Raw genomic sequence first — 68,794 nt, 5'->3', positions numbered from 1 at the left:
TAAGGTCCAATTTTTCTGCATCATTGTCAGCACTTGTTATTTGATGTTTTAAAAAATATAAGAGCCATTTTATGGCTAATTGATTTTGTGTGTATGTGTGTGTTAACTTGTATGCAACCTAAATTTTCCTTTTTTTCCAACTGACCTTTTTTAAACTTTTCCTTTTGAAATAATTTCAAGCTGATAGGACAGTTGCAAAAATAATACAACCTCCTTCTAGAGAACTCTAACATACCCCACACCCCACTCCCCAGATACCCAGATCCACCAATTTTAACATTTTGCCACCTCTGCCCTTCCTTCCCTCCCCCCACATCTATCTAATGAACATTTCAGAGACAGTTGCACACATCATATTCCTTGAACACCTAATACTTTCATGTACATTTCCTACGAACATGGATGTTCACTTACATAATTACCCTAAGTGCAGTTACCAAGTTCAAGAAATTTAAGGTTTTATAAAGCTTATATTCTACATCCCAATTTTTTCTTATGTCCCAATAATGCTCTTTGAGCCTTTTCTCCTCCATTCTCATATCCCATCCAGAATCATGTATTGCATTACACTGTCATTCTCTCTTTAGTATACCTTTCTTTTGTGTGTGTGTGTGTGTGGAAACGTATATATATGGCATAAACCTTCCCATCCCAACCCCTCTCAAGCACTCCATTCAACATGATTAATCACATTTGCAATGCTGCAGTTCCCTCATCACCATCTATTACTGAAATCCTGCCCACCATAGCCTCTGGTTCTGAAACCAAAGGAACCCAACCATAGTCAGACACAGGACAAAGACCTGGGACTGATGGCTTGCTGAGGTCCCAGTCACTGTCAGAGCGTAAAGCCAGGAAGAGGCCTCCTGGTCTCCAATACCTGGATGTTGAGAGGGATGAAGGAGACCAGGCTGTAGTCTTCAATGAGCTGCACCAGTTTCTCATTGAGCTGGCGGAAGTGGCAGAAGAAAGGGTCGGAAGCTAGGTGGTCCAGAAGGTAGGAGAGGTCCAGGACTTCTGTGTAGTAGTCCAGGTTGAAGGCTAAGGAGAAAGATCGGTGTTCAGGAGCAGTTAGCCTCAGGCCAAAGACCTGAGGACAGGGACCTACTTTCTTTCTTTGCCTTCATTCACTCACTCATTCAACAAATATTTGTTGAGGTAGTGAAAAGAGGTGAATAAGAAGAGAATACTTGTTTCTACCGACTGGCTCTGCTCTTTACTAGCTATATGGGCAGGTATCCATCTCAGTGGTGGTACAGCACCTGGTACAGAGAAGTACTTATCAATGGCAGTAAAGGGTGATAACAAACATGCCATGCTTGGTGCTGGAACTAAAGTGGTGAACACGGTCCCCTCCTCAAGGAGCTCACAGCCAAACAGTACCCCCAGGCCTGGCACATATATTGTAAGAACTTCATACATCCTGGTCAAATAGAATGAATGCTAAATTTAGCATCCAGGATGGTCTCTTGGGTAAATTACTTCCTTTTTTGGACTCGTTCCTTCCTAATATAAAATGAGGAAAAAAAGAAATATATATATATATAAAAAGAAGAGACCAGATTAAAAGATTCTGAGGTCTTAGATACAGTTCGATGAATATAAACTTCCCACCAGAAGAAAGAAAGTGGGCTCCCTCCCCTGGCACTGTCCATTTCTGCTCAGAACACACAAGCATTTAGGCTGTTTGGTAGATCTGTCCCAAAGTGAGGTGGGGGAATAAGGCTGTTAGAGGTCACTCAACTCATTCCTTGTGCTCTACCTCCAAGCTCAGCAAGCAACTGGCTGATTAGAAATTGAGAAAGGTTTGAGAATGACGGATGTCCTGGGCATCCCAACAAAAATTTCCTAGATTTCCTGAAAGGTACATTTTTTACTAAGAAATAACAAAACAGAGCCAGATACACTTGGATTTGGATTGCATCTCAGCTAACTTACTAGTTATGTGGATGACTTTGGGCAGTTCATGTAATCTCTCTGGGCCTCAGTTTCTTTATCTGGTTAGCAAGTCAGTCTTTTGTGAAGGTGACTAGCAAGAGTCAGAGCTTCGATCACCATATAGCCATCTGGGTTAGAGGCTGTGAGGCGGGGAGGGACTTGGGAGGACTGCAAATTTGGGAACAGATAAAATGGGGTTTCTGGGCTTGCCAAGAGATGGACTAAGATGCTCCGCTACAGTGGTCCTTCCACAGCATGACATGCCTCCATGTCCTGTCAGCCAGCTGGCCTCCTTGGACAAGGACCCTGACTTGTTATTTTCCCAACAACCTCCCTCCCTGCTCATGCTTGGCCATTTTAGTTGCTCTTCGCTAGGTTCCCTTGTGGCTGGAGATACTAGCTAGGGTACTAATGCCCCCAGCTCAGGAGACCACTAATTTAGCAGGAAAAATATATACCATCTGTTGGGCCCCTAGGCAACTGCCCTGCCTTGTAACAGCCAGCATTTCCCTTAGTCATCCCTTCTTTGACAAATGGCAGCCACATCTGTCCAATGATTTGGTCAGAAACCTAAGAGTCATCCTTAATTCCTCTGTCTCCTTTACCCATCATATCCAATGCCCAGGAAATCTTGTCAGTCCTACTTCTTGTGTAAGTTTTGAATCCATCCACTTCTCTCCCTGCCCACTGCCAATGCCTGAGCTGTTGCAAAAACCTCCTAACTGATCTCTGCTTTCACTATTGCCCCTTTTAATCCATTCTTCACAAAGCAGCCAAAATGATCTTATCAGATCATGCCACTCCCTTGCTTAATACTCATCAGTGGCTTTCCTCTGCGCTTAAACAATACAGGGTCTGGCCTCTACCTCTCTGACCCTCATTTCCTACCATTTCTTGACCACTATCTCAGCTAATCTGGACTCTTCCCACTCCCCCTTTTCCTTGAACACAAAAAGCTCTTTTCTGCCTAAGTGCCTTTACCCCTACTAGTCCTTGGCTGGCTCCTTCCTATCATTCAGGTCTCACCTCAGATGTCACTGCCTTAAAGAGGAGTCCCCTCACACCCAGCCACTCACTGTCACATCACCTTGTTTTAATTCTGTCATAATATCACCACCTCTAGCACAAAATAAATGGGTAAGAGTCAGGACCTGCCTGTGGACACTATCATCAAGCTTCCTGGAGGCAGCTGCCTTTGGCCAAAATCTCTGCTTTACTCCTAGCCAGCTGCTGCTCTGCTCCTTGCCTGACAGGCTTAGGAGCCCTTACCCAGCTTCCCATAGTGCTCGATGAGGTCCATCTTGGAAAGGAGGTTGACGTGGGGCAGCTCCACATGCAGCATGGTAGCCAGGGAGGTACACAGTACTGAAATGAACTTGGCTGGGTCTGTACAGTAGTGAGAATCCACCAAGTGGACAGCAGTCAGCTGGGAGAGAAACAAACAAAATGAGGGTGGCCGGGGGAGGTCAGGAATATCAGGAACTATGTTGTCCCATCAGATACAGGGTTCATGAGGACAGGGGGCAAATCTTCCCCATTAGTCTCCTCCGGCATCTGTTTCATGCTAATACCCACCCTAGCCTTCCCAGGGGATAGAGGACATTTTTTCCTTACAAGATGTCTACCACTGAGCCTCCCAGGGGGCCACTGGTTCACTTCCCACTGCATCTGACTCCATTCTTTGCACTTATTTGCCCACCAACTCACAACGACAATCACCATGCCACTTTCCACATAACCCCCTTCCATACTTTTAATAATTCCGGGTTGGGTGCTAACACACTCATTTTACAAATGAGAAAACTGAGCCTCAGAGAGATGAACTGACTTACCCAGGACTACATAGCCAGTCACTGACAGAGCCAGAATACTAACTTACACACGTTTTACTCCAAAGTGACTCGGCCCCTACCTCACTGTGTGACATGGGGACGTGACACCTGCTCTCCTCCCTAAACCTGAGTTCCTCCATCTGCACAATGGGTCTGCCGGAAACAAGACGCACCCTGAGGTCCCACTGCGCCATCTGGGAGAAGATGCTGCGCAGGGCGCCGTGGTGCGTGCAGAGTTCCACCTGGCCAGGGCAATCGAAGAGGAAGTAGTGGCCACGGAGGGGATCGAGCTTGGCACGCAGCCAGTCCAGGTTGGCCTCTAGGTATTCCATGCAGTAGAGCAAGCCGCCGTTGGGCCCCAGCCGCAGCGCGTCCATCACGTCTGCCAGCCCCACCAGCTCGCCCACATCCACCGCGCACTCGTACGGCAGCCCCTCATTGGCCGGGTCCAGGTTCACCACGGCCACGCGCCGGCCCAGCGCGCGCAGGAACTCACTCATGCCCAGACAGTACGTGGTCTTCCCAGATCCCGGCGGACCGATCACCGCCTGCCCGAAGGCCGTGGTCTGGGCGGCCCCCGCCATGGATGGAACGCAACCCCGCGAAGAGCCGAGAAACTCAGCGGGAAAACCCGACCGAAAACAGACCGAGGGCGAGGGGATACACAACGTGCCCTTCACTGAGGGCAGGCGGGGAGGCCAAGGAATGGCCTAAAGCAGAGCGGCAAGTGCAATGGGAGCAAACCGCCCCTCACTGACCCAGGCAAGCGCTCGACTTCCGGACGACGTCGGAAACGGCGAGGACGAAAGAGGAAGTCCCGCCCTCACGGTGGCGACACAGCCGCATTCCTGCCCCCACCAGGTGTGGGGGACCTAGAGCGATTCTTAGTAGTTCCCCGACCTTCTTCCAGGGACGAAGTGAAACCGAAACAGACAACTCCAGTCGTAAAAGTGTTTATTCTCCAGTAACGCCGCAGGCCCGGGCCTTCTCTCGCGGAGGCTCCGCTGACAGATCCCAGCCAAGGAGGGACAGAGGGGCAGACGGCAGTGAAGGGCCCGCCCCAAGGCCATTTCTCCCGAACCCCACAAATCCGCTCCTCTTTCAGGTCCTTTTCCTTCTCTTTCTGACCTTCATGGTGAATTCTCTCAGAGTCCCCAAGGAATTGTGTGCTGATAACCTTGCTCAATACTGTTTTTCAAAAGTACTTAAGGAGGCAAGAGCAAACCTAGAGACTTGGGGTTAGGAGACCAACGAGGAGAGTTCAGTAAGCCCTACTATCAAAGGGGTAGGCAGCGAGCTTTTTGTAAAAATGACCTCGAGGTAGAAAAGCGGAAGGCAGGTTCAGAACAAAGCACCCTGAGCAGATTCCATCTACTGCTCCCAGACTCCTGCTTCTGTGGTATGTAAGGCTGGGGCAGAGAGCTGCATCCTGCAGTTTATAAGTGATCTTAATCAAGGAAGCCTCTGACCCTGTCACTCAGGCTCTGAAGGGCTGTCCAAGGCACAGTTGGAGCCCCTCACAAAGGCCATATTTGTCCGAAACTTCATGCTGGTGGGTGGCTGACGGCGGAGCAGTGACTCTCCCTGGTCCTGGGGAAGGGGTTCATCATAGATGGTGGAAATGAGCCCCAAGCCAGTTCCACGGGGCTTCTTCATTTGACCAAATGGCTGTAGTTTCTCTCCATGGTACCTGGATAAAGAAAAGCTCTCACTGAAGGTTGCTCTCCCTCAAATCCCCCCAAAAAGGGGTTAGGAAGGGACAGGGATACAGCTATTACATATCTGGTTTCTCCCAAATTTCTATCTTTGCTCTTCAGCCCCCTCATCTGTCCATTGACAGTCAGTGCTGGCAACCAGGTCTCATTCACCAATTTCATTCTGTCACCGCCTCTGCTCAGGGAGTGACTCCCTAATGGCAATCACATGAAATCAACTCCAAACTCCTCAGACTAGGGAGAATCACTCCACAAGGGATCAATAACCTGTCAAGCCTTGAGGATTTGTCTTAAAAAAAAAAGTGCCAGACCTACTTTTTCCTTCTAACTCTGCTTTGAAGTTCATCCCCTAGAAATCTCCAGTACCCATCCCCAAATCCCAAAACCACTGGGAAGGGGAAACCAGGGAACAGCTGACAGGTTAGCTTGGGCCCCCAGGGAAGCCCCTTAGCAACACTTTACCCCAATCCACGCTTGCACCTAGGGTGCTGGCCATCACTATCCAGGGCCTCGGGCACCCCGGAGCACCTGCTTCCCAGGCCCCGGCCTTCGGCCCAGCCCTGCCGTTTCATCACCTTCCGCCCAATTCCCTGCAGAGAGAAGGAACAAGATTCAGAGATGGGCCTCCTGGGGGGGTAGGGGTGGTAGAGAAGGGGAAAAGAGGGGTTGATGGTCTGGACACAGTGCTCACCTTGGTGTGGCGTTCAAAGGTGCCCACCTGGCCTTCGATCACAGAGCCATCCTCCTGGCCATCACGGAGTCTCTGTTCCAGACGCATTTGGATAGAGTCTCGGGCATCCTTGTCTCCACCATCTGAGAAACCAGAGCCCATTGGGGGAGGGTCCCTCTCACAGAATGGGAGAGGAGGGAATCAGATTTCTAGGACCTCCTCACATGATTTACTTATTCATTTTTATAGAGATCTGTTATATTAACTTCTCCCTCTTTAGACTGGGAGTTTACCAAGAGTAGGAACCCTGTCTACCATTTTACAGATGAGGTAATTGTGGAGCAGAGAAGTTAGAGGGCCAACAAATGACAGAGCTGGTCGGACAGCTGATCAGTTTTGGCTCCAGAATCTAAACTCTTAACCAGAGCCAGAGCTCTTGACCATCTCACTCTATCAGGACCTGCCCGTTAGATCTAGAGCTACCTGAGGGCTATCCCACATGTCCTTCCTCCTCCACAAAGAGAAAAGGTTCTGCCCACACAAACACTTAATGCACTCAACTTGAGATGTCTTAAGAGGGGAATGCTCTCCATGGGTTACCACAAGGGAGCTGGTCCTTTTCCCACCCCCTATCTCAGCCTCTGCTAAGCAGGTCTGGCAAAATATCCCTGCAAGGCCAGGTCACCAGTTCCACCTCCCAGTACTGCAACATCTGGCCCAGTACCTCTGTCGTAGTACACACTCATGTCTATGTCCCAGTCATCAGCTGTCTGTTCATCAAAGTCTGCAGAGACAAAAAAGCATCCAACAGAGGGGGCTCAGGACATTCAGTTCTGTTGAGAGTGAAATCCAGAGTTAGACACATGTTCCTGAGTTTGGAACTTTTGTTTGTATTTTCAAACTTCTCCTTTGACATGGTCAGTCAGAATTTGGCATGGAACAGAGAACCCTGGAATAATGCAACCGGGATCACCCCTGCCCTTGCCTGGGTGCTAGCATTACCTCCTTCTTCCTCCTGCCAGAACTGGGCATCAGTGTAGAACACCAGGCCAGAGCCACCCTTCTCCCACTTGAGCTCAATCTCTTCCTCGAAGAGCCGTTCAGTTGTTCGCTCCTGCCTGGTCACATCCTCATGCAGAGCTTCATGCCGCTCCCACTCCTCACACTGGTCTTCATCCTGGGAGAAGGTGGCAAGAGGTGACCTGCCTGTCTCACTTCCTGACCTCATGCCCAGAAGGAGGGCAGCTCAGGGCATAGGAGGCACATGAGATTAGGCCCTTGACACCATCCCTTCCAGTTTCTCTGAGGAGTGGCACATATCTGGCACTTGAGGCTTTGCTCTACATATCTCTCCATCTCCTACTTCTCAACATACTCTGCCTACCCCACCTCACCCCCAAGCCTAACTTATTCTCATCTCTGTGCTTTTGGCCATGTTGTTCCCTCTGCTTGAAATATCTGCCCTCCTCTTCTACAATGTCTCTTCTCCACTAGTTAAATCCTTCTCATCTTCATCCCTCAAGTCCTGCAGCCTACATGAAGCCCCCCCTACACTCGGGCCCACAGTGCTTTGCTTGCACGAGTCTCTGAACTTCTCAGAGCTAATCAGTGCACACTGTTTAGCCCTTTACACACTATTTCACAAGGACAGAGGGACAAGAACTAACACCTCTTGTCTACTGTTGTCAGGCCTTCACATTACTTAGCTCCTTTAATCATCCCAACAACCCTGTGAAAAAAGTACATTTACTGCTGTTCTATAGCTAAAAAAAACTTGGGTTCAGAGGAATAAAGTGATTTGCCCAAGAAAGTACCCCAAGAGAGTGGCAGAGGCAATGTTCAAACCCAGTCGCCACACCATGCAGCCTCTCCAGATGCAGGTTCTCTCTCTTTAGGGAGATTTTAGGCTCTTTGAGGGCAGGAAATAGGTCGTAGAATGTCTTTGGAACCCTGGAAAAGCCTCTGCTTTACATATGCCTGATTGGATTTGTAGAATGATGGAATGACTCCTGGCTAGAAACCCTGGGACCCATGTCCCAGTTAAACTCCCAAGAGGCCTCAGGAATCACTGCTGCATACCAGGTACTGGAGAAAGGACAGGATCACACTAAGGATGTGGTCCTTGTGTGTTGGCAACTCTGGGTTGAGAACTTTGAAGACATAAGTGAATAGGTTTTTTTTTCAGAGTATGCATAAAAAAAGTTTCCCCAACAAATTGCACCTTACTTAAGTTAATGGATGGACAATGAAGTTTGGAGCAAGGGATAGAAGAAATGTCTATTTCATTGATATCAAGATCAGAGGCTAGCGTTCAATCCACAGGATCATGGTCAGGAAAAAAAAAAGTGACTTCTCAGCCACATGATGAAAACACATAGAAGTTAGAGAAGCAGCAAGGTTACATTCCAGCTCTACTTCATCTTCCTTAGATGACCTCAGACAAGTCATTGCACATCTCCTGGTAGGCAGGTTTCATCTAAGAAAAGGGACCTCTTTACATGCCATCAGAGAGAATAAAAAGAGGATCCTTTTGAGAATCTGATAAAAGCTGTGGCTCTCTCTACCTAAAAAAATGCATATATGCCCCTGAAAATGCAGTTTTACATTCAATGTCATGGAATTCTCATGTTCCTTGGAACTCTCCTGAAGACCCCAAGTTAAGAATGCTTGTAATATACAATTAAAGGGAGGTATTATTCATGCCTTGGCCTCCCCTGGACAGAGGAGCCTCACTGTACTTACATCATCTGACTGAGACTCTTCTTCCTCCTTTTCCCCTTCCTCCTCCGGCTCTCCACAGGGACTGGCTGGTGTATTGGCCAGGCAGGCTCCCTGGGGTATTTCCTCGCCCTCAGCCGTGTACACAAGGTCGTCCTGCTCCACAGTCTCTGAGTCCTCATATTCAAAAGGCACGTTGCCATAGCGCCGGGAGGAACCAGTCTTGGGGAACTGGAGCTGCAGCTGAGTAATGATCCGGGGGGGTAGGCGGCAGGCCTGGATCAACTCCAAAAATGTGCGTAGGGGAGTCCCCACATTTCCACTGGGCATCAGCACTGGTGGGTTCAGCTCTGGCAGTTGTCTCAGGTCAGCTAGGGTGAAGGTTTCACCCTTGGCCTTCTGACTCTGTAGCTCCTTTCGGGTCTTGAAGGGAAAGGAGCCCAAGCCTTGGGAAGGAGGGAGAAGAATGGCTCTTGAAACCCAGAAGCCTCCAGCAACACATCAGCCAGTAAGCAGTTAAGCTTTAAATCCTTTAACCTAATGTTATTTCTCTCTTTCCAAGTTCTCTTCCCTTCCCTGACCAGACCCACCTAGCAATTTCATGACATTCCTTAACACCTCAGGCAAGTGCACACATTTCTTCCAGAGCTGGTTCCTGCCAACCTTTCCAGCCTCAATTGCCACCAACCACCCCCCCACACACACCCTCATACCAAGTACTCCAGCCACACTGAACGATTTATCATGCCCTGAAAGTTTCGGGGGCTTTCACATCTTAATGTCTTTCTGCAAATATCATTTACCTTGAACACCATTCTTTCTTACAGACTTCTATTTATCTTTTCAGACCCAAAAGAAAAGCCACATTTGCTGATCCTTCTAGAAAATTGGTTTTTCCCTCCTTTGCTATATCACAGCACTTGGTGATAAAGAGCATAGGCTCTGGAGCAGACTTTCTGGGTTTGTATTGTGGCTCTGCCACTTACTGGCTCTGTAACCTTGGGCAAGTAACATAACTTCTACATCCTTCAGTTTCCTCATCTATAAAAGGAGAATAACAATAGTTCCTACTTCATAGATTTGTCATGAGAAGTCAATAAGGAAATGAAAGGCTTACAAAAATGCCTAGTACATAGGGAAAGCTCAATAAATACTAACAACTAGAACGATGTCTGACAATTACCTTTATACAAGTCTGTCTTCCTCTGTGGATTCTGAGCATAGACTGTGTGAAACTGTTCTCTCTATACCAAGCTAGAGACACATTAGATCTAGCAGTGTAAGCATTTGTTAGAATGAACTGGAGGGCTCCGTGTTTTCTCTTTCCCCATCATAGTCATTCTCGTTAATAAACGAGCTGTCCAGAGGAAATAAATTGTCTCTTCATTTGCCTCTTGACAACACTGAGGACAGGTTGGGGAACAGGAAGAAGGTGCAAGAGAAAAAAAACAATTAGATTAGAAATCCGATTTCCTTTTTTCTTTCTGGGTCCGTGCAAACACAGCTTCTCAGGTAGAGAAAAGGGTGTCAGATTGGACCCAATAAATTGGAAAACGGAAGATCATCTGAATAGCCCTCTCTCCGGTGCTTTTTTTCCCTTGCGTTAAACAAACGTGCAAGTTGAGCCTGAAACTCTAATCAGAAATGACCTAAACTCCTAATGCGTCGGAGCAAGAGGCCTGACTTACCCTCACCACTCCCCAGGAAAGGTGCTCTGTTCCAGGGACCGTCGGCCCAGTCTATTATCTTTCTCACTCTTACCTGATGTCTCAGTAGGTAGCCGAAGTCTGCGGATGAGACAGCGACCCGGCAGCCAAGTCCCCTGAGAATCCAGCCACTGTCGGCCAGAGTACATACGAAGAAATTTCTGGGCCTGAGCCGCCCCCCGTACCGAGATAACGCAGCAGCAGGTGCGAGTCTGGACCGGAGCAGAATCCCGGGCGGAGAGAGCACGGGCGTCGGCGGCCGAAGTCTGGGCGAGAACCTGGCCCTCAGCGGCAGGCTCGATAGGAGCCAGGGCAGAGTCGGAAGCAGCCTGGGGAGGGGCCCGCTCAGGCCGATGCCGGTAGTGGAAACAGAGAAACCCACCACCGCGTTGCTCCCGGAACTGGCTAAAGTAGCTCCGTAGCTGGGCCGAGCGCAACACCGAAGGGATACCGCTCACTACCAGGTAAACGGCCACCTCCTCCTCCATCTCACTGGGCACCGCCATCTTGGGTTGTCACATGATTGACTTGACTAAGTCTCGCGATAACATGACTATCCGCGGTGAGGCGCCTACAAACTGTGAGAGACCAGTGATTGGTTCACCCGGTTTGTTTGGATTTGGAACCTGGAGCTGGAGGAAAGCTATCGACGACGGGAAAACTTATCCTAGAAATGGTGTTATAAAACTCTTTCATAAGAAGCCTGTGGGAGGAGCCCTTTTAAAAATTATTGGCTGTTAGAGATTTGAATACCGAGTCCTTTCAGTCGTTTGACCATTTATTGTTCCAAAACATTGATGAATTCCCACAAATTGGTTGGAAAAAGACAAAAACCCAATGGAAAAATGAGCTGAAGATACTTCACAGAAGAGGAAACTCTTAGTCCAATTACCTCGAAAATTAATAACTTCATTAATTGATAACCTCATTAATAATTAAGGGAACGCAGTGAGACGCTTTACAGACACCAGTGATGACGATGTGGAGCAACTGGAGCTCTCATACACTGTTCGAGGAAGCATAAACTGGTACAACTACTTTGGAAAACAATTTAGCATAAACGAGTAAAAGTGAAGGTATACATACTTCTTTTGACTCAGCAATTCTATTTCTAGATATATACCTTGCAGATTGTCTTTATGAATGTTCATAGCTGCAGAGTTTGTAAGGACAAAAACTTGGAATTTAGGTATATGAGGTTGAATGAAAAAAGCAAGTTGCAAAACACAATCATTCCATTTATATAAAGTTCAAAAAAGCAAACTAAAAAAAATATTTTTGGAGGAATACATAAATGAACATGCTGTAAAACCACAACAAAGGAATGATTAACCCAAAAGTAGGATAGTGATTACCTCTGCTGGGAGGTGATGGGTTTAGAGAAGGGACTTCAAAGTTAATGGCAATAAAATTCTATGAAACAACAATGAGGGTTCGTTGTACTGTTATTCTTTATCCTTTACATACTTTATATTGTAATTTTTTTACTCAGTTAATAAAAATCTTAAAAGGGAAAAACAATTCATATTTCAAAAAGCAATAAAGCAAGTGGTTACTTTGTGGGGATAACAAATATACACCTATGCAATGAATAAAAAAATAAAAAACAGTTCTAATGAGTGGTTGGATAGTTGTGATAGGGACAACATCATAGCTGCATTTTTAAAGTGTTGTGTAGATCTGCGGTGGGAGATTGGTACAACTGTGGTAAAATGGCAAGATCTACTGAAGTTGAACACACATTCTGTGACTCAGCATATAGCAAAAAACCTGTATCAATCTGTGCACCAAAAGTCATGTGCAAGAACGATGCTAGCAGTATTCTTTATAATGACCAAAATGGGAAACAATCCAAATGTTGATCATTATCTGTAGTATAATGGATAAATAAATTGTGGTATAATGGAATACCTTATAGCAATGAAAGTGAATAGGCTCCTGCTACATTCAACAACAAGATGAATCTCACAGACATGTAGAGTGTAAGAAGTCAAACATAAAAGAGTACATGCTGCATGTTTCCATTTATATAAAGTTAAAAACATAATTTCATTTGTGGTGTTAGAAGCCAGAGATTAGTGGCAACATTTGAGGAAGAGGGAGAGGGTACACTGGGAGGAAAGGCTTCTGGGGTGTCGCTATGCTCCATTACGCTGATGGTGGTTAGAGGGATATGTTCATTTTGTGATGATTCATCAAGCTATACACTCAGTATTTGGATACTCTTTTGTATCTTATACAGAAAATATTTAGTTTAAACTAAACTAAAAATTTTAATACCTGGGCATTGAAAAATAAATACTTTAGAGAAAACAATGCAGAACAAAATAAAGATGGCTTGTTCTAGAAAAGATGTTAGATGACACAAGAAGTTATTCACTTATGAATATATGCAATCGCCATTTGTGGGACTAAATTTCCAGGTCCCAGCAAGACACCCGGTACAAAGTAGACTCTCAGTAAATCCTCACTGACAGAATGAACATGTGCTAACATGTGCTGTTGGTCATGACCAGGGACTGTAGAGGGAAAGGGGAACCACTTCCCTTGGGGAATGCATGGGCCAGATTTCTCACCAATAACCTGAACCCAGGTTGCCTAAGTAGCCAAGACTTGATTTTCACTCTCATTCCCTTTGTAGTGCAGTGGGGAGGAGAAGGAATCTAGGTTCTGTTATTTATTCTCCAGTTGTCCAAACTGTTTTTTTTTTTTTGGTGTGTGTTTATGCTGGTATCTTAAAATTTTTTTTTTATTTTATTGCAATAAAATATAACATAAAATTTGCTGTTTTAACCATTTTAAGTGTACAATTCAGTGGCGTTAATTACATTCACAATGTTGTGTAACCATTACTTCTGTCTAGTTCCAAAACTTTTTCATCACCCCAAACAGAAACTCTGTACCCATTAAGCAATAACTCCCCACCTGGCCCCTCCCCTGGCCCCTGGTAACCTCTAATCTACTTTCTGTCTTTGAATTTGCCTATTAAAGATATTCCATGTAAGTGGAACCATAAAATATTTCCCCTTTTGTGTTTGGCTTATTTCATTCAACCCGATGTCTTCAAGATTCATCCGTGTTGTTGCGTGTTCTGGTTTACTAATGCAGCAGGAATGCAAAACACCAGAAATGGATTGGCTTTTATAAAAGGGGGCTTATTTGGTTACACAGTTACAGTCTTAAGGCCATAAAGTGGTACCTTCACTGGAGGATGGCCAATGGTATCCGGAAAACCTCTGTTAGCTGGGAAGGCACATGGCTGGCGTCTGCTCTGAAGTTCTGGTTTCAAAATGGCTTTCTCCCAGGACGTTCCTCCCTAGGCTTCAGCTCTTCAAAAATGTCACTCTTAGTTGCTCTTGGGATGTTTGTCCTCTCTTAGCTTCTCTGGAACAAAAATCTGCTTTCAAAGTCTGTCTCAAATTGTCTCTCTAATCTGAAGCTCCTCTCTCAGCTCCTGTGCATTCTTCAAGGAGTCCCTCTTGGCTATAGCAAGCTAGCTCCTTCTGTCTGAGCTTATATAGGGCTCTAGTAAACTAATCAAGGCCATGCTGAATGGGCGAAGCCACGCCTCCATGGAAATTATCCAATCAGGGTTATCACCCACAGTTAGGTGGGTCACATCTCCACGGAAACACTCAATCAAAGAATTACAATCTGATCAACACTAATATGTCCACCCACAAAAGATTACATCAAAGATAATAGCGTTTTGGGGGACATAATACGTTCAAACTGGCACATTGCGTGTATCAGAACTTCATTCTTTTTATGGCTAAATAATATTCCATTGCATGAATATACCACATTTGTTAATTCATTCATCTGTTGGTGGACATTTGGGTCTGTTCCCCACTTTGGCTATTATGAATAATGTTCCTAGGAATATTGGTGTACAAGTATCTGAGTCCCTGCTTTCAGTTCTTTTGGGTATATATCCAGGAGGGGCATTATTTGGTCATATGGAAATTGTAGGTTTAATTTTTTTGAGGAACCACCAAACTGTTTTCCACAGTGCCTGCACCATTTTGCAATCCCACTACCAATTCATGAGGGTTCCAATTTCTCCACATCTTTGCCAACACTTTTATTTTTTAAAATAATAGCCATCCTAGTGGGTATGAAGTGGTATTTCCTTTTGGTCTCGATTTGCATTTCCCTAATGGCTAATGATGTTAGTGTCTTTCCATGTGCTTACTGGTTATTTGTGTATCTTCTTTGGAGAAATGTCTATTCAAGCCCATTTGCTCATTTTTTCCCCAGCCAGTTTGTGTTTTTATTGACATTGTGATGCTCAGGCCTCAATCGCATGCTGCTGGAGTGGTTACAGTAGTTCCTTCCACTGCTGTTTCTTGGTCTTCAGATATGTCTCATGCTTGTTGAACCTGCAGCACATGGCACAAGTTTTCTTGGGCCACAGATTTAGGGACTTGTTGCCTTTTTTGAACTTCCTCAGGTTCTCTTTCCGAGTCTTTCTAATGATGGTAAGAACATGGCAATGGATTTGTGTACTAGTCAGATCTTATAAGCTCTGCTGCCATGCCGCCTGTCACTTTGGTGACACGCAGTTGGAACAGCTCCACCTTCAAATCATCCAGCTGTTTCAGCAGCTCCTTCTTGCAGAGAAGGTCCTGAGCCTTGATCTTGGTCATTGCTACACAAGCCACTGCCAACACTGCCTACTCAGAGGGAAAGAGTGCTCATTTTTAAATTGGGTTATGTTTTTGACCCTAGCATCTAGCACAGAGTCTGGTGCAAGTGGACGTTAAGGGATGTTGAATGATGGAAAAAACAGATGGATGTTGACTTGTAGGTGTTCTTTATATATTCTGAATATTAAACCCTTATTAGAGATGATTTGCAAATATTTTATCTCATTCTGTAGATTGTCTCTTCACTTTCTTGATAAAGTACTTTGATACCCTGAAGTTTTAAATTTTGAAGTCCAATTTATCTATTTTTCTTTTGTTGTTTGTGCTTTTGGTGTTATATCTAGAATCCATTGCCAAATCCACACTCATGAAGATTTACCTCTATGTTTTCTGCTAAGAGTTTTATGATTTTTAGCTTTTATATTTAGGTTATTGATTCATTTTTAAAGTAATTTTATTGAGATATATTCATATACCATCTAGTCCATCCCAATTGTACAATCAGTGGTATTTAGTATAATCACTGAGTTGTGAGTTCACCATCACAATCAACTGCCCTCCTGCATAGAGCAGGAGGCCCCAGGAAGGCTTGAATATATGTTGATTCATTTCTGCGTTAATTTTTGGGTAGGGTGCCCAACTTCATTCTTTTACATGTGGAAATCCAGTTGTCACAGCCAAGATCCATAATGTTTAAGAGCACTGGCCTTGAGGCCAGACCACCCGAGGTCAAATCCTGGCTCTGTTATTTATTAGCTGTATAATCTTGAGCAAGTTACTTAACCTCTCTGTGCCTCAGTTTCTTCTGTAAAATGGAGATGATGCAAAGAGTTGTGAGAATTAAGTAACGTAATTCATATAACTGCTTACAACACAGCTCTCAGTAAATGTTAGATAGTTATTGTTTACCAGCTACTCAGAATGAGCAGTCTGGGGTTTCCTCTGACTATCCCTTGCCAGGAATAAAAGACCCTGTCCTTGTCACCTCCACTATTTTCATTGGGATTTCCTTTCTCTGCTGCCTTGTTTTGTGACATGGTCCCTGTTCTCCTCTCCAGGTTCGTCTCTTGCTGCCCTGGGCCCCGGGTGCCCAGGAGGACTTATAGTTGGCTGAGCCCCCTTTGCTCTCTGATACCTCTGTGCCTTTGCACGTGACATTCTCTCTCTCTGCCCATCCCTTGATTTGCCTGGCAAACACCTATTCATTCTCTTTAGTTCAAAACAGTCACCACTTGGGTGAAGCATTTTTCCCACCTCCAGGCAAATTTAATCACCTCCTCTTCCGAGCTCCTGCTGCCTGTTGTACATCCCTCTATCACAGTCTGGATCACTCTGTGTTACAATTACTTACATGTCTTCCTCTGCCATAGACAGGGAGTTCCATGGGGGCAATGGCCATGGATTATTTATTCTGTGCCCCCAGCATCTAGCACAGGGTCTGGTGCAAGTGGACATCGAGGGATGTTGAATGATGGAAAAAACAGATGGCTGGACAGTGTGCTGGCTCTTTGGTTCTAGGATATGTGAGTGCCCAAAGGGCAGGGTGTGTCGGTGTAGGATGTAGCATTTATCAGCCTCATGACCTCCTGCTTAATAAGCAGTCAATGATTTGACTAATGAAGGTAAGAGGTAATGATGGCAATAAAATGGTACCCTAGGGTGACATGGAGCCACAGCCAATCTCCTGCTTTCCTATGAGTCATCCCTGCCTGGGCCTGAGGACTGGGATCCTGCCTGAGAGGTAGACGGTCAGTAAACAGTGACTGAGCTGGCTCCGGACAGCCGGGCCTCTGCCGTGACTCACTGCAGCGTGGGTGGGTGGTGGGAACCCGGCCTTCAGAGCCGTCTAGACTTGAGTTTGAATTTCAAAGCAGACAGTGATCAGCCCAGAACCTGTCTGAGCCTTTTTCCTTCTCTTCCCTCCCTGGGAGATGAGACACAATTTCTACACCCAGACTGCTGATAATTGAGACACAATCTCATGGAGAAAGCATTATTGCCCTATTACATTGTATCACAATTATCTCTTTAGTCTGGCTATATTTATCTTTATGTTCTAGCAAGGCCTGGGGATAGGGCATACTGAGTGGCACAAGAGAGACAGACAAGAAACACACAGCAGGGTAGCTCCCCAACCATGTGGGAGGGTAGTGAAGAAATTTGAAAAGGAGCAGGATGGAGTTCACAGAGAAGCTATCTGGATGATGGAAATACTAAACACTCTGAGGGAAGCAGGCAGGGTGAGGGGCGGGGAGGAATGTTTCCCAGAGGTTGTTCAGGGTTGAAGGAGGGACAGGGTGGGTGAGGAAGACTGAGTGTGAGGGTTCAAGAGGCACAACAGTTAACTAATGGGGGCACTTAGTGAAGGGGCACAAAAAATGGAGAGTGACCCGAAGTCCCTGAATCTGCTGGATTAGGCTTCATGAACTTTACAATTCTCTTTAAGAAACGTGGACCAAGTGCCTTCTTTGTGTCCAACCTGAATAAGACATTAGAAGAAAAGGAAACAGTCAGACCTCAGCCCTTACTGCTGACTGGGGTCAGGGTTTATGCTCTCTAAGAAGGATGAGTCTGCAGAGTTAGATGGGGTGGTGTGTATCAGAGGGCTGGGGAGGGCAGGGCAGGGACAGGGGCCTGGGGGCCTGAGGTCTGGATCTAGAGTGTCTGCCAGGGACTGGGAGGAGATGCCTTGTTCTGGGGTCTAAAGGAGGCTTCAATTTGGGGATTTTATTTGTTCCTGGCTGAGGACTGGGTGCTTTTCCAGTGGATTTGTAAGTAGGGCCTGTCCTGGCTGAGAGGAGGGTGAATGTTGGGGTCACCATGGAGAAAGGGACTGATTGGTTAGGTGAGGCCCCGAATGCCAGGCCTAGTAATTTTGGCCTGGATTTGCAGGTTTGAGAGAGAGATGTAAGGATGCGGGTCTTCCTCCCAGGGGGCCCCTTGCTTCCCTTTACTGTAACATAAAGAAAATGAAGAACATGACCTGTGTGAAAGTGTCTCCATGTTATGTGCCCCATGCTTGGGTGCAAGGACGATTGTGTGACTCTCTGGCTCGGGTGTGCATCTCTGTTGTGTGAATGTGTTTGGGTCCTCTGTATGTTGCTGAACTGGGCTATGTGTCTCCATGCTGTGCATGGGTGGTGGCTCTGTTTCAAGGGGTCATGTAGATCTTAGCGTCTGTGTACTAGAGTTGAAAGTCTGAGTTGTGGGTCTTTGCTGTGGGGTCTTAATTGCATGTTTGTGTCTCCTCCAGGGTGTAGGAGTTGTGAGTGGGTGGTTGAGTAAGGGACAGTGGTGCCCTTGCTGCTGACATCAGGTGCCATGATGGGTCTGTGGCCAGCTTAGCTGTGGTCCCCATCCTGGGGAACATAGGGAGAGGCCTGAAGGACGACTCCTAGACTGTGGTCCCCGAGAGAATGACCTCTGGTTGAGCAATAATTAACTTGACGCCTATAAGAAGAATCTAAACTGTGGTGGTGAAGGGGGTGGGGCCTGGTCTGGGGGGGCCTCATTGCTGGAGAACGGAAGAACTCCAAAAGGAGGGCCTGCAAGCAGGAGTGTTCTCATTCCTTCTTGTTCACCCAGCAGGTCAGTCACCCTAACCCAGGGATGATATTAAAACGATTTAGCAATGAGCCACAGGCATCACCCTAGCCGGGGCACTGAATGGAGAGGCCATGGCTATGTCAAGTTTTGTATCCCTAGTCACTGGATGATGGGAATGTCTGGGAGGAGGGTCCCACCCAGGACAGGAGGCTGGGGCAGAAGGGCAGTGGAAGGGGACTCAAGGGGCTCAGGGAGGTGGCTGTCAACCACCTATCATGGAGGCATCTCAGATTCTTAACCACTGGCACAGCTGCAACACTGGGGGCCAGCTAAACCTCCGTCTGCCTTGGCCTCTGAGCAGCTTCCAGGCAGCCCTGGAGGAACTTTACCTCTCCTGTTGGGAAAATAATGGCGCACCCTCTTCTGCAGGAATGGGGATGGGGTGGGGAATGAACTATCCCAAACTGCAAAAATTCCAGTGAGCTTGTCTGTTTTGGTTTCGGAATGGGCTGCTTCATTTTCTCAACTGACCATGATCAGACTCACTGAGGTGAGTGGGAGCCTGTAGGAGCTGGGGGAGGGGTCAGTGGGGGGTTGGGGATAAGAGGAGAACCCCCTCACTACATCGGGTGCCGTGATGGGTCCGTGGCCAGCTTAGCTGTGGTCCCCATCCTGGGGAACACAGGGAGAAGATAAGGGCAAGGAGGTGAGGTGTATGGGAACTGATTCTAACCCCTGGGTTCAGACCCATATGCAAAATGCATCTCATCCTCAGAAATGAAATCATCATCCCAATTAATCCCCCAAATTAATACCCCAATTCTCTGAGGCCTGGATCCTACACCCTTTATGGGTCCTTCCCCTTGGGTTCCCTCTGACAGTGGCAGGGAGGGTCCTGGAGGCAGGATGGTCCCTTCCATATGCACAAAGCACAGTATCAGGCTCCAAAAGTGTCACACCTTTTATTACAAAAACCAATAACTTAAAGTCAGTTCTGTCCAAAGTCAGTAGGACTTCTGGCCCATGAGCAGCCCAAACCTCCTTCACTGTCCCAGGAAGTGACAGAAGTCTTGGTTCAGAGGCTCTGGGGATCACCAAGAGCCGACCAGTCGGCTGAAGCACTGCATCCAAACCACGGAAGTCCATGATGGGGCCCGGCTGAGTGAGGGACTCCACAGCCTGTCTGGCTGAGCCAGGCCCAGCTTGGTCTCAGAGAGCCGAGTGCCGGCTGTACAGGCTTAGCCCTTCTAGGAGCTTCAGGTCACCCCTGGGGACAGGCAGGCTAAGCCGGGCCGAGCCAGCATTGCCAGCCTCTGCCCACCCAACACTGGATCTTTGCCAGTGCTGGAGCAGTTCACCTCAGCAAAAGCATGTCCTCTAGGAGGCTGGTGATGTCAGCGTCTCCAATCACAGGGCGAAAGAAGAGGTCCCCGAGCAGGCTGGGTGGAATGGACTTGAGGATAGAGGCCATGAGAAGGACCCGGGCCAAGCGGACCTGGCCTGCCGGGCACTGGGGCTCCAGGACCTCACACAGCGCCTGATGAGCCTCCTGCTGCAGGTACCTGATATGGGACGAGGCATGGAGGCCGGGCATGTCTGTGGGCAGAGGGCAAGAGGGCTGGTGAGTACCCCACTCCCAGCCACCCAGGAGCAAAGCCCGAGGCCACCGGCAGACACTGCTCTGCCTCTTTGCTCAGCCTTCAAGGCTCCACTCCTACCTCTTGCATTTATTCATTTATCGTTCTATTCTTCCATTCATTTATGAAGAGGCAGCATAGGGTGATAGTTAAGAGCCAGGCTACCTGGGTTTCAATCCCAGTGCCATCACTTATTAAGTGCATGACCATGGGCCAGTTACTTAATCTCTGTGCTTCAATTTCCTCATCTGTAACATGGGGCTAATAATAGTACGTACTCATAAGCTTGTTATGAGGTTTAAATGAGCTAGTGTATGTAAAACCCTTAGAATAGGGCCTAATATTCAGTAAGTATAATATGAGTATTCACTCTTATTATAATTAATTTGCTAGGTTATAATCATAACTATTATTATAATCAATTACTGTAATTTAAGCATTCCGTGGAGGCCTTTTGGTGAAGAAGTCTCATCTCAGATGCCCTCTGGATTACAAAGAACATGATCCCCATCTGCTGCTCTCCTGGGTGAATTTCCCAGACTCCCTCACTCTCCTTCACACCCCCTTCATTGTTCCCTTTTGTGTGGTCTTTCCAAACCCGCGGAGTTCTACCTTCAGAACCTCACCACGCAGTCTGCCCTCGTGTTTGCTCATCCTCCCTCTCCCACTTCTCTCGGAGCCTCTTCTGTAAGATGAGTATTTAACGATAATAAAGACCCGAAGAGATGCTGGATGTCAGGCGCTTCAAAGGGACCCTCCCTGGATGAAGCCTGTCCCCCCTCCAGCCTTGGCCCCCATCCAGGAATGTCTGGGAGCTCACCGGGGTTGAAGAGGACAGTCCCTTTCAGGTAGGCATACTCCTTGGGGCCCAGCTCCAGGCTCCAGAAGGACTCCAAGCAGTACTGGAGCCACTGCACTGCAGCCAGCGAGGGCTGGGGCCTGTCCGGCAGCTGAGCACTGCCGCTACGGCTGCCAGGCTCCTCCAGCAGGATCTTCTTGAGTATGCTGGGCACTGGGGCCTCAGCCACCTGGAAGGTCACAGCGTCTTGGGCCAACCCAAGCAGGAAGAGGGGGCCCCAGGAGCCCCGCAGCAGCCGCTGCTGATCCTGGAGGGGCAGCTGGTAGAAGGATGGCAGGTTCCTGAGGAAGGCCACGGTCTTGGCCAGAACATCCAAGGCCTCCCGGCAGGTGCGATGTGGTGCACACAGGCGGACGGGCCGGTGCTGCCTGCACAGGCAGCGGCTACGGGCTGCGGGGACGGAAGGCCTGGCCCCGAGGCTGGGGCTCAGAAGTGCATACAGGATCGCTGGGCGGCCTGCAGCACCCTGGCATGGGCAAGCCCCTGGCTGGCTGGAACTCATGGTTGGGAATCTGCTCTTCCTTCCTCCTGGCTCCTTTGCCCTCTGCTCTGCGCTGTGGGTGTTATTTATATCCCTCAGGGGGGTGGGAGGGAACGGCCCCAACAACCTTGACTCCAGAAGTCATGTTCATTGAGAAAAAAAAACACAACACACTGACCCTGGCAGGACTGGCGGGGACTTTGGGGGGGGCCGGAGGGGGAGGGCAGTGGAAGCTCCACGTGGCGCTGATATGGCTTCAGTCAATGAAGGGGCCAGTGCAGGGCACAGGCCGCCTGTCCGCTGGCCCACTGCCCCTTATCGAATGACTCAAGAGGATAAAAAGGGTCATTAACCCAGGCTGTACCAGGGCACCAAGGCCTCAGGTGCACAATCAGCAGGTGGCCGTGGCAGGTATCCATACTGGTGCTTGCTCTTTTTTGCACACAAAACTAGGGTTTTTGCTAAGCTGGGAAGCCAGCTCCAGAAGTGGAGAAGCCTGTTGCAGGCTAGCAAATCCAGGGCTCTTGCTGAGCCAGGAAGCCAGCCCCAGAGCTGGACAAGCCTTGAATGCAAGACCCAACCAGGAAGTGCCTTATCGCTGGTTTGTTTGCATAACCTTGGGGACCTGTGCTTGTTGTCAGTAAGGAACAGCTACCAGGAAGGGAGCCAGGACCCTAGGGGGCTGGGGAGACTGTGAGCACTATGCAATCTAGGGGGCCCCATCCTCTGACTCTAGGGGGCCCCATCCTCTGACTCTAGGGGGCCCCATCCTCTGACTCCAATTCTGGGGGCCCTGAAGAAATGAGGTCCTTCGGAACCCCCTCTCTGCAGCCTAGACTCCTAGAGCTCCTGAAAGGCCACGTCTGCTGAGAAATCCTTATGGATTGATAATAAAATATGGCTGCTCTTTATCGAGCACCTACTATGTGCCAGGCACTTTCCACTTTAAAGTCACAGCTTCCCTATGAGGCAAGAGTCTTTGTAGACTCTTTGAGACTCAAATTGATGGAGCGACTTGCCCAAGGTCATGCAGCTAGGAGGGGACAGAGCCCAGATCTGGCTGACTCTGAAGTCCTTGCAGATCCCCTGTATCCACTGACCCAGTTGTGCAGCCAGAGCTGTGCTGCCTGAGTTTCTCAGAGCTGGTGGCTTCTTGGGTCTCTCCCTGGCTGCCACCTGGTCTGTAGGTGATGCCACTTGTGATCTGGGCAGAAACGTTACTCTGCCCACCACCAGCTCCTCTGTCCCGGGCGTCTATCTCAGATGGTGGGACGTAAGGTGTGAGATGGGGTAGGAGGTCCTCGACTGTGTCATGTCCCTGGACTTTGGCTGGTCCAGGCTGGCAAAACTTCTGCTACCACAGTGCCAGGCAGTGCAGTGCCCTGGAAAGGGAGTGATAGGCTGTGGTGTCAAATCTGGGCATCTGCTCCTGGCTCTATCGCATTCTAGCTGTGTGACCTTGGGCTGATCCTCAGGATCCCCTTTGGGGACAATAATATCTGCTGGAAGAGCTGTTGTGTGGACAAAGTGAGAGTCTGGATGTCAAGTTCCAAGCAGTTTTGGGATACATGCAGGGGACTCTGCTCCCCCTTTCCCTCTGCCTGGGAATGAAGCACCAGCAGACAAACAGGCACACGTCTTTCATTTGATTGTGAATAATCTTAATTCCTCACATTTGTGAAGTTCCTTTCATATCCTCTTACCTCACGGGATCCTCACATCATCTCACTGAAGGAGATTCTAGAGTCAGACTGCCTGGGTTCAAATCCTGGCTTCATCACTTCCTAAATGAGTGGCCTTGAGGAAGTCATTTCATCTCTCTCTGTTTCTCTTCAGTTTCTTCATCTTTAAAGCGGTGGCAAGAATGTTCAGGAGAGAATATTGGTTCTTGGGGGCTAGAAGTTTGGAAGCCCTTCTTTAAGAAAATAATGGAAAATCAGGTATGAAAGTGAATGTTAAGAATGAGAACACAAATCACTAAGAATTAAAATTAAAATAAGCTGACTGAAAGCACACACATCAAAAATCCAGGAGAATAATAAAATATTTTATTTCATCAGTTGCCTGACAACATTTGCCTACTATTTTTAGCTGTGTTCTCTTTGCTTACTTCTTCATATGTCAATGATTTTTTTAAAAATTTTTACTTTGAAACAATCACAAGCTTTCAGGAAAGTTACAAGGATGGTACAGGGAAGCTTTTTTTTTTTCCCTTTCACCATTTGAAAATACCTTGCCAACCTTTTGCCCCCTACCCCCAAATACTTTAGTGTGTAATTCCTACAAACAAGAACATCCTCCTACATAACCCCACATAACCGTGAAATTGGAAAATTAACATTGAGCATTTATCATCTAATCTCAGACCCCATTTAAGTTTCTCCAAATGCTCCACTGAAACTTGTGGTAGTGTAAAGACTGAGTCTAAAATCTCCCCTCACGTTTACTTGTCATGTTTCTTTTGTCTCTGTCAATCTGGAACAGACCCTTGGTCTTTCCTTGCCTTTCTCGACCTTGATCCTTGCAAAGGGTTGTAGTTATTTTGTAGCCCAATTTGGGTTTGGCTGAAGCTTCCTCCTGATAAGACTCAGGCCATGTAACTTTAGCAGGAATATCACAGAAGTGATGCTGTGTTCTTGATACATCCTATCAGGTAGTGCACAATTTCCATTTGTCCCATGGTTTATTTTGGCCACATGATCAAGATGGTGTCTGCCATGTTATTCTTCCCCCTTTGTGATGAATGAGTATTTTAAAATTATGCAGATATTCCTCCTCATACTTTCCATGTATTTCTTTATTTTGGTGTGTACCCATGATCTCCTATTTTACTCAATGGGTTGTAATCTGTTACTCTCATTACTTATTTTAATGCTCAAATTGTCTCAGATTAGGCCAATGGAAATCTCTCCCAGCTGGATTCTATGTCCTTTTGACATGTCCCCATCACTCTTTGAACACTTCTTTGCTTTCTGTTATAACAAGACATTACTTCTCCAGCCCCAGCCCTGGAATCAACCAGTACTCCAAGGAGCTCTGGTTCAATCTTTTGATGGAGAATAGTATTTAGAAATCACAATCTGGGCACTAAAATTACATTTGGAACCAAAATCTAATCATTGCTATTAGGATGGCACGGCTCTCAGGCTTTGTTAGAGCCAAGGAATGTAGACACACACATACACACACACAATGTTTACATTTATATTTATTTTTATATCTATTTGTATATACTGAAAAACACAAGTTCAGGCAAATATCTCCAACTGCAATCCAATACAATAGGGTTCATTCTAGTTTTTTGCCATTTCAACACCTATATCTCCTTTCTCCCACTCTGAAATTAATTTATTGACTTATTTGGTCAAGCCTCTGTTTGTAACTCATCTCCCATCTCTGCCACCACTCCCCTCCCTTGGAGATGTCTTCCTCACCCGACTTGGGCTCTGACACCTTGAGCCAGGCTGCCACCTCCCCTTCAGGAATGCCTTCTACACTGTGTTGAGGATTTGTCACCCCATTCCAGTGCAGACCTCTATTCCCTGCAGACCCCTCCTCACCCTGTTGGGTCTCTACCCTCCATCCTGGCTTATCAGGCCCTCCCCACCTGCTGGCACAAACTTCTACCTAATTCTGCTCTAGTTGACTTTTTAGAACTGAATTTTTTGGGAAGGGAAGGGAAGAGGAAGAGACATCAATGATTTTTTTTAAAGTAAGTTTCTATAGCAAGAATAGGGAGATGCTTCCATCTTTCCTCTAGCAGGTCAATCAAAAATATTTCATTTTTCATCCTTCATAGGATACATAAATGTGCCATTTCATGCATACATGTTTCACATACAGGTTTGTACTAAATCTTTAATAAATTCAATCACATAATTCCCATCAGAAAAGCAAAATATGCATGGAGCATTTATAATTGTGTATGCTGCATATTCTTTACGGGAGCTAAATTTCATTATGGCTAGATGTCAATAATGAGAATTTATACATGTGATTATTGAAAGATTTTGCACAGATTTGCTTCTTGCTCTGCACATATCCTTGTTTCTCCTCTACCACCCACATACTTGCAGGTATCACAGGAATCATTCCTATTGAGATAAGACCTCTGGCCCTGCAAGTGAGGCTCATGATGAGCAGTGAGTGATATGAGTATTCCCAGAAGCCCTTCCTACACCAGGACAGCTTGCAATCACTTAACTATTCACAGAAGTGACTACAAACCCTCTAACTATATTTCATCAGTCTAAATTAAATGTATCCCTAACTCAACTTCCCCTTAGTAAGATCCCAAAATTCCTGTGGCTCTCCAACATCCCCTGACAAGAGGGGAAGTGGGATAGAAGGGCAGTTAAAGTGGAAAGAAACAGTGGTCTTGACCAGTTTCAGTTTAAAAAATCTTACTTTTGTTATTTAAAAAAAAACTGAAAATAAGGGTTGGTGAGGATGCAGAGAAATAAAAAGCCTCGTGCATTTTTGGTGGGAATGTAAAATGGTACACCTGCTGTAGAAAACAGTTTGGCAATTGTTCAGAAGGATAAACATGGAACTACCATGTGACCTGGCAATTCAGGTCGATATTTGTACATGAATGTCCATTGCAGCTTTATTCTCAATAGCTAGAAAGTGGAAGCAACCCACGTGTGTAGCGACAGATGAATGGACTGAACAAAATGTGGTATATCCACACAATGGAATATTATTTAGCCATAAAAAAGAAGTAAAGTGCTGGCACATGTTACAACATGGATGAACCTAGAAGACATCACGATGAGTGAAATAAGCCAGACACAAAAGGACAAATTTTGAATGATTTTTTTTCATATGAAATACTTAGAAAAAGCAAATTCAAAGAGACAGAAAGCAGAATAGTGGTTACCAGGGTGGTGGGGGCAGAGGGGAAAGGAAGTTATTGCTAAATGAGTATGAGTTTTGATTTAGGATGATGAAAATTCTCTGGAAATAGATAGTGGTGAAAGTTATGCAGTATTGTCAATGTACTTAATGTCAAAGAACTTGCCACTTAAAATGGTTAAAACGACTTTTTTATGTTGTGCATATTTTACCACAATTAAAAAATAAATATTTTTAAATCTTAATTTTGCAAATTAAAAAAATATATATATATTTGCAATAACTTCTGACATCTGTCATACAATTCTGGCTATAACTACCCGGAGTTGGGTCACACTCCACAGGTTAAGGGCACAATCGTCTATGAGACTATCCTGACACCAGCCACAGGTTTGGGGTTCCCGAGTCACCTGTACTTCTAACCAATTGGCTACAAATTTGGGGGTTCCCACCACCTCCTCAGGTTCAATAATTTGCTAGTATGTATCCCAGAACTCAGGAAAGCTCTGTAGGCGAGGTTTGGGAAGGTCTCAGATGCAAAGCTCCAGGTCCTCTCCATGTGGAGACAGAACTCATCACCCTCCCAGCACATCCTGCTGAATTGCCAATTAGGACGCTCACTCCAGCTTCAGTGTGCAGGGTATTTTATTGGGATCTTAGGATGTATTCATGATGATTGAGTCATGGCCCACCTGGTTGAACTCAATCTCCAGCCCTCCTCACCTCCCCAGGAACTGGGCTGATATGGGACAGTACAAAGGCCCTCCCACCCCCAATACCAGGGTTGTTCTTTCTTGCATGGCCAGTTCTCACCCTTAGACTACCCAGCTCCACCTGAGTCATCTCATTATCATAAAGTATCAGAATAACAAAAGACACTCCTATCAGATGAAATTCTAAAGATTTAGAGGTTACTCCAGGAGAGGGGACAAAGGCCAGATCTCCTTCTGGAGGCCAAATTCCTTACCATATAATATTTGACCCTGGGAAGAATTGCTGGGGCCTTTCCCAGTGTCTTGGATGGATCCCTGCACGTGGGAGGCCCTGACATTCAAGCTTCATTAGCTTCACAGAAAATCTATCTCTGATGGTACCTTTCCTAGGTGTTTGTGAGGGTCAAATGAGGTGTTTGTGAGGCCATCAAGTGACTGGCACACACCCCTTGCTCCATAAATGATGGTAATTGTTGTTGCTATCACCCTCATTTTCTAGACAAGGAAGTTAAGAAGGAGCAGGAGGCCCAGAGAAGAGAGGAGACCCCTCTGCTTTTTCATGTGTCATGGCAAGGCTGAGCTGGAAGCTGGATCCCTGGCCCCAAGCCTTGAGTTTTTTTGCACTACAATGAACAGTGAACTGTGTTTTCTTAGCCCCGTGTGCAACCTGAAGGCCTGGGGGTCAGGCCTGTTGGCCTTGGAAGGTAGAGAAGGCCTCGGTTAGGATCTTTACAGCCCAAAGCCTGGCTGGGGCCATTTACTGAGAGGTGTAGGCCATCTTTTTGGTAGAGATGGTCCATCTGTGGTCCTCTGCCCAGGCCCTGCCCTCAGTCTGAAGGGGGAGACATAGCCCTGCCCTTGGGAACCCTGGATCAGATTGGGGAGACACAGACCAACCCTCATGGGTCCCCATTCTAAGGTCTGCTCTTAGTAGCTCTGAGTCTGATAGGGGAGCCAGGATGCCCATATGAGTGATGGGAGTGAATGCTAAAATGGAGTGGGCAGAGCTTGAACTAGGAAGGATTTCTGGAGGAAAAGTGAATGATACTCTCCCATCTGTATGGCACTTCACAGTTTACAAAATACTTTGACAACAATTATCTCAGTTAATCCTCATGCAGCAACAGGTGCAGGTGACACTTTGCATGCCTACTATGTGCCAGACTCTGGGCTGGGCATGATCCATAAATTAAAGAGCATCCAATGAGATGATGTACTTGAAATTGCTTTACAATTCCATGACCAGCGTGCACATGTTTGCTATTGTGCACCTTGGACTGGTTCAGGGGGCAGCTGGGAGGTCCTGGGCTGCACTTGGCAGGGTTAAGGCTTGGGATTGGGAGTCTGAGAGCCAGTACAAGGCATCTTTTCACTCCCTGGACATGTCACGCACCTCCGTGCCTCGAAACTTTTGCTCATGCTATCCCCCCTGCCCGGGATGCCCATTTGCTTGGTAAGTTCCTGGTCTAGCTCCAAAGTTACCGCTCAGGCACAGCCTTCCTACTGTTTCCTCTCCACCCTTTCAGCAGAATAACGCTCCCTCCTTGAGTTCCCAGGTCACCTAGTCCACACCTCTAATGGAGCACTTAGCAAATGGTGTCGTCATCCACTTACCTGCTGTTGGTAGTGTTCAAATGTGGATAGGGTCAGAGGGCACTGGAGGAGGCTGGTCACTAAGGGGCCTCCTGGGCAAGATTTATTATCTCGGTGAACTCACCAGTGTCTAAGATCCCAGGCCTTGGTTCCTCCTGAAACAAATCCCCAGGACTGATTTATAAAATCATAATGCCAATTCAGGGAGGCAGAATTCTAAGGTGAAGTGGGTAAGTGTGTGGGCTCTTGGGCCAGGTTGCCTGGGTTTGAATACTGGTTCTGCCCTTCCAGCTGTGTGAGCTTAGGCATATGGTTTCACTTCTCTGTCCCTGTTTTCCCACTCCCCAAATGGGGAAAACAGCATTTACATCATAGGAACACTGTAAGGGTTACGTCAAATATTTATAAAGTGCCCAGTGCAGTACCGGACATGATAAGAAGTCAACAAATTTTACCAATATTTATTGATGAGTTATATAATGAGATTCAAAGATATCAGGCAAAGACCATTTATTCATTTCCCAGGTTTTTATTGAGGTTTTACAATGTTTGAGGCTCTGAGCTGAATGCTCAGAATATAGTGAAAAATCAGACAGGTGCTTTCATACAGCATATATTCCAGGGAGAGGAGATGGATGTAGAACCAAAATTTCTTAATCATAAATTTCAAATTGTAATAAGTAATTACAAAAGATGAGCACAGGACACTTTGAAAGCAAAAGCCGTGGAGACTTAATCTGCACATCACGGTCAGTAAAGGCCTCACAGAGGCAGTGGCACTTGTGTTGAGACCTCATGGATGAAGAGGAGTTGGCCATAACAGGTCTAGAAACTAGGCCACGGAATTCAAGGAACTGAAAGAAGTCAGTGAAGAGGGAGCTGATGAATGAGGAAAGGAATGGACATGAGGCTGGTGAGGTGGGCAGGTCCCTGATGATATTGCTTCTGAGAGGCCACAGCTGGGAGTTTGGAATTTATCCTGAATGCAGTGGCAATTCAGGGCTGGCTTTAAGTAAGGGAGTAGCAAGATCTGGCTTAGAACTTTAGAAGGATTTCTCTGGCTACTGGGCGGAGGGTGGACTATAAAAGGACAAGAAAGGAGGTAAGGAGCCCAGTTAGAAAGCCGTAGGAGTTGTTGTCAAAGCAACGACTGGCCTGGCAGCAGCTGAGATGATCAAAAGGGTTCAGTATCAGGATATGTTTTGGAGGGAGAAATGACAGAACTTACTAATGGATTAGATGAAACTAGATTTTGGCTTCGACAAATGGGTAGAGGAGTGGAGGTTTTGGCATTGGCAAATGGGAATTTGAAGGAGCCATTTAGCTCAATCAGGAAGACTGGGAGGAGTTAGTTGGGGAGTGGGAATCAATGTGGCCATGTTAGGTTTGAGATATCTATGAATTATTCAAGTGGAACTGTCCAGGAGGCAGTTAGATAGATGAGCCTAGAGATCAGGAGAGGTCAGGGCCAGAGATATCAATTTGGACATTATCAGCATAACCATTGGATTCAACAAGATCACCTAAGGAGAGGGCGTAGGTAGGGAGGAAAAGAGGATAAGGCAGAGGATAGAGCCTCCTACATTTACAAGTCTGGGAAGCACAAGACATTGAGAAATGTTAATAAGTTGGGAAGAAAACCAGGTAAGTGGTGACACAGAAGCCTAAAGAAAAAAAGTGTTTCCAGAAGGAAGAAGGGGTCAACCGTGGCAATTACAACTGAAAAGTTGTGTAAGATAAAAGCGGTCCATTGGCTTTGGTAATATGTAGGTCATTGTAACCTTGATCAGAGCTGTTTAAGAAAAGACTAATTAGAGTAAGTTGAGAAGAGATGGAAGGTGGGGAGTGGAGAAACAACCATAGTGTTCTGTTGTGAATGAACACTAAAAATTGGAGAGATAGCAGGAGGAGAATGTGGAGTCATGGATTTAAAAAAAATGATATTAAAATATACTTGTAAGTAGATAGGAATGATCCAGAAGACATAAATTTGTGATGCAGGCAATACAAAAGGGAAAACTGCATAGTGTAGAATCCCTAAGAAGACTAAAATGATGAAATTCATTGTATGAATAGAGGGATCCCCCTTAGATGGCCGGGACCTGTCCCCACATTTACAGAGTGAAGGCCCAGAACAGGGACAGTTACCTAATTAGTAGGGCCCAGTGCAAAATGAAAACGTGAGGCTCCTTGTTCAAAAAATTTTAAGGCTTTCAAGACTGTGACAGCAGAGGGGTAAACCAAGCACAGGCCTTTCAAGCCCGGGGCCCGTGCACCTGCCCAGTTTGTATGCCATGAAGCAGGTTCTGGCTTAATATGTGATGATGACAGAGGGGGTTGGGGGTGGAGCGGTCCTTTGGGTAAGACCCTTCTATTTTCTGGGCCTCAATTGCCTCCTGGAAGCACTGGAAGAGATGACTGAGTACATTTGCAGCTCCACCATTCTACAAAGCAGAAAAGCAAAGTTTATTCCTTTTCAACCCTCAACCCCGCCAGATTTGAGACTTCCAGGGCTTTCTGGAAAGCTCTAAAACATTTGGTGACCATAGCAACTGACTCCAAGCTCCCGGACCTTCGCTCCGCCCACCGTTTCATAGACGCCTCGTTGATTGGCTCAGCAAGCCGACCAATGGGCCGGGCCAGGGGCGGGCGGAGAGGAGCAGAAGGCGGGCCTGGGCGGCGGGGCGCACGTGCGTGTTTCCGGCTCCGCTGCGGAAGGCGGAGGACGCGAGCCGTTACCCCGACGCGACCCAGAAGAGCAAGGAGCGCTTGGAGCTCGAGTGCAGAGCTCGAAGAACAGATAGAGGCCGGCGCGATGGGTGGCGATCAGGAGGAAGAACGGTTCGATGGCATGTTGTTGGCCATGGCGCAGCAGCACGAGGGCGGCGTGCAGGAGGTAATGAACCCGCGCGGCGTCGGCCAGGCCGGCGGCTTCAGCGTCGCTCGCCCCTCCGGACGGCCCTAAAGCACGTTCCCTCCTCCCTTCTTTGCCTTTGAGGGCCGAGATCCACCCCTGGGTCTCGCGGGCTTCCGCGATTCCCCCACATTTTCACCGCGCTCCAGCTTCCGGTCTGGCCTCTCGGCCGGCGTGTCCCACTCTCATGTCAGTCCCGGGCCCGGGCTCCCCTCTAGCTCCTATTGCAGCAACTTCGCGTCCCCAAACCTGGAAATCCATCCCTCAGAGCCTTGGGATTTCCACCTTTGATTTCACACATGGTTCCGGTTCCGCTCCCCGATTGATGGCCGCCCCGGAAGAGCGTACCTTACTTAGGACGAGCTTTGCTAGGCATTGTGATTTGCATCTACCAAGACTTGCAGTGAGCCGACGAGTGGCTGCGGTGTTTGTGTGTTGGTGTGTGTGGTGGTGATGATGGTGGTGGGGAGACGTTAGTACGTGGTCATTTTACGTCTTGAATGGGAGAAAAAGAGGCCTGTGTTAATTGGTTTCCACCATCTCCCAGCTTGGGACTTTTCCACCTCCCCATGCGTCAGTTTCCTTATCTCTGAGAAGGACCCCTATGAATCCCTGTTTTCTTGAATCATTGCAGAAGAGTGGTGTCTTGAAGGGAAGGACATTGAGTTTTCAGTGATCAGCCTTGTTGGTTCAGTCAGCATTTGTTGAGTGATTAACGTGTGCCAGACACTGGGTCCTGGGAATGCAGACTTGAGCAGAAACCGTTCCTTTCCCTGAAGGAGCTTGCAAAGTGCTTTTCTAAACGCATAAATTCATTCTGAGAGATCAGTCTATGAGCAACTAGTTGTGGATTCTGCAGCTGATATTTGGAACAGAAACTGAAAGAGGTAGAAAAGCCTATCAAGATCAGTCCAAAACTATCATTCTGTTGATGAAACTGAGGCCCAGAGATGGGCGGGGACTTGCCCAAGATCATCCATCAGGCTCTGACCTAGCTGGGACAAAACTCCTTAGGTCAATGTGCTTTCCACAGTCCTTTGCTGATTCTATTTTTCATTGTGAACAGATTTTCACTGTGCTGTCCATTTCAATTATTTCACCCAGGTGTCCATGGTGCCCAAAAGTTCCGAAACCCTTTGAAATAGAGAGGGTGTTACTAATTTACAAGTTTAAAAAGGCTCTGTGCCCTCCACCTTTCCCTAAATTGTTGACACAAAAATGGGATTTAGGAATGAGTTCAGTTTTTAGTGGATTGAAAAAGTGTCAAGAAGCAGGAATTGTATTGTTCAGATAAATTGTAGCATCAGATTTAGAACTACTTGGGCAAATAAAAGGGCTTGAATATGCTAACCTTAGGTAACTACTAGATCTATTCATTAAGCAAGAACTGGATTGAGCATGTACTCTGAGCCAGATATGCCAGGCATTGGGGATGGAGTCAGAATAAACCATGACACGTGGTTTCTTCTTGTGAGTAGTCCACACTGTGGCAGTGGCCTGTTGCTCTGTGTTAGACACTGTTAAGGGCCTTCCCTCCGTTACATTATTTGATTCTCACCAGGTCCCTAGAAATAGGTCCTGCTGCTATTCCTGCTTTACAGGGTGAAGAAACTTCCCCAAGGTCACAGCTAGTAAATAATCAATCTGACACTCAAGCCCGTGCTCTTAACAGCTTGGCTACAATGATACCCTAGCCAGAATTACTTGGTCTTGACCTCCTTTGAGGTGGCTTCATTTCCTCCCCTCCTTCTAGCTCTGCTCTGGTAGCTTAGCCAGTACCATTCTGGATAGATTTTTTTACTTTCTAGAGCATTTCAAGCCCTGGATGCAGAGGATCGAATGTTCCACATCCTGAGGCTACTTCTAGCACCACAAGTAATGTGAAACCATGTGCACATTATATCTATTTCTCATACACAAGATATGAGAAATCTGCCTTCCAGATGGTCTGGCTAAGGGTAGGTTAGTCTTCTTGGCAGGAGTGACTGAGGCGGCCTGTACAGTGGTGAGAATTCTCAAGTCCCAAGTTCCTTCTTAGACTAAGGGAGTTGGCTCCTGTGCAGTTGAGGGGTTCCCAATATAACACCTCCACACCTTTAATCTTCTTCTGTCTTTCAGCTTGTGAATACCTTCTTCAGCTTCCTTCGACGCAAAACAGACTTTTTCATTGGAGGAGAAGAGGGGATGGCAGAGAAGGTATGTGTTGGGGGCCTGCTCTTCCTTGGACAGCTCTTTCTTTTGAGAAAAGCCTTCCTGGCCTTCTTTTGGCATAATAATAACTTTCAGCAGAAGCAAAATGCCAAAGCCAGGGAGTCGGGGAAGGAAGCAAGCTGTCATTTATCAAAGCCCTACTATTTGCCAGGTGCTTTATCTCTCCTATTCACAGTTCTTCAAGAGAGGCAGGTGTTGCTACCCCCACTTTACAGATGAGGAGGTTGGCTCATGGATGTTTTGCAACTTGTTCACGGTCTTGAGCTGAGTTGTGGGGGAACCAGGGTTGGAACGAGAGTCTACTCTAAAACCTACCTTCTGTCCCCGTCATCATTCTTTGTTCTTTTTCATTGAGGGGGTTTTAACTAATTACCTAGCTGTGGAACCAGAGTATGAAATATTAGAAATTGAGGCTTAGAAGACAAGAAAATTCAGAGTCAGCCAATCCCAGTCAACTCAGAAGCTGTGACCCAACGTTCAAGGATTTGTGAATTAATTGAGCTTTGCTGTACTGGATCTGAATCCTCCCCTGACAGTGAATTGCCTTCTGATTCCTAAGGGTGTATTTCATTGTGATTATATCTATTGAAAATTGATAAATCACTGAAAGATGGATATCACCTCACTGAACTATGATTTTTTTTTAAACTTCATCAAAAAATTAACAGAAACCTTTGAAACGAAACAAAACAAAGGAATAAGAGAAACAACCTGAAATAACTACATTGCTTCCAACATTGAACTATGATTTTATAGCTTTAATATTTGTTTTCATTTAAACTTGAGACAGTAACAAGGAGACATTTTATAAAGAGCTTTTCTGTGGCCTAAATGTTCTAATTAAGGTGGTGTGTTCTACAGTGTGTTGGAAGATCTGAGGCTCCTCTGCTGTAGGCACATGGGTCTGGGGAGCAGGTGTCCCGGGTTCTTGGTCTGTATGATCTGGCTGAGTTCCCACCAACTCTCTGATCTTTCAGTTTTTCACGTCTGTAAAATGGAAGGAGATGATCTCATTAACCTGCAGAACGCCTTCTAATTCAGATATTCTTTCTGTTTTAGCAGTACTTCTGGATTTTCTGTGGGATTGACTGCCTTATGTTATCAGCAGTCATTCATTCAGTCTTTTCAACAGATATTTTTGAACTCAACACTTTGCTGTGTCAAGTACTATGCAAAATCCTTAGGGGTTACAGAGTTGAGGAAAGACACGGTCTCTGACTTCCTGGATCTACCCGGGTAGCTGAGAAAAACAGAGAATGAAGAAGTGGTGGGTTTTAGGGCAGGAACCTGGGGGCAGAAAACAGGGACTAAGCCAGGTTGGGGTTCAGGGAAGACTTCCTGAGGAAGTGATATTTGAGATGTGAAGGATGAGTACAAGGTAGCTGGACATGGGGAGAGATGACCTTTTAAGAACATTTAAGAAGCATCTCCGGATGGTGGTGATGGTCACAGAACACTGTGAATGTAATCAAGACCACTGAATTGTATGCTTAAAAGTAAAATGGGAATGTTCTGTTGTATATATGTTACCACAATAAAAATTAAAAGAAAACGTGTATTTCAGAAATAGCATGACGATGAGGATAGCTACTCTACATTGAATGATTGACTGTCTGCTGGTCCCCTCTCGGACATTGTCATGTTTCTTGGTTCTTCCTCCCCCCGCCCCCAATCTCTAATAGATTTCTTTTGTTTGAAAGGAATGGATTTTGAAAGGAAAAAAACATAGGGCAGAGAGAAGTATGGAATAAAATCCAAATGGCAAGTGTAAGCTGCTTTGCTAATTGTTTTATAGCCACAACAAACGACTACAGAGAATACCGTGTACAAAACAACACAGTAAAGGTTCAGAGATCAGACTGTTCCCTTAGCAAGGCTGAGCCTTTCAGTCTGGCATCTGGAGTTAAGGCTGCAGTCTTTCTTTTTGGATAGATCCCTGGGTGGGTGGCACAGCCGGTGCTTTAGCCAGGTTTGAACAGAAGAATGGCCACTTGGCCCAGGTGGAAGTTGATGAAGTGCTTGGTTTCATGTGTCACGTAACTCCCGAAGTTCCTCGCCATAATGCAGTGCCACGTGGGGTTATACTTCTTGTCAAACTCCTTGATCTGGGCCAGTGTGTTTCTCTGTTATGTTTCTCCAATGCCTGAGTAGCACGTTCCACAAGTCCAGTTGCATACACTCCGAAACGTCTGCATCTTTGATAACCTTTCGGTGGCACATGGTTACTGTGGAGAAGGGGTGGTGATGGCGATGGTCTCCTGGGGGAGGGGCTAGTGCAGTCTGGGCCTGGCAAGAACCACCATTGCTGCCAAAGCTGCAGCACAGCTTCTCTTTTGTTCTTTGTTCCCTTAGGGTCAGCTCTTTCCCAAGACATTTGTCAGATTCTCAGGTGGGCAGAAGTCTGTCCAGCCTTCCCACTTGGTCTCCAGTTGTAACAGTAACTCCTTTGTGTTGAGCACCTACTATGTACAAGGGCCACTAGATACATTCTTTTCAAGTACAGTGGTTAGGCATGGGCTTTGGAGTCAGGCAGACATAAGTTTGAATCCTAGTTCTGCCCCTTTATAACTGTGTGGCCTTAGGTGAATCCTCTAATCTCTCTGAACCTCATTTTCCTTACTTGTAAGCGAGGCTAATCCGTACCGCTCAGGGCTGTTGTTAGGATAAAAAGAGATAATACAGAAGTGGCTGGCACATGAAAATAGAAGTCCACAGGCCCTTATCTGAACCCCTTGGGGCCAGATGTGGTTGGGATTAGGAATTCTTTGGATTTTGGGAAGGTAGTACAGCGCATATACTGTACATTACGGGCAGTACCCCGGTCCGGAGATCAGGAGTGGCATCCTGTAATCAAACACATTAATATTTCTGTCGAGAAACGTATATCAGTATTCATACCAAGTGAGAGTTATGAAGACTGTAAATAGTGTCATGCTACACAGTTACAAAAACTTTTAGTTACTGCTTTTGGGCTTAAGAATTCTGGATGAGGGATTGTGGATTTGAGTAAAGCTATGATCAAATCAATATGGTATTCACAGAGGAAGAAGCAAATGGATCTGTGAAGCAGAATAGAGAATCCAGAAATAAATTTTAGTATATCTCATGTGATAATTCAGTCCAATAAGCAAAGGATGATTTAATAAATCATGCTGCTATAACTGGCTATTTATCTGCAAGAAAACAAAATTTTACTGTCTCAATCATATAAAAATAAGTTGCAGATCAGGAAAAGTCTTGTAAGGAAATCTGGGAAACTATATGTACAATCTAGTGTGGGGGAGCCTTTCAGATTAGAAACCTGGAAGCTATAAAATAAAACTTCTGTATGGCGAAAGAGATCACATATAAAATCAATTGAAAAACAATAGATTTGGGGGAAAATGTGCAATGCAGTCAGAACTTTTTTTTTTTTTTTTTTTTTTTTTTTTAATTTTTGTGGTACTATATTGTCTTAGTTTCCTGACTGCTAAGACAGATACCATACATTGGGTTGGCCTAAACAACGGGAATTTGTTGGCTCACGGATTTGAGGCCAGAAGTCCAAAATCAGGGTGTTAGTAAGGCGATGCTTTCTCCCTTTTCAGGGAGGTGTTCTGGGGCTGGCTGCCAGCAATCCTTGGGTCCTTGGCTTTCCTGTCACATAGCGATGTCCTCTCCATTCTATTCTAGCTTCCTGCAGTTTTCTGCTTTTTTTTTTTTTTTGCTTCTCCAGGTGGCTTTCACTTCATAAAGCCCCCAAGAATGGGATTAAGGCCTACCCTCCTTAACTAAGAACAACATTATCAAAAGGTCCTATTTACAATGGGTTCATATCCACAGGAATGGATGGATTAAGAGCTATGTTTTTTACTGGGGTACATAATTCAGTCTGCCACACATATACATCATAACATTTTCCACTTTAACCACTTTCACGTGTACAATTGAGTAGTGCTGATTGCATTCATGATGGTGTGCTACCATCACCACCATGCACAACCAAAACTTTTCCATCAGTTTAATAGGTAATTTAATACACAGAAACTCATAAATTGACAAGAAAAGGATAAACAGAAAAATGGACAGTACTCAGAAGAGCAGATCTAAAAAGCATGTGTAAAGATGCTCAAATTCACTAGTACTCAAGAAGATATAAATTAAAGAAACAGTGAAATGCCCTCTTTTTTCTATCAGACTGGCAAAAATTAAAAAGAACATTGCTTGCAGGGTTGTGGGGAAAGGGGTACACATTAGGAAAAGTGAATTACTATAGCTTTTAAAAGACTTTATATAGATATTTCAGACATAAGCAAATAGTCCTATGAACCCCTGTACCTATCCATAGCTCAGCAACAATAATCATGAACTCATGGCCATTAAAAAAAAAATTACTTGTGGTAACAAATATATGCCATCTTAACCATTTTTAAGTGCACAATAATTCAGTGGTATTAATTATTTTTACAATGTTGTACTACCATGACTGCCTTCCTTTACTAAAACTTTTTCCATCACCCGAAACAGAAACTCTTTACCCTTAAATCCCCCATTCACTCTTTCCCCCTCAACCCCTGGTAATCTCTAACCTGAATTTGCTTATTATAGATATTTCATATAAGTGGAATCATATAGTATTTTCCTTTTGTGTCTGGCTTATTTTACTTAGCATACTATTTTCAGCATTCATCCATGTTGTAGCATTTATGAGACCTTCATTCTTTTTTTAAAAGTTATTTCTTTTTAATTGTGATAAAATATACATAAAATAATTTTAACCACGTTAAGTGAACAGTTTTTTGACATTAAGTACATTGACAATATTGTGGAACTTTTATTTTCCACCATCTATTTCCAGCCAATTTTCGTCATCCCAGACCAAAACGTATACTCATTTATCAGTAACTCCCTGTTTCCCCTTTCCCCACTCATAGCAATCACTATTCTGCTTTCTGTCTCTGGGTTTTTGCTTATTCTGAGAATTTCATACAAGAAAAATCATACAATATTTGTCCTTTTGGGTCTGGCTTATTTCACTCAACATCATGTCTTCAAGGTTCATCTATGTTGTAGCATGTGCCAGCATCTCTTTTTACAGCTGAATGATATTCCCTTGTATGGATAGACCACACTTTGTTTATCTTTTCATCTGTCTATGGACACTTGGGTTGCTTCCATTTTTTGGCTATTGTGAATAATGCTCTTATGAACATTGGTGTACAGGTGTCTGTCTGAGTCTCTGCTTTCAGTTATTTGGTATATATACTTAAGAGTGGAATTGCTGGGTCATGTGTAATTCTGTGTTTAACTTTTTGATTAACCGCCAAACTGTTTCCCACGGCAACCACACCATTTTACATTCCCACCAGCAATGTTTGAAGGTTCCAGTTTCTCCACATCCTCACCAACGCTTATTTTCTGGTTGTTTTGTTTTGTTTTGTTTTTTAATTCTAACCATCCTTGCGGGTATGAAGTGATACCTCATTGTGGTTTTTTTATTTACATTTCCCTAATAGTTACTGATGTTGAGCTTCTTTTCATGTGCTTTTTGGCCAGTCGTACATCTTTGCAGAAATGTCTGTTTAGATCTTTTGCCTATTTTTAAATTCAGTTGTTTGTGTTTTGTTGTTGAGTTGTAGGAGTTTATGTCTTCTGGATATAAAACCCTTATCAGATACATGATTTGCAAATATTTTCTCCCATTCTGTAGGTTGTCTTTTCAGTTTCTTCGTAATGTCCTTTGACGTACAAGTTTTTAATTTATATATTTTTTCTTTTGCTGCTGATGCTTTTGATGTTGTATTTAGAGTCCGTTTCCTAACACAAGGTTCTGAAGATTTTCTCCTGTGTTTTCTTCTAGAAGTTTTATGGTTTTAGCTCATGGTCACTTTTGTTTCATCTTCTACTCACTTTCTACCAGAATATTTTCGGGCAAATTTCAGGCATATTTTCAGATTTGTAAATATTTGATTAATATTTAGAAGAAAAGGTTTTTAATTTTGCTTGTTTTTAATATAACCCTAATGCTGTTATTAATTTTCCCCAAAAGGAGGAGTGATTCCTTAACTATCCCCAACTATCTGGATAGTCTGGGTTTGCACATCCCCCAGTGCTTCCTTGTTTCCTTGATTGAGGGTCCAGACAAGGTCCGCACATTGCATTGGGTGATGGAGGAGCCTGTAGGTCGAGAGATCTCTTTGTCTTTGCAATTTGTTTGTTGAAAAAACCTGGTCCCTTGTCCTGGCAAGTTGCCCACAATCTGGATTTGGCTTATTGCCTCCCCATGGTGTCGTTTAACGTTTCTCTGTCATTTATAGTTCCCATATGTTGTTAGAAAGAGAGGGTTGATCTGATTGAGTTGTCTCTTTATGTTTCCCAAGAGTGCTTGATCGATGGCCTAGTGTACTCCATCAGGAAGCACTTGGTGTCCAGTTGTTTCTCTTTTTGTGATCTTAACAATCATTGATCATTGACTAAATCCATTATTTATTTCATTATTAGAGGTTTGTAAAATGCTAATATTCTATCTTTTTTTTTTTTTTCCTTCCTTTTACTGGCTGGAATTCTTCCTCGTTAACTATTTGATTATGGTTCCAGTTTGCTAATGCTGCCGGAATGCAAAACCTTAGAAATGGATTGGCTTTTATAAAAGGGGGTTATTTGGTTACACAGTTACAGTCTTAAGGCCATAAAGTGTCCAAGGTAATCAATCAAAAATTGGATACCTTCACTGAAGATGGCCAGTGGTGTCCGGAAAACCTCTGTTAGCTGCGAAGACCCGTAGCTGGCATCTGTTCCAGAGTTCTGGTTTCAAAATGGCTTTCTCCCAGGACTTTCCTCTCTCAGCTCCTGTGCATTCTTCAAAGTGTCCCTCTTGGCTGTAGCAAGCTCACTCCTGTCTGAGCTTGTCTAGTGCTCTAGTAAACTAATCAAGGCCCACGCTGAATGGGCGGGGCTACGCCTCCATGGAAACACTCAATCAAAGAATTACAATCTAATCAACACTAATACGTCTGCCCACACAAGATTATGTTAAAGAATATGGCTTTTTCTGGGGGATATAATATATATACATAATATATATACAACTAGTATAGTTACCTTGAAAGAGCATACAGGAAAGACCCCTTATTTACTGTTTTCAGAGTAATTACTTGGTTCCCTAGCATCTTCCAAGGGTGACCAGTGAGGTGGGTATTTTTTCCTTGTGTCATCATTGTAAACTTGTGGACTTAAATATACTTTGTGTTTTAGTCCGTTGCAGTTATTTTTGTTGATTCAGTGGTAAGTCAACTGTGGTCCCTAGTGAGTCAGTCAAGGTGGAACTTTACATCAAAAGACATAGGGCAGTTTGGCTCTGATACTAGCCTGGGAGTCCAGGGCTGCATCAGTGCCACCAGTGCAAAACCTCGCCCTGTTCCTTGTGGGTGCCCCTTCTGCTGTCGCGCAGGCCGCAGCATCAGGAGAGTGTTTTCGTTAAGCCTTTCCAAACTGCCCAAATCCCCTCTCCCTACTTTTAAATGAGTCTGTTTACTCTCCTTTTTTGTCTTTTGGCTCTCAGTAAAGGATACCTGAGGGTTCTTTCTGCTTATGTGTCGTTGAAATACATACAGTATCATTTCATTGGAGTTTTTAAATTTCCTGGATTAGTACAGAGGCAGTCCCCAGTGGATTTGCATTTTAATAAGAATTGTTTTGTATTGTTCTCCAGAAGATGTTTGAGGTACTTTGGATGCTGCAAAGATAAATCAGGCAAGGATTCTGCTTTCAAGGGGTGATGAGGCATGGCCCCAGGTAATTATAACTGAAGGAAGAAAGTGTTGTAACAGGGATTGAGGTGAGATTCTGTGGGAGTTCACTTACCTGGTGAGAATTGGGAAGGTTTTGGGGAGAGCATGGCATCTGAACTGGCCTTGAAAGATGAAGTAGATTTTGACGGCTGATGCTGGGTAGGGGGTTGTTTCCAGGTATAGGGAACAGCGTGGACAAGGCCCAGAGGTGGGGAAGCCTATGGTAGGAATAGGATGACAGAGGAGGAGCCTGAGTCCACCAGGGGAGGGGTGGGTATTACCATGACCCATGCACAGCTGGATGTGGTCTTGAGGGCTGAGGGAGCTGTGGTCAGTTCTAAGCAGGGCCTGCTAATGTTTGTGCTAGAAGCCCAGAGCCCAGGGGAGAGGGTCAGACCTGGCCTGAGATGGCAAGGACAGCGGAGTGGCATCTTTGGCAGGATTGGTTTCAGGTGGAGGTTCAGCAGTGACTCTGTCCTTGGGCACCTGGATGGATGCTCCTCAAGATGGGGACCATAGGAAGAGAAGAAAGTTGCGGAGGGGGCTGGCAGGTGTGCGAGGTAGGAGGAGCCAGGTCAGCTCTGGGGAGCACAGCAGGGATTCTGAGCATAGTCACCGTGCCCAGGAACTTTTGATTCTGGGCCTTAGAAGAGGGCCTGCCTGCCTACACCTAGGCATCTCCACGGCTGATTCCTTTCAATCCTTGTTTCTCCAGGCGCCCTGGGTCACAGGCAGCTTGGGAGGTGGTGAAAGAGTTAGAGTCCTGTGCCCTGCTTCAGCCTAATGGTTTTGCAGTTTGTTGGGAGGGAGTGGGGCTGGGGTAGGTGTGGGGAAATGAGAATTCCTTGGGTGAGGAGAGATTCCGTAGGGCCCTCTCCTTGAGAATCTTTGTCAGGGTTAGCCACTGTTTGCTGTTTGGAGTGAGTCATGTCCCTCAGACATGTTGGGGGTGCCTGCCCTCTCCCCAGGGTGGTCAGTTGCAGGACCTCTGGACTAGCTTTTCCGTTCACCCCTTAGTTAAACACCTCTCAGCAAGGCCTTCCCTGTCCAGACTGGTGGGAACCACTGTACTCCACCATCACCCCAGCCTAGGTCAAGAAAGCCTGTGTTCCCGTATTCCCACTGGCACCCGTTAGTCTTCTAGAGCAGGCCCGTCCCTCCTCACCCCTTCCCCACCCTGCTGGGCTGTGGTTCCCAGAGATGTGTCCAGTGACAGATGCTAGACTCCGTTCCAGACTGTCCCTGGTTGGCACCTCTGGGTAGGCCCCCACACCCCCAGGGATCTCTGTTGGACTGGGCTCGGGTGAAGCTGGCTAGAGGGGACTTTGAGAGGAGATTGGGAGGAGGGGCAGAAACTGCTGTGACTGGCCCTAACCCTGCCTGGTGGCTCTGCTCTGCCCTCACTTAACCCCTCATCTGACCTCCAGGAGCTAGGAAGGGATAGGGCGGATAGGAGGTGACATGACTCACTGGAGCTGGGAGGGGGAGGACCCTGCTTCCGCCTCCTTTGTCCACTGGTTAGCAGCAGCTTGAGTTCAAGGTCTCCCTGGTTAGGGACTTGTGATCAAGGCCTTGTGATGGAGCAGCCTCTGCTGGCGTGGTTGTCTCATGACTGATTCTCTTGACAGTAGAATGGCCTGCAGGGGGCTCATTCCTCTCATCCCCTATTTTGCTAACCCACTGGGTTTTTTTGGGGGGTGGGGGTGGGGTTGGGAGGTGCTTTTGGTTCCTTTAGCCCTGCAGAGGGTGAAGCTAATACAGTGTGGCGTGAGGTTGGGGGGTTGTGGGTGACAGGAAGAACTGGCATCAGATGAATGAAAAGCCACGGGCATTTGGCAGAGCCCTGGGTCTGGGACCCGTGGGAGGCTTCTGGGACCCTGAGCCTTGGCTCGTGCAGATTCCTCCCTCCCTCCTTCCAGCTCTGACTCAGGGATGCTTGAAAGATGGTTTATTGATCCATATGGTGGGTGCTCTGTGAGGCCTCCTCCTGGTTTGTGTGGCGTGTGGGTGGGCACAGTGTTGGGTTTTCTGAGGGTCTCTTCCTGGGCCCTGCTGAAGTGTCAGAGGTGAAACTGAAGACACACTTGAGCTGGACTTCAAGGATGAGTAGGAGTCCACCAGGTGACCTGAGAGTGGGGACGAGGATGTTCTAGGCAAAGAGCACCCTATTGCAAGACTGCTTTTACAAATAATAAAACAGAGGCATAAAGAGGGAAGCTCAGGGTCACACAGGTAGAAGGAGCTGACCAGGTACTGGAATCTAGGTGTGACTCCCACATGTGCATGAGAATTGGCCAGGAGGGCTTGTTAAATACAAATTGCTGGTAGAGTCAGAAGTTAGAATACAGGTTTCTGGGGGTGGGGGAAGAATGAGGTGTTAATGCTTAATTTGTAGAGTTTCATTTTGGAGTGATGGAAAAATTTTAGTAGTGGATGGTGCTGATGGTGGCACAACCTTGTGAATGTAATTACCACCACTGGTTGGTACACTTGAAAGTGGTTAAAATGGGAAATTTTATGTTGTGTATCTGTTACTACAGTAAACATTTTTTTTTAAAACATAGAACTGAACAACACCCCAAAGAGTGAGCCCTGATGTAAACTATGGACTTCTTTTAATAAGATAATTATAGTGATATTGGTTCATCAGTTGTAACATGTATCACACTAATGTAAAATGTTAATAATAGGGAAAACCATTTGAGAGGATGGTATATGGGTACCCTGTACTTTCTGCATGATTTTTCTGTAAACCTACAACTGCTCTTAAATATATATATACAAATTGCTGGGTCACACCCTTAGAATTTCTGATTCAGTAGGTCTGGAGTAAGGCCTGAGGTTTAGCATTTCTTAATGGGTCCCGGGTGAAGCTAATGTGGCCGGCTGGGGAACCACACCATGACAGAGTTATTGGTAAACAGCAAAGTGGAGCCATCCTTCCCATTTTATTTTTATGTCAGAGAGGATATTTCTGCCACCAGCTGACATTTGCTTAGCCCTTGCCAAGCACAGGGTATTTTGAAGCCAACATATGGCTATGAGGTGGCAGGGACCATGCCAGGCTCTTGATGGGTGCTGTCACATTTGATCTTCATGACAGATAACAAGACTGAGGCTTTGGGGATTAAAATTGTTCACTTGTCCAAGGCCACACAGGTAGGTAGTGGCAGGTGACAGTGATATTGGGTTAGCCCTGGGGTGGCATCCGGCCAGCTAGCAGGATGTGGGGTGAAAACATCCTGGGAAGGCAGGGTGGGGGAGGATCCTCATTGGAAATGGCTAGCTTGCCAGCTAGGGAGAGGACGATGCTAGCCTCCTCCCTCTGGAAAGCTCTCTGGCTCCCTGCTCACATGGCAGTTCTGGGCATGGTGCTGGGAGTCCTGATGACTGTCTCTGTGGGCGTGGAGACAGAGCTCTCACAGGGAAGAGAGATCAGTCAGAGAGCAGGTCGATGTGGGCCTGAGAGCTCAGGGACGGCTTCTTGGGGACTGAGGCTTGAGTACTGCTTGTAACAGCTTCACTCTATGCCGGAGGCTGTCACAGCACTTACTGTTTGGTCATTTGGGACTGTACAACAACCCTGTGAGGGTAGGGATTCCACCTCACAGATGAAGAGACTGAAGCTCTTAGAGGTAAGGTAATTTGCCCAAAGTTCAATATCTAGTGCGTGACAAAGCCTGGGTTAGAACTCAGGTTGTTTGACTTTGGTGTCCATGCTCTCAGTTATTAGGCTGTATTTTTAAAAAATAGCCATTGTTTATTGAACCAGGCACTTTACAGATATTTTCATTATAACTCTGTGTGTTAGGTGTATTGTCTAGGTGTAATATCCCCATTTTCTAAATGAGACTGAGGATCTGAGTAAGGTGCCTTGCCCAGGCACCCGGCAGGTAGAAATGGGCTGGACCTCAGGCCTTGGGGAACTGTTCCCCACCCTGACGCCTCCGTCTTCTCTTCCTTTCCCAGCTCATCACACAGACCTTCAACTACCATAACCAGCTGGCACAGAAGGCCCGGCGGGAGAAGAGGGCCCGGCAGGAGACAGAGCAGCAGGAGAAGGCAGAGCGGGCGGCCCGGCTGGCCAAGGAAGCAAAGGCAGAGACCCCTGAGCCCCAGATCAAGGAGCTGACTGATGAGGAGGCAGAGAGGCTGCAGCTGGAGATAGACCAGGTGAGGCTGGACTTCCCTTTCTCACCTCCAGGCCCTCATTGGCACTGGGGTGGGGGTGGGGGCTCTCTTGCCAACTCTCCTGCCCTTTGCCACAGAAGAAGAATGCAGAGACTCATGAGGCCCAGCTCAAGAACGGCAGCCTCGGCTCACCAGGGAAGCAGGTGAGGTTGTGGAGGTGCTTGGGACCAGGCAGGGCTGGGAACTTCCGATGGCTCTCTAGCTTTCCGCTCTTTCTGGCATGCTCTCTGCCTCTCCCTCAGCTGCAGGGATCTTCCTCATACTTCAAGATCCCCCTCAGAGATGTTGAACCAAAGGATCCAGGTTAAAAAACAAAACAAAACAAAACAAAAATCCACTGGCCTTAAGCCTTGAGCAGGAAAGCCAAAGAGCCAGAAAGGGCAGGGCCTATAGAGGTGCCATCCAGGGTGCCCAGGTTGGTGGGCACAGCCTGGTCCTCCGTGGTTGGCCATTTTGACCCCTCAGGAGGATGTGCCCCTCGGGACTCCTCCCTCTTACTCTTGAGCCTAGCTTCCCAAGCAGTCCTCAGGGCATTCATTTGGCTTTTTGGTGGTTGTAGTCTTGAGACCAGGGAGTCTGAGACCCAAAAAAAGGAAATTGATAATTTTAGAAGCTTGTTGAAGGCCACCTCATTAGAGGTGCCCTCTGTTCCAGCCTGTCCTGGGCTCTCTTCCCAACTCTCCAGGCTTGGACTAGCTGGGTGCCATGGCTCCATCTCTGACTGTCACTGTCCCCTAGCCTTGTCCTTTGTCACATGGTAAAAGCATTGAGTGCCTCTCAAGCAGAGATCAGAACCGGTAGGTCAAGGCTTGTCAGTCTGCCCCTTCCTGGACTTTGCAGGGACCAGGTCTGTTCTGTTTTGTGGCTGCGTGCTCAGTGCCAGCCCCGGGCCTGGCCCAGGTGGGTACTGTTTGTCTGTCAAGTACTGAACACCCCTGACTATGAGCAGGAAACTGAGGAGGACGAGGAGGAGGAAGATGAAAAAGACAAAGGGAAGCTGAAGCCCAATCTAGGCAATGGGGCAGACCTGCCCAACTACCGCTGGACCCAGACTCTGTCAGAACTGGACGTGAGTGGCAGGGGCCAGGGATGGAGGTTAAGGAGCTGGCCTGGGGTCCTGGCAGCCTCCGGTGGCCTCTTCTGACTGCCCCTGTCCCGTGCAGCTGGCGTTGCCCTTTCGTGTGAACTTCCGACTGAAGGGGAAGGATGTGGTGGTGGACATCCAGCGGCGGCACCTCCGTGTGGGGCTCAAGGGTCAGCCAGCAATTATTGATGGGGATCTCTACAATGAGGTGAAGGTGGAGGAGAGCTCGTGGCTCATTGAGGACGGCAAGGTGGTGACCGTGCATCTGGAGAAGGTGCGGGGGGCCCAGCTCTCCTGCCCTGGGTGATGGTGGAAGTGGGGGAGTGTGCTCATTCACTCAGGGATTATGCTGGGTGCCTGGTGGACATATCTCATTGAATCCCCACAATAGGACTTTTACAGTAGGTCTGCCCCCATTTTACAGTCAAGAAAAGGGCGGCTCAGAGATTTGCTGAAGCTACTACCTCTAGAAAGGGACTTTGGTACCGAAGCTGCTTCCTGTCCATTAAGCGTGTACATTCATTTGCTTCAGCAGACATTTAAATACCTATAGTGCCAGGCACTGCTCTAAGTGCTGGGAAGAGAACAGCAAACAAAACACAGAAAAATCCATGCCCTGGGAACCCTACATTCTCTCTACCTCACTGCCTTCCCAGGGAAACAGGACCCAGACACTGGTAAATAAAGGTGGTCTCTCTGAAATGTCAGGGGTCCAAGAAAAGTGTCCCGTGTTCCCAAGGCCCTCTCCCAGCTCACCTGACTGGCCTGAGCTGCCTCCTCTCGCCCACCCCTCTGTGCCCTTGGCCTTGTTTGTCCCTCCTGATTGGAATGTCCTTCCCTGTATTTTTATCTGCTATACTTCTTGTCCCTTAAGGCCCAGCCCAGAGTGTCCATACTTGTGTCTCTCGCCACCCTGGATGAATGTCTCCTTTTGTACTTTATTCTTTCCCTTATTATGCTGATTTGTAACTGTTTGTCTCCTTGTCCACATCTCCTCCAGCCACTGGGGAGGGCAGATGCTGGGTCTTACTCATCTTTGCCCCTGGTGCCTAGCTCCAGCCTGTGTGGTTGCTGGTGCAGGATGTGGGTGGGAGAGAGTCTGAGACTGGCGGGGTTGCGGGCTGATTCCCAGGGCACAGAGAGCCCCCTCCCACCCCCCTGATTAGAATTCTCTTCCTCACAGATCAACAAGATGGAGTGGTGGAGCCGCTTGGTATCCAGTGACCCTGAGATAAATACCAAGAAGATCAACCCTGAGAATTCCAAGGTGAGCCTTGGCTGGTTGCAGGAGTGTCAGCAGGGAGGTGAGGGACCTGGGTGGTCCCAGAGCTTCACCTGTCCCTGTCCCTGTTGACCCCCAGCTGTCAGACCTGGACAGTGAGACCCGTAGCATGGTGGAGAAGATGATGTATGACCAGAGGCAGAAGTCCATGGGCCTGCCCACCTCCGACGAGCAGAAGAAACAGGAGATTCTGAAGAAGTGAGTGATTTGGAGATGGAGGCTGGGGGGCCTAGGGACCTGGATCTGGGTAACAGCAGGTCCAGTGTGGCCCGTGGAGCTGCCATGCCCCCTTCCAGGATAAGCTGGCCAAAATTATGGTTTTATGGTCTTAGTCTGCCTACCCTAATCACCTCCTGAGGGGCAAGGCTGGCTCAAGGTAGGAAGGCAGGAGTAACAGGTGGTCTTTACCGCCTCCGGGAAAAGAGGGCCAGTGTTGGCACCTCCCATGGGCCTCAGAGACCTTGGAGCCCCACCCCTGCCCAGGACTGGTTGCCCTCCAGGGTTGCTCAGGGTTCTAAAGAGATTAGATCTGACTTGGGGGCTGAGAGGAGGAGACTAGCTTTGGGGGAGAGGGAAGCCTGTTTCACCCTCTTACTTCCTCTCCCCAGGTTCATGGATCAGCATCCGGAGATGGATTTTTCCAAGGCCAAATTCAACTAGCCCCTGTGTTTGCCTCCCTGAGCTCTCAGGGCTCAGCCCCCAGCCATCCACTTCCTTTCCTGCCCTTCTCCAGGACTTGGGGGCCTTGGGGCTGGGGTGGGCGTGGGACTGGCCCTGGCACACAGGTCCGAGGGCATCACGGGAGAAAGGCTGGGGCCTTGGGGACCTTGTCCTCCCCAGCTGGCCTACTGTTACACATTAAAGCTATTTACCCAACTCCATCTGTGTCTCTTTCCTCTGGCCTCTCCCTGGGGGCCACCCCTTGTGGCTGCTCGCCCAGATCCTGCCATGTGACCTGGGGCAAGTCCTTGCCCCTTTCTGGACCTCAGTGTCTCCTCATTGCTTAGAGGTAGGATTAGAACAAAGCTTTTAGTCTGTGTATAATTCTGAGCAAAGGTGAGTTTTTCTGGCTGTAGGGACCAGACTTACGTCAGATTCTCAAAGTGCCCCATCTGGACTTACTTCGATTTTCATCTCCAAGGGAATTTCCCACTGCAGTGGATCTGTCCTCAGCCCTGGATCAAGAGTTTTTAAAACTAAGCACAGTTATTTTCCAGGGACTGCCCAGTTTGGGGAGGGAAGACAGGCCACATGCTCTGCCTCAGATCTGTTCTACGTGTGGTACAGGGGCCTGGCTGGGAGGACAGGGTAAAGTCCAATGGGGCCCCATTGTTTGTTTCCCTGGTCTGGACCTCTGCAGATTTTAGGCTTCAGAGTCAGTCAGCAGAGAAGTGCTGACAGCCGGGGCTGAGGAGGGCTCATCTCTGCCCTGATCCTGCCCCACTTGTCCAGGTAGATGACATTGAGTACGAGGGGCCACAGAGGCCATAGCAAGAATGTCTGGGCTGACTTTCCCAGAGGGCTCTGCTCTGTGGACCATGGGTGACCCAGGAATTTCTAGAACAGAGCATGTCTCCTTTTGGAATTTCAGAATAGCTTGTTAAGGACTTTAAAAAGGCATGCGGTACCTAGCTTTGTCTGTTTCTCAAACTTGATAAGCCCTTTTTTTCTGGGAATGCCAGTAACAGTTTTCAAAGCTGAGTTTGGAAAATACTGCTCTAGGTTTGGGTGGGGGGACTCGGGCCTGGCTCTTCGGCTCTGGTCGATAGTCCTGGATCCTGGTGCCTTGTGGTTCTTTTCATTCTAGTGGAGGCCTTGACCTGGATGAGACAGCAGGGCCTAAGGAATGGGGATGGTTTTATTGCTGAAGCTGAAGTTACATCTTGGCCCTGTGGTCACAGCCCCAAGGGACTGTTCTGTGTGTCTGATAGGAAATTGGATAAACAAGTGCAGTTTGTCTAGTTGTCATTTTCCAAAGGTTGCCCATGAGGACAATAAAAGGGGCATTGGGGCCTGTAGATGAAGAGGGACAGGATGTGGGTATGCGTCTGGAACACCTTCTAGCTTGTTCCTCAGTCAAAAGGCTGGTGGCAGGGGTCTGCAGGGGGTGGGCACTGGGCTGATGCAGGGGGTGGAGGTGGGCACTGCAAGGTCAGCTGCACCACAGAGCTGCAGAAGGCCACATCCTCTGTGTGAGCTTTGGAAAAATGGGTGCCTGCTGTGGGGCTCCAGCCCTGCGGTAACCCCCCCCCAGTGGAATTTTGTTGCAAATGAACAACTAAAACTCCCCAAGTGGAAGAGGAAGTCAGGAAAGGCCTTGGCACACCTGGAACCCACATCAGGAAGAACAATTAGAGGGCATATGAGTAAAGAGCTACACCAGGTTATTTCTCAGAAATTGATGAACTGGGTGCTATGATGGATGCAAGGCCAGAGTCAAAGAGCTAGAGAAGAAAGTCTGGGGAATACCCTCCGATCCCAGAAAAGTATGAGCAAAAGTTGTTTCACAAAAATTAATTGTAAACCATTGAGACAGTTGTTTTCTAGGAGTCAGCCCACACTGCTCAGGTTAGTGTGACGTACCCACAAATCCACATGCACACGATATAGCCTGTTGAATCTGAAGCTCAGTGTAACTTTACTGTTACATTATGCATTGTTTGGACATCTGCAGAAAAAAAAAAGGGCTGGTGGTGGCCTGCCCTGCCTTCCTGCTGAAAGAAGCTCTCGTCTGCATGAGGTGCAGCCAGCCTGGTTCCTCCCCGTGAACCTAGCTGGGTTCTGGTGCTCAAACAAGGGGCCCTGGTGCTGCCCCCAGGAGGTCAAGCTGGACAGCCTGGGGACAAGATTGCCAGGAGCCCAGCTTCCAGGCCTGGGCCCCAGTTGCCAGCTGCATGACCTGCTGAGTTCCTTGACCTCTCTGAGCCCCATCTCCCCCTCTGTGAACAGATAATGACCCTGTTCCAGGATTGATGGGAAGGCAAAGAAGATACAGTGAAAACCACAGAGTGCTCTGTCAGCACCAGGGAGACATGTAAGGAAGCAGCAGGAACAAAGCTGGGCTGGAGCTAATGAAGGCTTAGGGATTTGGGGAAACTGAAGGGATGGCCCAAAGCAGGCCAGCCTGCAGGCAGTGTGCATGGTGGGGTAACGGGGAGTCCAGACAGGCCTGCCTAAAAGAGCTTCTCCATGATAGAAGACAGTTGCTAAAGCCTTCTCAGGTGTGGACACTGCTTGGTTCTTTGTCTCCTGGAGCTCAGTGAGCTTGAGAAAGGGGGGCATGATTATTCCCATTTTACGTAAGAGGCAACTCAGGAAGTGGCACAGTGGAGCGTCTTCTGACTTGAAGTCCACGACCCTGAACCAGCCTGGATGCCTCTATGCTGTCTCCTGCTCCAGGCAGCAGTCAGGCAAATGGGACAGACAGGACAGCATCAAGCTGAGACAACCAGGTAGACAACTGTTACTTTTGTATTCACAACTGTGGTCACGTAAGCATGTAGAACATCAGCTGAGAACCAGATCAACTGCTCAACAGGTCAACGCATAACATGGAGTGGGCACTGCCCACAGGATTCAATAGAGGCCCTGCCCACCTCCCAACCCAGTCCATTTAAGACAAGCTTCTTTTAGCTATCAGATTTGCACACGGTATGGGTGTGGAGTTGGGATTCAATCCCAGAGAAGGTAACTCTTAAAGCCATTGCTTTCCATGACCCAGGCTGCCTGAAGGCCATGGGCAGGAAGGAACAGGTCCAGGCAGGGGTCAGGCCAGCTGGGGGTGCAGGGAGGATGTGGACACATGGCCCAGTGAAATGCACGTGGTCCTGGAACCAGTCAGCCAGGGCAGGAGGAGCCAGAGTGGGCGCTGTGCCTGGGCTCACAGCCTGGCCTCCTGCAAAGGGGGTCCTGTACCCCTTTTCATTCTGTAGGCTGTGCTTCTCCCAGAAGGGGCTGCAGCCGCTGGGCCCGGTGGGGTTAGCAGTACACCCGGAGCAGGGGTGCCCCTGATGAGTCTGTGTCCGTGCCCTGGAAGGACGAGTCATGGCTGGCTGGGTGCCCTGGGAAAGGGGGAAGGGAGAGGAGGAATCAGAGGCTCAGAGAGAAAAGGAGGTCAACAGGTCCCACCACCAGGAGAAAGTCTGCTGAGAAGTAGAGCAGGGTTGAGCCTGGGTTAGCCTGATCCTGAGCCCCAGCCTCCCGTTCTGTAAAAGAGTAATGACCCTGCTCCCAGGGGGTTGTGAAGGCCAAGGAGATAGTAGAAACCCCACAGGGTGCATTTTGAGCACAATGCCGGCCGGCCTCCACTTTCCTCCCCAGCAACCTGAGCTTAAGGGTTGGGGTTGGGTCACTTCTGGTTTGCCCAGACTGGGCATTGACCCCCTGCTGGTTTAGGAGCAGCTCCCTGAACCCCTCCCAACTGAACCACATTGAGCCAGCTTGCAGGATTGGGATGGGCTCTGTGGCTACTCAACTCCCTTGTCTCTTTCTGCCCCATCCTCACCCACCCCAGGAGGAAGCTGGGAGAGGGGCATGTGGGAGGCCCCCAGGGCAGTCCCCCCGCCTCTCCGCACTCCTCCTCAGGTCAGGACCAGACCTGGGGCTCCATAAGGCCTCAGCTTCCTGGCGATGGCATCTGCTGTCGTCTCCTGGGAGATCTGCACTGTCAGTTCTAGAGAGGGAATATGGGGGGCAGTGGTCATTATCATGTCTTTCAACCCCACCCCCTCCTTCTGCCCCCAGCCCGATGAGGGAAGGGCCACTCCTCCCTGAGCAGGGGGAATAATGTTTAAAACCCAGACACAAGGGGTGTGTGTGTGTGTATGTGTAGGGGTAGGTGGGTGGAGGGTTTGGTTTGGCCAGGCCAGGTCAGTGGTCCAAATTCATATGGGTCCCTGGGTCCTGTTAACCAGACTAGGCCTGAAAGCTTCTCTGGCAGGTGGTAGCAGGAAAGAAGGAGTTTGCTTGGTGGGCTGGTTGAGGGCAGAAAGCATCTTGTCCTTTCTGGGGACAGCAGCAATAGGCAGGGAGCTCCCAAGTCTGGATGCTCCTCTCAGACTTCCTGACCTGGCTGAATTGGGAAGGGCAAGGACAGGAGTCGGGGAAGGATGCAGAGGACTTGAAAGGAAAGCAGGGGACAGGGCAGGGCATGGCTGGGAGGTGGACTCACAGTGGACAGACCCTAGTCCAACACTCCCTTCTCCAGAGCCTCTTCTAGTTAACCCCTCAGCCCCCTTAGGCCCCACGTACCATCCTGGCTGAGGCCTGAGCCCACCATGGTCTCATGGCCACTGTCAGGAGCGGCAGCAGCAGGGGCAGCAGCCCGCGTGGAGCGCCCCTCGGTGGGCTGTGGGCGGGTGCGGCTCTTGCGGGTACTGATGCGAATGATGCCGCGTACCAGGCGGCCCTCGGCGTCCTGCTCATCCAGGTGGTAGTCCTGCGTGATGCTGCTGATGAGGTCCGAGATCTTACTGGTCTTCTCCAGGAACACAGTGTCTGAAGTGCACTTGGCCAGCTCATCGATCTGGTGCACACTGAACAGCTCAGTCAGCTTCTTGAAGATGAGCACGTCGATCTCTCGGCTCGACATGGAGCCACTGCCCATCTCAGGCAGATCCAGGTCCGACTCATGGAAGGAGTAGTACTCCTCAGAGCCCCGGGGACTGCTGGCAAGGGTGCTAGGCAGGCTGTGCCGGGTGGGTGGGGGCTCGGCCAGGGGCTCCTTGCAGCAGGAGTCTGCGTCAGGGGCCGGGGAGGTGGCGCTGCGGTAGGGATAGACAGGAATGCCTTTGAGCTTGACGTCAGGGTAGCTGAAGCTGCTGCCCATGGTTGACTTGAGCCCCTGGCCGTCCCGCCGCCTAGGGGGTGCACGGTCAGGGCTGGGGGGCATCCCGTTGTGCTCCTTGGCCCAGCTGGCTTCAACAGCCCCTTCAGTGGAGTCCCTGGTGGACAAGCAGGGGCTGCAGCCCCGCACACAGGCTCCACAGCGCTGGAGGCAATCCCGGCAGCGGCGGAAGCAGAAGGCGGCCCGACACCAGTCCCACACCCAGGGTCGCCAGAGCAGGCAGCAGGCAGGGGGCTCAGTGGCCTCCTCAGCAGAGCCAGAGATGAAGGTGAGGCTCTCAGGCCCATGACGACCAGGGTCCTTGGGGTCTGGCCTGCGGGTGCGGCGGCTCGGTGGGCGCTGGGGTGACTCATCATAGGCCTCCAGGCATAGCTCTGTCGGCTGCTCACAGGGTCCCAAGCGCGGAGGCCCAGATGATGGGCGGGGGTGTCCCGGGCGGGGCATGGCTCACTGCATGGTTTGCTGCAGTCAGGTACCTGTGGGGGAGGCCAAGAAGGGTGTCAGGATCAGAGGTCAGGAACACACTTCTGGGCTGACCTTCTGAGAAGCCTCAAACTTCTGGTTTTGGGAGGCCTGTGATCTAAATGGGCAAAATATGCCCATAAACCCTCATCCATTTTACCTCTCCCTCCTCAAAGAAGAGGAACTCCTCTTTGTGGTCTAACTCAGGTTTCAAAATCTCTTAGAATCCTCCTTTTCAGAGGATTCTTCATTGGCAAGCCCAGTGAAGAAACTCTGAGGCTGTTCAACAAATGCCTTTCATGTCACTGGCTATGGAACATGATCTTTACCACCTTCCCTTCTTTCCCTTCCTCTTTCAAATCAGATATAGGAATGTGACAAGTTCCCTGTCAGTAGTTCAGTCTGGCTCAGGCTTGCTCTTCTAGCAACATTTACCACCAAGCACTGTTCTGCTTCCTTTGATTAGATAAGAATGCTGAACTACAAAAATGTCTTCTTTTCCTTTTTGACTTGGTTACTAGGAAGCTCAGAGCTAAGACTTCATTCATCCCATAAACATTTAGCCTGGCCTGTGCTGGGCACTGCAGAATCAAAGACAAATGAAGTATAGACTCTGCTCTTCTTGCTTCACACATGGTTTTGTAGGAAAAACTGATGTTTAAAAATCCCTAAGATGGAACTTGTAGGTTATATTTGAGACATTATGGGAGTAAATAACTCTACCTGGAGGAGTCAGGGAAGATTATCTAGCTATGCATTGGGGAGGGGACTTGAACGCTTGGGGTTTACCAGGTGATACCTATCCTTAGCCTGGATTTTCTGAGACAACAATCTCTTACCCTTTTATCCCCAATTTAATGGCACTGGGATCCTGGTGCTGGTGAAATGAGAAGGACTTGGAGTCAGGATATCTGACCAATAGGCTGTGTGTGTTGGGAAAATCAGTGCCACTTCCCTAGACCAGGTCACCATCATCTTAACCAAATACTGTCAAGGCCCCCATTCTGGCCACCTCCATTCCCTTCTACTTGCTGCAGCCAGTGAGAACAACACAAATCTGGAGAAACCTGGCAGATACCACTTTAATCAAGTGATCAAAGTTTACATCATCAATAATGGGACAAACTGGCATCATGTGCCTCCTGATAAGATGCACTAAGAAGGATACAACATCACTTATGAAGTGTTCCTGTCAAAAAGGCATAACCTGCATGTAATCATGAGAAGACATCAGAAAAGCCCAAATTGTGGGACATGACTAAACAAAATGTGTGATCCTGAAGTGGATCCTGCATTGAGAGAAAATGTGGAAATTGAATAATTGGTGAAATATGAAAATAGACTGCATAGTATTTAGTAGTAGTATACCAATGTTAAATTTCCTGAATATGATTATTGTGGTTATATAAAATAATCTCATTCTTAGGAAACACACACCCATGCATTTAAAGGTAAAGGGGCATGATGTCTGCAACCTAATTGCAAATGATTAAAAGATATATATATGTGTGTGTGAATAGAGAGAAAAAGAGAGAGAGGGAGAGAAAGTTAACCACTGGTGAATGAGGATGAGGATTTGGGAGTTCTTTACTCCTGCAACTCTTCAATCCACTCCCCCAGCCTCACCAGCACACCTCCAAGGACCCTCCAGAACCCCTAGTCAACTGGGAGCCCCTCTCTCCTGCAGCCTTCTGCTGGGCTTTCTTGTTAGCTGGGTCAGCCTTGTTCCCATTGTTCGAGGACAAGCCTATCCCCCAAGGACTATGACTCTGAGGGGCAGGGACTGTGTCTGATTCCTTTCTGCCTCAGTGCCCAGAACAGGGTACAATAGGTGCTTCAGGGGACTGACACATTCTGTGTGACCTCAGGGGTAGAACCAGGACCATGGTGGAAAGAAAAAGGACTTAGGCTCTAGGCTGACAGAGTGGGGACCAGCAGCCTTGGGGTGTGTGTGTGTGGGGGGGGGGTTAGGGAAGGGGGTACAGGGTGAGATTCTGGCTCCAAAGGTATGCAATCTGAAATTGTAATAGGTGACTTTAAAGTCCCTCACAACCCTGAGTTGCAAGTGGTTAAAAGCCTTTGCCTTGGTTTGAGCATGCAGGGGTGGGTATGGGTTCATTCATTGACTCAATTAACAAATATTTACTGAGGGCCTGCTGTGTGCTGGACACTGAATTCTGTGGATGCAAGTGGCAAAACAGACAAAATCCCCCCCCCCCCCCCCCCCCCCGCCACGAGAGCTAGCACTCTAGAGAAGTCAATTGACAGCTTCCATTGGTCTAAGTGCTTTAGATGCTTTAACCCATTTAATCCTCACAACCCTATTTGCAGATAACAGTAGTATTACTACTGCTAGTATTATTATATTGAAGCACAGAAAAATTAAGGAACTTGTCCAAAGTCACACATCCATTTGTACCCAAGCAGGCTGGCTCGACTCTTATCCACTACCTGCTCCTGTCTCTCAAAGGAGGACAAAAGAATGACAATGGTCAGAGCCCCAGGAGGGAGAGAGGGGACAGTTGGAGCTGTCTGTGCCCGAGGAGGGCCCATATCTGCTTTGTGTCAACCTACACAGGGCCTGGGGTTGGTAAGAGTATCAAGGGGTTACTGATGATGAACTAGGTCATTATCGCCTCCTCCACCCCCCAGGCTGGAGGACTTGCTACTCACTATCCATTAAATCAACTCATCAAATAATTATGGCACACCTACCATTTGCCCAGCACTGTGCTAAAGGCTGGGAAATCGGCAGGGAATGGGCCAGAAACAGGTTACAGCCCAAGAAGACTTTTGCCTTATTTACCCCTCACAATTGCCCTGTAAATACCACCATCTCTACTTTAAAGAAGACTTATCAGAGTGGGGTCCTGAGACCCAGGATAAGGATAGGGCCTGGCCTCAGTTTCACCCTCCCTTTTACACCGGGGACCCTACTGAAATCAAACTTAACCCATTTCTTCCAGGCTATATGTCCCCCTCACTGCTGCTGCCCCTTATCCCCAAAATCTTAGGAACACCCCTCACTTGATTTAGTGAGGGGAGAGCCCCGGCTCCGTTTGTGGCCTGGGGCAAGACTCTAAGCCTCAGTTTCCTCATCTGTAAAAAGCATAGAGATCAGTATCTTCAGGAGCCACCTGTTAGGTTCCTATGAGATACTGCTCAGCAGGGGGCTTAGCAAGGTCCTGGCACCTGGCGGGCTCAGTCACAGAGCGATCGAGGTACCGCATGAATCTTCCCTGGAATCAGACCGCCCCGGGCCGCTCTCCCGGATTTCTCATTGATGTCCCACACTGCCCAGCCCACCCCACCCCCCCGCCCCACTTCCGCGCCAAGTCCCTGTGCACACGCACACACAGAGTGGTCTCTTTCTGCACCTTTCCCTTCTCCAGGGTCCCCGGGGCAGGCCCAGCCGCGCCAGCTTCTGCCCCACCCCCGTGCCCAGCCGAGCCTCACACGTCCAGCCGGGAGGGGCACCCAGCCCTGCTCACGAAATAGCAGCCGGCTCCGGCACCAGGCATCCGTGCACCCTCGATCTCTTGCCCCAAAGCCACAACCTGCAACTGCCCCATCCGCAGGCTCAGTCCCGCGAGCAAGGAAGGATCAGACCCGGGCACTGCCCCCCGGGCGAGCACGGCCCCTACACAGGCACTGCCCTAGGGCGAGCACCACCCTCTCCAGCTGCAAGGGCCCTCCCAGACTCTCTCCCGCCCTGACACTTTTCCTCAGGGTGATCACGGCCCACCTCCCCCTCCCGACACTGACCCCCGAGCGAGCACAGCTCCCACCGCAAGCCAGCGCAGCCCTAAGGGCGAACACGTCTCCCCCTCACCCCACTCGGTCCGCCCAGCCCGGGCACCCGCTCAGGCTGCTCCTCGGCCCGGCCCGGCACCCCGGAAGTGGGAAGGTGGCCCCAAGGAACGGGCCCCGCGACCCACCCCAGCCTGGGCACTGCTTCGGGGGTCTCCCCACCCTGGGCCTGCCCTGGCCCGCGTCCCCTCTAGCCCCGCGCGGGGCTTACCTGTCCCGCCAGGTGAGCCGCCTCCGGCTCAGCCCCTCCCCCCGCCCCACTCGCCGCTCACCTGGGGCCCAGGTGAGCGTCTCGCGGGAGCGCCGCACGGACCGCCGCTGGGGACACACTTCCTGCCTCCGCGAAGCGCCGCTGCCGCCGCGCACCTGGCCGAGGCCCCGCCCCTGGGCGCTGGGCGGGCGCCGCGGCCGGGCTCGGGCCATTGGCCGGCGGACTCCGAACGCCCAGCTCGGCCTAGTCGGGGTGAGTGGGGACTTGCGCGGCGGGGCCGGCAGGCGCTACGCCTCCGTCTCTTCTGTTAAATGGACAAGTGGGCCAAAAATCTCGGAGCACCGGTTGGTGTCCTTTAAGGATGGCCTCCTGGCAAGCCTTCTCTGACCCCCAGGTCTGTCTGGTTTCCTGTCAGTTGGGAATGTCTTATCAGAATATGCAGCACACTGTTGTTTTTGTTGTTGTTTGACCATGAGGATAGGGTCTGGTCTTCTTCCTTAATTTCCTGGTGCCCACCACAGGGCCTCGCCCCCCAGTAGGTGCTCAGCAAATATTCTCGGTAGAATGGATATCTGGGCTCCTGTTTCTTGCTTTGCTCTGAGGCAGAACTGGAACCCCAGGCTTCTTCCTGCTGGTCACTTCACTTTCTCCTCTGTCAGGGGAAATCTTCAGGTGAAGACAAGTTCCTCTCCTCTGGGTCCTGGGAGTGCCAGAGGGAGGCTGTGCAGCTCTGAGAGACGTATCTCCGATCAGCAAGGGCGGCCACAATGGGCCATGATCACCACATCCCATGGGAGTCTCTGCAAGAGGAATACCATCAGGCAAGAAGTCAGGGCTCAGTCCGTCCCTGGTTCCTGATCCCCAGCTTAGTAACAATAGTGCCAATGAACAATTGATTTTTAGGGAGCATCTCCAGTGTCCATGCTAAACCACTTACTCCCACAGTATTATTTAATCCTTACACTAATCTGCAAGGTGGGTCGGGTATTGTCATTCTCATTTTACAGGGGAGGAAAGTGAGGCTTAGGGAAAGGAAATTATTTGCTGTGAGTAGAAACCATATGACTTTGGGCAAGGCATTTCCCCTCTCTAAAGGCTTTCACCGCATAAAAGAATGTTCTTGTTCATGGGAAGTGTATATGTGAATTATAGTGTTTGTTCAAGGATGTGTGCAGCTAGCTCTCATATGTTCAGAAGACAGAGCAATAGATGATGGATGATAGATAGGGAGGGAGGGAGGGAAAGAAATAGCGATGTGACATCATGTTAAAGTTGGTGGATTGGGCTATCGGGGGAGGGGGTCAGGGTATGATGGAGTTCTGTGTATGGGGTTAGTATTGTTTTTGCAACTGTTCCTGTAACTTTGAATTTATTTCAAAATAAAAAAAAAACACAATGAGATATCATCTCACACCTACTAAAATGATCGCTATTAAACAAACAGGAAATTACAAGTGTTGGAGAGGATGTAGAGAAATTGGAACACTTAGTCACTGCTGGTGGGAATATAAAATGGTACCGCTGCTGTGGAGGATGGTTTGGCTGTTCCTCAGGAAGCTAAGGATAGAGTTGTCTTATAATCCGGAATCCCACTACTTGGTATATACCCGGAAGATCTGAAAGCAGGGACACAAACAGACATTTGCACACCGATGTTCATAGCAGCGTTATTCACAATTGCCAAAAGATGGAAACAATCGACGTGTCCATCAACAGATGAATGGATAAACAAAAACTGGTATATACATACGATGGAATATTATTCAGCAGTAAGAAGGAATGAAGTCCTGAAGCATGTGACAACATGCATGAACTTATGTGAAGGACATTATGTGAAGTGAAATAAGTCAGACACAAAATGACAAATATTGTATGATCTCACTGATTTGGACTAATTATAATACATAAACTCATAGATATAAAATACAGAATATAGGTTACCAGGATATAGAATGAGGCTAAAGAATGGGCAGTGGTTGCTTAATATGTGCAGGATGTTTATCTAGGTTGAACTTAAACGTTTGGAAATGGGCAGAGGTGATGGTAACACGTTATTGTGAGAATAATTAACAGTGCTGAATGGTGGGTGAATATGGTGGAAAGGGGAAGTTTAGAGTCTTGTATGTCACTAGAAGGAAAGTTGGAGGTTAAAACATGGGAATGTAAAATACACGTTATCAAATTTAAGAAGTCATTACAGAGATTTTATTAAGAGATTCATATTCTGTAAAATATATTTTGCTGTTATTAAAAATTTTAAGTAAAAGAAAAAAGAAAAAAATATGGCTCACCACTAAAATAAAAGAAACACAAATCTTCCAAAAGTTGAGAATACAGACTTAAAAAAAAATTAAAATTTTCTATAATGGGTTGGTACTATTTTTATAATTAAAAACTGTGCTTTACTGTAAACAATTGATTGTACACCACAGATGATTGTATGATATGTGACTTTATCTCAATAAAGGTGAATTTAAAACAAAAAAAATAAACAAAGGCTTTCACCTTTGAAGAGATAAGGGTACCTGTCTTCAACTGGAAGGATTAAAGGAAGATAATGAATGCAAAGTGAAACAAAGGATGTAGGAAAAGATAAGGGAAGTAAGGTTTGGTAGGTGGAAGGAATTCAGTACTGCCTAGACCCTTTCCCCTCCAGGCTGTATCAAAGACACAGGACCTCCCACCTCTGGGCCCCCTTTCAGCCTCCACAAGATGGGGATTCAGATTAGGACAAAGCCCTTTGCCCCATTTGGGTTACCCAGTCTTCCCTTGCCCCGCCTTGGTGGGAGACTTCTTGGATGATGATTCCCATGGCAGTTGGGGGCTGCCCTTCCTATCTTACTGTCATCTCATCCCACAGTTGCCCTACTGTATGCACACAGTAGGTGTTCAGTTTCCACCAGGGACCCTCCACAGCAGCCCCTCCTATCACCTGGGGCGAGTGGCACACTGCAACCTTATTTGGAGCTCAGAAAGTGAATCACTTGTTGTGTAAATTGAACATTCATGTAGCCTAAGACCCAGCAAGTCCATTCCTAGGGCAAAGCCACAAGAATCTCTTGCACATGTGCACCAGGAGGCGTACAAGAATGTTAATAGAAGCATTGTTCATAATTACCTCAAACTGAAAACACTCAAATGCAATCGACAGAAGAATGGATGAAGAATGGAGTATTCGTGCAAAGGAATAATTATACAACAGTAGGAAATGAATGAAGCACAGCAACATGGCTGGATCTTGGTAATATGATATTGCAGTCCCAGAAGATGACATACAGAATGCTATCCTTTTTATAAAGTTCAAAAACAACTATTCCTACTGTGTTTAGGTATAATATTAGATTGAACCATATGAAATTGCTGTTATTTGATCTATTTTGACCTACCAAAATGGTGAATTCAATCTAAATATATGTGAAAAAAAAAAAAACAAAACACACAATATAAATTCAGAATAGTGGTTCACCTCTTGGAGGAAGCAGGTAGCAGGTATAGAGAAGTGGCCCACAGGTAGAAATAATTTTTAATAATGTCTGGCTCTTGGGTTGGGTGATGGATTGAAGGGCTTTCACTTTATCATTAATAAATGCATGAAGGCATGAATGAATGAGTGAATGAATGAATGAAAAAATAGAAATTTTGTACTGAAACTCTGAATAATTCAGGGTGCTGTCACTTGCCAAGTTCCCAAGTTATGTAAAAATATAGATTGAGTCTAGATTCTTAGTTTTTTCCGCTTTCATTCATTCTTTTAAAAATTAAGGTATAAATTTACATCTATTTACAGAATTCATCCTTTTTAGTGTATGCTTCTGCGAATTCTGAAAAATACATAGTTGCATATCTACCACCATAGTCAAAATATAGAACAGTTCCATCTTCCCCCCAAATTCCCCTGCACCCATTTGTAGCCAATCCGTCCTGCTATAGGTTGAATTGTGTCCCCCCTAGAAGGAATATTCTAGTCCTAACCCCTGGTCCCATGAATGAGCCCTATTTGGAAATAGGATCTTTGATGATGTTATTAGTCATTAGGGTGAAGAAGGGGAGAATTGGACACAAAGGGGAGAACACCATGTGATCACTGAGGTCACCATGTGACCAGGAGCCAGCAGGGGACAGATTCTTCCCTACAGATTTCAGAGGAGGCCCTGCGGAAACCTTGATTTCAGACATCCAGCCTCCAGAACTGGAGTCAATACATTTCTGTTGTTTTAAGCCACCTACTTTGTGGTCCTTTGTGTAGTGGCAGGCAGCCCTAGGGAACCAATACACCTCCCCTGACCCCAGACCTTGGCAACCACTGATCTCTTTTCTGTCTCCATAGTTTTGCTTTTCCCAGAACTTGTTTAGTTTTAAAACATCCCTTCTCATCTGTAAAATGGGGATGATAATATTTCCCTCTCTAGAGTGTTTTGTGGAATGTTTTGCATTAGGCATAGTTAGCGGTTATTATTCTAATTACAGTCACACTGAGATGTCCCTTCTTTTCTGCTCCTCTCCCTCCGGCACTGAAGACACTGGGCTGTTTTCCCCAGGGCCTGCCACAGCAATAACTCTGTCCAAAACCAATGACACTCTTTGAAAAGAAAACAAGGTACCTTATGGGTCCAGCATTCAGCCTGACAAAGGAAAGGGATGGACTGAGGTGAATTTTCCAGATTACAGCCTTGTGTTCGTTGCTTTTCCCTTTACAGTTTACAATGCAAACACTTGCAATTTTCATTTTACAGATGGGGAAACCGAGGCACACCAATATTTGGTCATTAGCCCAAGGCCATACTGTGAAGGAGTAGGGGAGCTGGGTGGGAATCCAGTCCCTCTGGCTCCCCTTACAGAGCTCCTTATGGTGCCCTCCTCCAGGCCCTTAAAGCTGCCTTTGGGCTTCCTGGTTGGACGTCTTTCTAAACCGATTACAGGGCCTGCCTTTATAACCAGAGTCAGATGAGTGTGCTTTTGCCTCTTGGCCATGACCTGGGGCCATTGTCCTGATCCTCTTCTTCTGCCATTGTTGCTCTACTCTGTTTGATTTTTACTTTTTTGGTCACCTTCCCCAGCCACCATTCAGGCTCCTGGATTGATGATTTAGGGTAAGAAGGAAGTGCAAGGATGATGCAGGGTTTCTGGCTTGTGGAGGGCAAGTTTGGGGTGTAAAAGGGTAAGCTTGGTCTTAGACATGTTAACTTTGAGGATCTGTGAGATAGCCAAGAATTATTATGACTATATATATGGATGACATTCATAGTGATATTTGGAGTCTGCAAGACCTGAAAAGATTATGGTGCCTCCCTTCCAATATGTAACTCAAAATAAAACATACTGTAAAATATAAGATTTGTATGTATATTGCATTGAAAACAGTTTCTTTTTAGATTTCTTGATGGAAACATATTCACTCAAATGTGTCTCATTGCCCCTCCCCCCTTTTTTGTTTTGTTTTGTTGGGGTTTTTGTTTTGGTCAAGGGAGGTTTATAGTAGGTACCTGTCTGCCTATAGGAGACTCCTGCATTAATATGCTTTAGCTTCACAGCATTTTCCTCTCATTGAAATTATCTTATTTGTTTATCTGTATATAGCCCAACTTCCCCACGGGATGCTAAGCTCCTTAAGATCAGGGACCTTATATTTCTTGTTCAAATCTGGAACACAGATGCTCAATATGCATTTTGTGTGTGTGTGTGTGTGTGTGTGTGTGTGTGTATATATATATATATATATATATATACGGGAGGTTGTGAGTTTACAGAAAAATCATGCAGAAAATAAAATAGTTCCCATATACCCCCCTATTACTAACAATTTGCATTTGTTATGTTTTGCATTCGTTACTTTTTACAATTTATAAAAGAATTCTATTATAAATGTACTTTTAACTATAGTCCATAATTTACCTTAGGATTCACTGTGTTATACAGACCTATGGTTGTTGTTATTGTTGTTTAAATTTTTTTCTAGTAACATATGTGCAAACTAAAATTTCCTCTTTTAACCACATTCAAATATATAATTCAGTACCATTAATTACATTCACAATGTTGTGCTACCATCATCACCCTCCATTACCAAAACTTTTCCATCACCCCAAATAGAAACTCTGTGCAATTAAGCATTAACTCCCTATTCCTTACTCTTACCATGGCCCCTAGGAACCTATATTCTAGTTTATCAGTCTATGAATTTGCTTATACTAGTTATTTCATATCAGTGAGATCATACAATATTTATCCTTTTGTCTCTAACTTATTTCACTCAACATGATATCTTCAAGGTTCATTCATGTTGTCACAAGTATCAGAACTTCATTCCTTTTTATGGTTGAATAATATTCCATTGTATGTATATATCACATTTTGTTTATCCATTCATCTGTTGATGAACAGTTGGGTTGCTTCCATCTTTTAGCAATTGTGAATAATGCTGCTACAAACATAGATGTGCAAATATCTGTTTGAATCCCTGCTTTCAGTACTTTGGGGTACACACCTAAAAGTGGGATTACCTAACCATATGGTAAGTCTATGCTTAACTTTGGAACTGCCTAACTGTCTTCCATGGTGGCTGTAGCATTTTACATCCCCACTAACAAAAATGAGTGTCTCTGTTTTTACACATCCTCCCTAACACTTATTTTCTGTTTTTTTAACAGTAGCCATCCTAGTGGAAATGAAATGACATCTTGTGGTGTTGGTTTGCATTTCCCTAATGGCTAATGATGTTAAGCATCTTTTCTGACCATTTGTGTATCTTCTTTGGAGAAACGTCTGTTCAAGTCTTTTGCCCATTTTAAAATTGGGTTGTTTGCCTTTTTGTTGTTGAGTTGTAGGATTTCTTTGTATATTCTGGATATTAAACCCTTATCAGACATGTGGTTTTCAAATATTTTCTTCCATTGAGTAGGTTGTCTATTCACTTTCATGATAAAGTCCTTTGATGCACAAAGGTTTTTAATTTTGATGAGGTCCCATTTATCTATTTTTAGTTTTGTCACTCATGCTTTGGGTGTAAAGTTTAAGAAAACATTGCCTAACACAAGATCCTGAAGATGCTTCCCTGTGTTTTCTTTTAGATGTATTATAGTTTGCTTCTCACATTTAGGTCTTTGATCCATTTTGGGTTGATTTTTGTATATGGTGTAAGGTAGGGGTCCACTTTCATTCTTTTGCATATGGACATCCAGTTTCCCAGCACCATTTGTCAAAGAGACTGTTCTTTCCCAGTTGAGTGGACTTGACACCCTTGTCCAATATCAGTTGGCCATAGATGTGAGGGTTTATTTATGAACTCTCAATTCAATTCTATTGAGAATCTATATGTTTGTCCTTGTGCCAGTACCATTCTGGGATTTTAGTTTTGTAATAAATTAAAAAAAATTTTTTTTAGAGAAGTTATGGGTTTACAGAATAATCATGCATAAAACACGTGATTCCCTTATACCACCCTACTATTAACACCTTGCATTGGTGTGGCACATTTGTTACAATTGGTGAAAACACATTTTTATAATTGTCCTATTAACTCTAGTCCATGGTTTAACAGGGTTCACTGTTGTGCAGTGTCATGAATTTTTTTTTAAATTTATTCTAGTATCATATATATAACCTAGCATTTCCTCTTTAATCACATTCAGATACATATTTCAGTGCTGTTAATCACCTTCACAATGTTGTACTATCATCACCACCAAACATTCCCAAAACATTTCCATTGTTTTCTCAAATATAAACTGTACATTTAAAGCCTTAAGTCTCTATTCCCTACACCAACCCCATCCCCTGGTAACCTATAGTTTAGATTCTGACTCTTTGTGTAATAAGTTTTAAAATCAGAAAGTGTGAGTCCTCCAAGTTTGTTCTTTTTCAAGATGAGTTTGGTTGTTCAGGGCCCCTTGTCATTCCATATAAATTCATGATTGGCTTTTCCATTTCTGCAAAGAAGTCTGTTGGAATTTTGATTGGAATTGTGTTAAATCTGTACATCGCTTTGGGTAGAATTGAGATCTTAACAATATTTAGCCTTCCAATCCATGAACACAGACTGTCCTTCCATTTATTTAGGTCTTTGATTTCTCTCAGCAATGGTTGTAGTTTTCTGAGTATAAGTCTTTTACAACCTTGGCTAGATTTATTCCTAAATATTTTATTCTTTTACTTGCTATTGTAAATGGAATTTTTTTTCTTGATTTGTTCTTCAGATTGTTCATTACTATTCTGTAGAAAAACTACTGATTTTGCATGTTGATCTTGTACCCCTTTGCTGAATTCATTTATTAGCTCTAATAGCTCTGTTGTGGATTTTTCAGGATTTTCTGTATATATGATCATGTCATTTGCAAATAGGAAAAGTTATACTTCTTCCTTTCCAATTTGGATGCCTTTTATTTCTTTTTCTTGCCTAATTACTCTAGCTAGAACTCCTAACACGATGTTGAATAACAGTGGTGACAATGGGCATCTTGTCTTCTTCTTGGTCTCAGAGGGGAAGCTTTTAGTCTTTCACCATTAAGTATGATGTTGGCAGTGGATTTTTCATATATGCCCTTTATCATGTTGAGGAAGTTTCCTTATATTTCTAGTTTTCTAAGTGTTTTTTTTTTTTTTTGGTTGGTTGGTTGGTTTTTTATCAAGTAGTGGTGCTGGATTTTGTCAAATGCCTTTTCTGCATCAATTGAGATATGTTTTTTTTTCCTTCATTCTATTAATGTGGTGTATTACATTAATTGTTTTTTTTTACATTGAACCACCCCTGCATTCCTGGGATAAATCCCACTTGATCATGGTATATTATTCTTTTAATGTGCTGTTATATTCAGTTTTTTTTTTTTTTTTTGAGGTTCCATAAGAATTTTCAAAGGAAATGTTTCCTCCCCCCAACTCTGTGAGATGTTAATAAAATAGTTGATGTGTATTTAAGTGGGTGAAAGAAGGAGGCTGAGAGGGACTCCTTAGATAAGCAAGGGGAGATGCGGGAAGGAGTGAGAACTAGGAAGCAGAGAGAGAAGGGAACATTTCAAGACAATGAAAGATAAAGAAGTGCAGCTACCGAATGGTGAGCAGGGAGAGCTGGAGGAAGTCTCATAGGGCCTCTCACCACAGCAAGATGGTGACTGTCACTGTCGTGGAAATGGCCATGATGGAGCTTCCATGATGCAAGAAGTAAATTTCTGCAGCTTTGGGTATGTGTGTTGTGTGCAGTGGGTGAGGATAAAGTAGGTAGCAATATGTGAAGGGGGCCCCAGGCTGTGCCTGCCTCCCTTCCCTTCTTCCCTCCAGGGTGCTTCTCCCACATTGGGCACTAGGGGGCAGCAGGCAACAGTGGAAATTGCCAAGACTTGGGAGCCACAGAATCTGAGTTGGAATCTTAGTTGGAGCCTGTTCAGCAGTCATGTAAACTTAACCTCTTTGAACCTCAGCCTTTCTCATCTAAAAATAGGTCTAAGTGCTGTAGGGTAGCTCAGTGGTGGAGTATGAACTCTGGAGCCAGAGAGCCTGGATTTGTGCCCCATTTCTACCACTATACCAGCTTGTGTGACCTTGGCCAACTTATGGGACTTCTCTGGCCCTCAGACTCCTCATCTGTAAAGTGGAGATAGTGATAGTTTTTACCTCATAAGGCTGTGGTAACCAGTGCAGAGACTGGCACCTGGTAAGCACTGAATAGATGTCAACTATTTTATTTTAAACTCCCCCTCCCCCAGCCATTCTGGGGCAGGACCACTGCCTCTGAGAGGAAGCAGGAGAACAAATCACTATTACCAACCAGCGCCATGTGCCAGCATAGTATGTGCTTATTCCTTTAATCCTCACAATAACTCAGTGAATAGATCTGAAACCCCCCATTTAATCCTGAGAAAACAGGGGTTCTGAGATTTTGAGCCACTTGCCCAAGGTCACACAACTGGGTAGTGGCAGAGCCCGGAGCTAGATCCAGATCTTTCTGGTCCGGAGCCAGAGCTCTTGGCAGTGTCCCCTCTGGGTCTTCTGGAGACTAGGCCCTTGGGGCCTGCCCCAGGTCAGAGCAAGAATTCCCTTCTGTAATCAGCTCCACTTTTGGCTGCCACCCACCCTCTTTCTCCAGACAGGATTTCATGGAATTCTGAATGG

The 68,794-nt window shown here is 46.8% G+C and overlaps 5 protein-coding genes and 2 pseudogenes across 10 annotated transcripts in view; 1 reads left to right on the top strand and 6 right to left on the bottom strand.

Moving 5' to 3' along the window:
• Nucleotides 1–4,549, bottom strand: part of GPN2 (GPN-loop GTPase 2) — a 13,000-nt gene extending 8,451 nt beyond the window's left edge. Inside the window, exons 1-3 of one of the 2 annotated variants that reach the window (XM_037828050.1) lie at nucleotides 3,851–4,549; nucleotides 3,208–3,364; nucleotides 881–1,041 (exon numbers count right to left, since the gene is read on the bottom strand). In XM_037828050.1, the coding sequence (XP_037683978.1) occupies nucleotides 881–1,041; nucleotides 3,208–3,364; nucleotides 3,851–4,354 (822 nt within the window). In that variant the 5' untranslated portion in view covers nucleotides 4,355–4,549. The remainder of the gene's footprint in view (nucleotides 1–880; nucleotides 1,042–3,207; nucleotides 3,365–3,850) is intronic. The other variant, XM_037828051.1, reaches the window with a different exon arrangement.
• A 142-nt stretch (nucleotides 4,550–4,691) lies between these two features.
• Nucleotides 4,692–11,091, bottom strand: GPATCH3 (G-patch domain containing 3). The gene is made up of 7 exons (XM_037828048.1): nucleotides 10,635–11,091; nucleotides 8,898–9,319; nucleotides 7,158–7,332; nucleotides 6,880–6,939; nucleotides 6,177–6,298; nucleotides 5,948–6,075; nucleotides 4,692–5,460 (listed from the first exon to the last, which is right to left on the bottom strand). The coding sequence occupies exons 1-7, from the start codon at nucleotides 11,083–11,085 to the stop codon at nucleotides 5,244–5,246; spliced, it is 1,575 nt and encodes a 524-aa protein (XP_037683976.1). The 5' UTR covers nucleotides 11,086–11,091; the 3' UTR covers nucleotides 4,692–5,243.
• Nucleotides 11,092–14,870: 3,779 nt separating this feature from the next.
• On the bottom strand, nucleotides 14,871–15,228 carry LOC119520332 (annotated as a pseudogene).
• Nucleotides 15,229–19,721: 4,493 nt separating this feature from the next.
• On the bottom strand, nucleotides 19,722–21,795 carry NR0B2 (nuclear receptor subfamily 0 group B member 2). Its single transcript, XM_037818106.1, has 2 exons — nucleotides 21,232–21,795; nucleotides 19,722–20,370 (listed from the first exon to the last, which is right to left on the bottom strand). Exons 1-2 carry the CDS (start codon nucleotides 21,770–21,772, stop codon nucleotides 20,129–20,131), a joined length of 783 nt encoding a protein of 260 aa, XP_037674034.1. The 5' UTR covers nucleotides 21,773–21,795; the 3' UTR covers nucleotides 19,722–20,128.
• Nucleotides 21,796–31,608: 9,813 nt separating this feature from the next.
• NUDC (nuclear distribution C, dynein complex regulator) lies at nucleotides 31,609–49,246 on the top strand. Of its 2 annotated transcripts, XM_037828045.1 has the most exons (9): nucleotides 31,610–31,810; nucleotides 33,947–34,024; nucleotides 45,778–45,981; nucleotides 46,077–46,142; nucleotides 46,949–47,068; nucleotides 47,163–47,357; nucleotides 48,267–48,350; nucleotides 48,445–48,563; nucleotides 48,974–49,246. In XM_037828045.1, the coding sequence occupies exons 1-9, from the start codon at nucleotides 31,730–31,732 to the stop codon at nucleotides 49,023–49,025; spliced, it is 999 nt and encodes a 332-aa protein (XP_037683973.1). In that variant the 5' UTR covers nucleotides 31,610–31,729; the 3' UTR covers nucleotides 49,026–49,246. The 2 variants fall into 2 exon arrangements, with proteins under 2 accessions (XP_037683974.1, XP_037683973.1); XM_037828046.1 differs by lacking the exons at nucleotides 46,077–46,142; nucleotides 46,949–47,068 and having other exon boundaries at nucleotides 31,609–31,810.
• Nucleotides 36,001–36,259, bottom strand: LOC119527716 (annotated as a pseudogene).
• A 2,572-nt stretch (nucleotides 49,247–51,818) lies between the features above and the next one.
• On the bottom strand, nucleotides 51,819–58,831 carry KDF1 (keratinocyte differentiation factor 1). Of its 4 annotated transcripts, XM_037818076.1 has the most exons (5): nucleotides 57,388–57,572; nucleotides 55,512–55,549; nucleotides 53,616–54,686; nucleotides 52,963–53,037; nucleotides 51,819–52,426 (listed from the first exon to the last, which is right to left on the bottom strand). In XM_037818076.1, exons 3-5 carry the CDS (start codon nucleotides 54,652–54,654, stop codon nucleotides 52,344–52,346), a joined length of 1,197 nt encoding a protein of 398 aa, XP_037674004.1. In that variant the 5' UTR covers nucleotides 54,655–54,686; nucleotides 55,512–55,549; nucleotides 57,388–57,572; the 3' UTR covers nucleotides 51,819–52,343. The 4 variants fall into 4 exon arrangements, with proteins under 4 accessions (XP_037674004.1, XP_037674013.1, XP_037673995.1 ...); XM_037818085.1 differs by lacking the exons at nucleotides 55,512–55,549; nucleotides 57,388–57,572 and adding an exon at nucleotides 58,755–58,831; XM_037818067.1 differs by lacking the exons at nucleotides 55,512–55,549; nucleotides 57,388–57,572 and adding an exon at nucleotides 58,694–58,775.
• Between the last annotated feature and the right edge of the window lie 9,963 nt (nucleotides 58,832–68,794).

This window comes from Choloepus didactylus, chromosome 2, assembly GCF_015220235.1.
Source record: "Choloepus didactylus isolate mChoDid1 chromosome 2, mChoDid1.pri, whole genome shotgun sequence".
Taxonomy (NCBI): Eukaryota; Metazoa; Chordata; class Mammalia; order Pilosa; family Megalonychidae; genus Choloepus; species Choloepus didactylus.
This window is presented reverse-complemented; position numbering and strand designations above follow the sequence as displayed.

Coding starts and splice junctions, on each gene's coding strand:
- GPATCH3 (XM_037828048.1), bottom strand. CDS start 11,085: ATGGCGGTGCCCAGTGAGATGGAGGAGGAGGTGGCCGTTTACCTGGTA. Junction 6,940..7,157: donor CTGGCAGGAGGAAGAAGGAG/GTAATGCTAGCA, acceptor TTGTCTCTGCAG/ACTTTGATGAACAGACAGCT. Junction 5,461..5,947: donor AGGTGCAAGCGTGGATTGGG/GTAAAGTGTTGC, acceptor TTCTTTATCCAG/GTACCATGGAGAGAAACTAC.
- NUDC (XM_037828045.1), top strand. CDS start 31,730: ATGGGTGGCGATCAGGAGGAAGAACGGTTCGATGGCATGTTGTTGGCC. Junction 47,069..47,162: donor AGACTCTGTCAGAACTGGAC/GTGAGTGGCAGG, acceptor TGTCCCGTGCAG/CTGGCGTTGCCCTTTCGTGT. Junction 48,351..48,444: donor TCAACCCTGAGAATTCCAAG/GTGAGCCTTGGC, acceptor GTTGACCCCCAG/CTGTCAGACCTGGACAGTGA.
- NR0B2 (XM_037818106.1), bottom strand. CDS start 21,772: ATGAGTTCCAGCCAGCCAGGGGCTTGCCCATGCCAGGGTGCTGCAGGC. Junction 20,371..21,231: donor GACTGTCCTCTTCAACCCCG/GTGAGCTCCCAG, acceptor CTCTGCCCACAG/ACATGCCCGGCCTCCATGCC.
- KDF1 (XM_037818085.1), bottom strand. CDS start 54,654: ATGCCCCGCCCGGGACACCCCCGCCCATCATCTGGGCCTCCGCGCTTG. Junction 53,038..53,615: donor CTCAGGCCTCAGCCAGGATG/GTACGTGGGGCC, acceptor TTCCCTCTCTAG/AACTGACAGTGCAGATCTCC. Junction 52,427..52,962: donor GAGGCCTTATGGAGCCCCAG/GTCTGGTCCTGA, acceptor CCCCTTTCCCAG/GGCACCCAGCCAGCCATGAC.